This window comes from Carassius auratus, chromosome 20 (genome assembly GCF_003368295.1).
Source record: "Carassius auratus strain Wakin chromosome 20, ASM336829v1, whole genome shotgun sequence".
In the NCBI taxonomy this organism is placed as follows: domain Eukaryota; kingdom Metazoa; phylum Chordata; class Actinopteri; order Cypriniformes; family Cyprinidae; genus Carassius; species Carassius auratus.
Window position 1 is genome coordinate 24,190,164 of NC_039262.1, and position 60,948 is coordinate 24,251,111.

The 60,948-nt window shown below is 36.3% G+C and overlaps 1 protein-coding gene across 5 annotated transcripts; it reads right to left on the bottom strand.

Moving 5' to 3' along the window:
- Positions 1-44,474: 44,474 nt before the first annotated feature.
- On the bottom strand, positions 44,475-60,649 carry LOC113121249 (poly(A) polymerase type 3-like). Of its 5 annotated transcripts, none has more exons than XM_026291562.1 (23): positions 60,484-60,648; positions 59,396-59,554; positions 58,037-58,103; positions 57,860-57,941; positions 57,654-57,763; positions 57,503-57,556; positions 57,269-57,380; positions 56,231-56,320; positions 55,731-55,869; positions 55,528-55,600; positions 55,004-55,124; positions 53,709-53,793; positions 51,779-51,832; positions 51,550-51,669; positions 51,315-51,424; positions 51,065-51,189; positions 50,566-50,699; positions 50,365-50,441; positions 47,330-47,565; positions 47,152-47,214; positions 46,954-47,010; positions 46,824-46,859; positions 44,475-45,705 (listed from the first exon to the last, which is right to left on the bottom strand). In XM_026291562.1, the coding sequence occupies exons 1-23, from the start codon at positions 60,489-60,491 to the stop codon at positions 45,610-45,612; spliced, it is 2,208 nt and encodes a 735-aa protein (XP_026147347.1). In that variant the 5' UTR covers positions 60,492-60,648; the 3' UTR covers positions 44,475-45,609. The 5 variants fall into 5 exon arrangements, with proteins under 5 accessions (XP_026147347.1, XP_026147346.1, XP_026147344.1 ...); XM_026291561.1 differs by having other exon boundaries at positions 47,330-47,568; XM_026291559.1 differs by having other exon boundaries at positions 50,362-50,441.
- Positions 60,650-60,948: the final 299 nt, after the last annotated feature.

A 60,948-nucleotide genomic window follows, 5' to 3' on the forward strand; every position in this document is an offset into this window, starting at 1 on the left:
GGGGGCTGACAAATGACCTTAATGAAATTGGACAATTCTGCACACATGCATAAAAAGGGACCTTAAATATTGATGGGGTGGATTAACCCAGTCCTTAATATTTTAACTACCTGACGGTCTCCGTCTGATAAATGGAGCTAAGCGTAATTGTCTGGTTGAAGTTTTTGTTAACTGCGGTTAGTGGACGACGCGGACATGATGTGTAACAAGATTCATTTCTCTGACAAAAACAAATGTACGCTTGCTTCTATGGATATTCCTTAAAATCACCGCAAGGCATATCGGATTAAATTAAAGCAATAGATTTGCAGCAGAACAAGAGCGTTTTATTACAAACCTTCATCAAACAAGCAAGATTATACTAATGTTCGAAATGATTTACTCATAGTTAACAAAGATCCATAAGCCTTGTGATCTTCATCTGCTAACTTTGATGGAAAACCTACTCATTTCATACACAATGTATAATCATTTATTTAGATATTTGCAGATATTAACTCATTTTCTAAAGAAATAAACAATACGTTTACAATGAGACACTTAATAGGGTTCTAATAGGGTTAAAAACTGTTTTCTTCTTTTATGACAAATAATTCAAAGGACAGCTCAGGAAAAAATAGTCATGATTTACACAAGCCATTTTATCACAATCCCATGTGAGAGAACTTTTGAAGAATGTTCTGGTTGCTGTTTTCCTGGAGCTATGCTAGTCTTGTGTGAGGAAAACATCTTTATTTTCTGCTTATTTTATACGAGATCAGGCCTGTTACGAGGATTTTGACATGTTATTTACTATCAATAAATATTCGATAAGCATGCTCACGATTTAAAATTACGCCAGAATAACTAGTTAAAGATTCAGCCTAAATATATGTTACATTGGAAATACAAGCTACTTTTATTGATGAACTCCACATTAATTGATGACTTTATTGCTTTCAAATAAAATAAAAAAAAATAGCTGTAAGGTAAACCATTGCCTTACTCAATTCATGAAAAGTGCCAAGACGTGACAAGAGTATTTGAGAGTAATAAACATTTTATTAAGCATTGAATATTTTATTTTTAAATCAAACTAAATTACACTGAGACACTAAGAATATTTGGAACAATTCATATTGTCTACATATATACTTATATATAGGCTTTAATTATGTCTCTTTTATAGGTCATTAAATCAATTTTTGTTATTGAAATGCTATGCTAGATAAAATCTGAATATCATCATATAAAGAAGTAAATAATATTTGCTGAAAAAAAGAAAGAAAACAATAGGAAAAAGCGAAAGTAAGTGAGACTCTTCTGTTTCCTCGTGTCACAGCTCCATAAAGATGACATGAATAATAATTATTCAAATTCACTCTGATCTGGGTATACTCACAGCAATCAGTTAATGTCTTAAAAATCAATTTCAGTCCCGCACGGACTGCCGTTGAATGCCCTCAGAGCAGGCAATTATTAAACACACACACAGACCAAAGGCATAATTAGCAGGAGATGGTAATAAAGCTCATGCACTGAGAGCGACTGATGTTAATAAGTGAACATGGAGCGGGACGCAAGGGAGGTGTGGAGAGACCTCTGCCCACCACTGAGACACGGGATGCCAGGTGTGTGTGTGTGTGTGTGACACAGACAGCCTTATAAAACCAGGCCAATCCTAAAACATATTCCACAGATATCCTATTACGCATATCCTTTCATTGAAGAGTCATTGGATAATGTATTAGCAGCATTAAAGGGACAGTTCAGCCAATAAAATCTTTTGTTCATATTAAAATCATATTGGACCTCATTGACCTTCATTGTAAGTAAAAAAAAAAAAAAAAAATGCATACAGGTTTTGAACAACATGGTATGGTCAATTTAACTAACAAATAGCAATATTTAATATGTTTTATAAAATTAAAAAAAAAATTTACTGGCTGGTTATAATTTTATATTTTATTATTGTATCATATCATTTTATTAAGAGGTACCTGTATGTTTCTATAAAATATGATATCCATCTTATATGTTTTGAACAACCTGATGTCATGAGAAAATTAATGTAATGTAATTTGTACAAAAACGTAAAACATTTTGAAGAAAGTCATCATTGTCCACCCCTAGATCAAAAAAAAAAAAAAAAAAAAAAAAAATATATATATATATATATATATATATATATATATATATATATATATATATATATATATATTTTTTTTTTTTTTTTTTTTTTTTTTTTTTTTCTTTTTACATTTAAATCATACAATTAGCCACAAGTTCCTCAAAATGTTAAACATGGTAATTATGAATTGACATGAGATGTCAAATGAACTGGCTGTTAGTTGGTCAAAATAAAATGTAATTTGTGAAATATGTTGAACCCTCAGACCAAAACAAAAAGGTTGATTTCATATGAATTTGTACAATGTTACTTATAATGAAAACATAAGTTGTTGTTTTTTTATAAGCATGAAGATCTACCCTGAAAATCTAACCATCAGTGTGGCACAATAAGATTTTATTTTAAGGAGAATCATATGATCTAGCCACCAATTCTGCAAAATGTGAAGCAGTTAATAACTGCCATGCGATTGTGCTAGTTTAGACTTGAAAATACTCGCATTCGAATTATATTTGTGTAAATTGTCAAATCCTCAGACTCTGTTGATTTCTTATGAATACATGCAATGTGAATTGCTTGAAAACAATTTTCTTTTCTTTTTTTTCTTTTTTTAAGTAAGCATTAAGGTCATCTCACCATAAGTGTGCGTAAGCAGATTGTATGAAAATGTACAAATAACATGACTTAGCCACCAATCCTGTAAAATGTAATATAGTTAACTGCTATGAGATTACCTTGGTTTTGACTTGAAAATTGGCAGCTGGTTGGTCGAAATACATGCACTCCAATGTAACTTTGTAAATTGTAAATACCTGTCAGAATACATGAATTTGATTGTAATTTGTGCAATATGTCAAACCTCCAAAATAATAATAATAAATACAAATTTGAAAACCCACAGCAACAGTAGCCCAATTCCATGGGAAACCACAGATTTGGCAACCCAATTGGTTGGCACCTCCCCCTGTAGCCCCCACCCCGAAGAGTGCAGCATAATAGTGGGATGACCCTGAGAATCTCATTATGCATGTACCCAAAGAAGCCTCGGGCATCTGCATACAGAAGACAGACCAAATAAGGTCATAAATCAGCATCCCATATTCAAATGAATTTGGGGTGGGTGAGGGAGACCCCTGACTTGCACTTAAAAGACCTATATGTGCGAGGGCCTCATTCTCATTAAGAGACGAAGCCCGTCTGACCAGCGAGCTTGTATATACCCTACTCATCTCATTGCCCAGGGACAAGCCGTCACCCCTAAACATCAATATTCAAATGCAGATGCCATATGCAGTGCGTTCTCTGTCTTCTCCTGTGAAGGTCATGTCTTATTGTGCAGACAGGAGAACACTTTAGACCTCTTATGTTCTCTATTCCCATTAGCGCTGAAATAAACAGCACATGTTTCGAGTCTTTCTGGAACACGATGAGAATCATTTCACATGGAGCACAATTGCGATTACTGTACATTTCCAATCAAGTCAAGGCAAATGCCGTTGCCACACACGCATTCCTATCGGTAAACACGAAAGCAAGAAATTATCAGAGCTCGTTTAAAGACGTATGCACACACACACAAAAGGATCACGTTCAAACGCGGTTTTTATTCACGAGCGTGTAAAGTAAGACAGATTCAGCTGTCAGCTAACTGCAGATAAAAGTGGGCATGTTTACAGTTTACAGACAGACGGTCTGTACTCGAACGAGAATTTCCAGAAGAAAATAAATCTCTTTAATAACACCTTCCCCTTGTCTCTGTGTGGGGGGAGGGCTTCATTTTTTTAGTTATATGCAAATAACTATCCATCAATCTGTTCGCCAGTCCCACACCTACCATCGGTTGAGCAGAGGCTGTGAAATGTAAGATTCTACACCAACAAAGTGATATTATTATCAGTTAATTCTTATATTACCTGGTTTGTTTCACTTTTTTGAGAAGCAAAGGCACAATACCCTCTTGTTCGCAACGGCCTGTCGTGATCCTTTGGAAAACAGGATTCAGTGGAAGGCGTCTGTTTTATTGCCAGCTTTGCACCGGCTGACAGTGTCATTATTTCTTTCCGGACACATCGTGATGCAAATGTGCTGGCTAATAATGTAGGTTGTAGGGGAAGATCACTTTATCCAGATGAAAGAGAACGAACGGAGGAGCAGCTGTGACAGCAAGCCGTGCAAATAGTAGAGAACTGGTTTTCCGTGCAAAATTGACTCTCCATGTTTTGTTGTTACGGAGTGTGGTGTTAAATACGGTGACGACGAATAAAAAGGTCAAATTAATTCAACTCTCAAAGATTTCATTTGTTTGGAGTCTCAGACAGTGGGAATAAACATTTACAAATGTTCCGAACCCGAAATCAAACCCTTTTCACAGAATGACTACCATTAATCAATTATCAAAAACAGTTCAGTATAATAATGGATTTAATATATTTCTTGTCGAGCCATTGCATTTGATTTTAATAGGGCATCTGTGTAAGGTGCACCATAAACTTTAGTTAGTTATTCCAACATTATATTATATATCATTATTTACTCCACACCTATTTTCTGTAATTATTTATTATGTACTCTTTTCCATACTTGATAATTGTGCACTGTAGTCCAAATGACAGCATTTTAAAATTAAACAGACCAACATTTAATATATATAATTAGAATAATTAGAATTATTCTAATATAATAATTATCTATTTATTTATATTCTGAAGTTAAAACTGGAAAGGAGCAGCATGAAGCTTTTCAGGATTTTTGATTTTTGTTTTTCAAAGGGGGAAAAAAAACAACAACACTGCGGTTTTGGAAGGTTATGTGACAGAGTTTTCATATATGAGTGAACGATTGCTTTAAAAACAGAGGAATATGTGACAGGGAGGGCCTTCTCTTCAAAACCCATGTCTCAAATAATATTCTCCCAGAAAGTTTAAAGTTTAAACACAAAATACAGATTTCACAGAAGGTTTCCAATTATATCTTGGTAAACACAATCAAGGCTGCAAAAATATATGTAGAGCCCTGAAGTTTACTCAAAACCTTGAACCACGTTTTTGGAGGGAACTAAATGAAAATGAGTCAGAGTAAACAAAGCATGATTAAATTTCCCTCTGGTGTGAAAAGTCAATTGTGAGAAAATTGTTCCTCAACCCTAACAAAAAAGAAAAGAACAACGAAAAAAAATAGGCTAAAGAAAACTTTAGTCTCTTGAGTTAATAACCAGTAACAGAGAGCAACTCAAACAAAACATCAGTCCAGAGTTCATCTGAACCTCTCTATTAAAACACAGTGGGATCTATCTTTGATTTGAATTTTAAAGGTTGCAAGCAGCTTTGCGTGTTTGGTCTATTTAAGAGATTCCTTTATGTCAGGACAAATCAACAGATTTAATGAGAGCCAATGGTGAGCAGCCTAGCACAATCTGGGAATGTAATATCTGCCGTGTCTCAAATCCGAGAAACAGTTTGATTATTTTTGCACCGAGGAGCCGAGATAGGGAACAATCATATAAATCAGCCTGACAATTGATGCACTCGGTTTATTTAGGGTGGATATTTGGAACACAGGGCTAACAATTCAAACCAGTGGTCCTTGGCTAAAACAATTAAACTCGTTAAGTGGTGGGGTTTGTTCGCGAGATCCCCTGTGTGCGCTGAAAGGTATCATCTCTCAGATGACTGGCTTTCAGAGGTTTGGATGTTTAACTGTGCAAACACTGAGCACGAACGCATGTATCTCCCTCCCTCATGTCCTGTTTAACAGTTCATTTATCCTTCAGATGTTCATGGTTAAACTTCTGTCACTAATAGCAAAATAAGTCTACGTGAGCTAGGCTTTCAAAGATGTCTTGCTTTCAGTAATGCTAGCTTTCCTTTATCCCCTAATAACCTGAGAATTGATGGATATCTCAAAGGATTAGGAAATGCTGTCGTTATCACTCACCTTCATGTCATTTTAAACCTACATGCTGTTATTTTGTTGTGTTCTTCTAGCTAGCAACGAGCGCTAGCAATACCAAATTCACAAATAACAGAAAACGCATTAATTGATGTTCATATTTACCACAGCTTCCAATCTAATAGTAGTTACATTATTTGTGGTTGTGCTGTATTTTACAGTATGTAAAAGATTATGGATGACGGGCAGTTGTAGAATTGTGTCAAGTGGAGTATCTCTAGAATGTTATCTCTAATTAATAATTTTTTTAACACAACATGCACCAAACGAAACTTAACAATATAGACAATCAACATACATCATTTTAGGTAATAATTTAGCAAAACAAGTAATCAATAGTGACAACAAAACAGGCAAAATACAAACAAATTATGCGAGATTCTATTCTAACACAGTTAATCTATACAGTTACAAAGGATTACTCTATTGCAGACAGATATCATTATGATTCTACACAGAGACATTTAATCATGAGAAATCATGAGAAGATACTACAGCAAAAAATATCGTAACTAGTAGCCAGGAATATACTTTAATAAAAAATAGGTAACACTTTAGTTTAGTGAAAGTGACGTGACATACAGCCAAGTATAGTGACCCATACTCAGAATTCATGCTCTGCATTTAACCCATCCTAAGTGCACACACACAGCAGTGAACACACACACACACACACACACACAGCAATGAACACACACATGGAGCAGTGGGCAGCCATTTATGCTGCAGCACCCCGGGAGCAGTTGGGGGTTTGGTGCCTTGCTCAATGGCACATAAGTCGTGGTATTGCCAGCCCGGGACTCGAACCCACAACCCTTAGGAGTCAAGGAGTCAAACTCTCCAACCACCAGGCCACCACTTCCCAGGGAGCAGTTTTCACTATTAGCCGCATGTTAACACGCATATAATTCGTATAATCGCTGTTTATTAAGCTAGTAATTATGATTAATAACTTATTCTGCATAACCATATTTTAGATCCCTTAATCCTACCCCACACTTAAACGTTACTTAACTACTTAAACTACCTTAATAAGCAGCCAATTGTGGGTTTACTGAAGCAAATGTCATAGTTTAAAGTAAGTCAGTAATGAGAATTAGTCTCCAAACTAAAGTGTGGCAAAAAAAAAAAAAAAATTCACATTCAATTATTTTTCAGTTTCTTATATTGTGGTATAGCAAAGACAACACGTGGAAGATGGCAATTAAGCGCGTGATGGTTATATCGGTATGGGGTGATTTTGTGATAACTCCATGAAAAGAATCTACTTGTGCTGGATAAGATAGTATCGTAAGTGATCTGCTATTAAACTGTGGCTTCAGTACCCTCAGGGCTTGGTACTCATAAACAAATGATTTATCTGAGGTTTCCGCATCAAAAATCTACTACTTAATTATTCGGCGGGGCGGGAATATTCATCTTGAGCTTGAGTTATGGAGTGGCTTCTTTATGAGTGAAGTTGACGGAATATCAAGCGAAGACTCTCGCCATAAATCCTCAATAACGCAAACATTTGAAGAATCTCTCAAAATAAAAATGCAAATGTGATTAAGAAACGGTTACCTTACGTTGATACTGCAGCTCATTTTCAAACCCCCCGCTGCCTCGCACGCCCCTGGCATGGCCAAATATAGCATCATCCGCGCGATAACATCTGCTTTTACTATGCGCAGAAGAGAGGGCTTGTGGAAAATAAAAGTCTCCCGCATTTTTAATCTAAGACGACTGCTTCGTCTAATGAGGGGGCATAAACTTTCAGAGGGGTTGCGATAGAGTGCAGCCTTGGAGATGCAAATGGAGGGCGTTTGAAAATGGCATCTGTACAATGTGGCGGCTTGTTAGCGAGCGAGAGCCAAACACTGAGGACAATCAAGACACCTCGTCACTTCCTTTTTATCTCTCGTCACTCGCCAGATGAAAAATCACTATGAATCCGCTACATCCCTCCACATTAGCATAACAAAGCCCCAGAGGGGTGAGAGAGTGAGCAAGGGAAAGAAAGAGAGAGAGAGAGAGAGAGAGAGAGAGAAGAGACAGAAAACCTGTCTTCTTCAAATCTCCCAAAAGTCCCACCGACATGCTTGAAATGCACAAACTCTATCTGTTTGCTGCCTTGCTTTCTTTCAAACGCACACACACACAGTCGCAAAAGTGTAGAGAAAGTGCAGCTGTCTGCCAGGCACCTCGACATCTCCCACTGCAGCATCTCACCAGTGTTACGCTGTCAGCACAATAGATTAGAAGCATTAAAGACAGTCGTTCTTGAAGAGCAAGAGAAAAAGAGAGTAAAACACAAAAAAAGCCCTTTCCATTTCTCTTTCCTTCTCACCCCAGCCCCGCTCTCGTCTCCTGCAAAGACACTGGAAGAAGAAACATTATGCATATGAAAATGTGCTGTGATTTATGTATGCATGCCATGCTGATTCCATTATGGGACACCTTGGCTGTGTTCCAAACCTAGTGAGCAGCCTTGCTGTCTACTTCCTACATAGGCAACTACCTTCTAAAATAACATGCTAATTGGAAAAAACCTCACAAGTGATTGATCTGGAGCATTCATGCGTCGCACAGTTAGTGCTACACATATGACGTGTCTGGGAGACTTACAAATCGATTTGCTGTGCTACTCTATTAAGCATGCACAAATATTAGGTAAAATAGTCAATCTTTAGGTATTTTATCCATAATTTTATTTGTGCACAATATAGCAAATGTGTGATATTTATGTGGGTAGCACTGAAAGTTTAGGTTTGGGTCCCTGAACCAGGGGCCCTTTCTGTGTAGAATTGGCTTGAACCCAGGGTCCAGGTTCCCCACAATCCTAAGAGATGGAGAATGGGTGATACTAAATGGTATCTGTGTGTGTTGACAATTGTCCAGATCCTGCCTTTGTCCCAAGATGCTCCAGAATCCTTGGGACACAACATGGGACAGTCATTTTTGGAGCATGAATGGAATATCGCAGCTGAATGAATTAACAAGAATTAACAAGACTTTTGCTTTGTCCGCCATGTTGCAAAATGTTTGCAACTAAGCTTATTGCAGTTCATTGTGGAACTGTCTTCTTTACGAAGAACATATGCAATGCTGGCTCAGAATTTGCTTAGTATTTTAAAAGGCTGTTTAGATTTGGAACAACCTTTGTGTCAGTGCTCATGATACCTTAAATATATTGTCTTGGGATCTGTCCCAAATACATCAGCTCACCTCTCGCAGTCTTGCTTCAAGTCTGCACAAGTTTTCACTGAATAATAGAGTCCGTTGCAAAGTCCACATCAACGCAAGCTTGGCAAAAGGTCTCATTGAGTTTGCATAACAGCCTAAAATTCCAAATAAGACACCCTATGTTCTTGTGGACTGCATGGACATGCACAAACAAAGACGGCAAGTCCATATAAAATGCATTTAGGACATGTACAAAGACTCCTTTGGCTTCTTTCTTTCTTCTTTGAAAACTTGGCCACCCTGATGCAACCAGCTCTTATAATTACTCAAAGACATCTTGAATCTAACGGGCAACCAGATGAAAAAGAGCAGTTTCTGTACAAGCCATAACACATTCATCCTCGGGGGATATGCTCCAATCCGGCCAGGTTTAAACACGCATTATTACGTCTGTACATAACAGCGTGACCAGCCAACAAGGCTGGTATCATTCTCTAATTCCCATGCACACAGACTTACTGACATGTTTGGTTTGTTAATCACGTTACTGTGAAGATGAGGGACAGGTGGTTTAGGCGGGGAAAATGTAGTACCTCTCCTGCCTCTCTTCTCCAGCCTCCAGTGATTGAGGTCAGACAGCCATTTCCTTTCTGGCCAGCTAATGTGATTGCATCTGAGCAATCCCCCTAAACCACATCCTGCTCTGATCTGCATAGTAATTGGCTGTGCTCTCCTTGGACGTGACCTTGGTGAGGTGCTCTGTCACTTTACATCGCCAATCATATGCTCTCTCCATTTTGCATCTTCTCAGTTTTGCTCGCTTCTTTTTTTTGGTCTCACTCCCCCAACTCCCAACCCATCCCAGAATGCACCTCTGTTTCCAGACCTTCAGGCCCTGGCCACTAAAACAAATTCATCAAATCTTCAACTGGAATTGGAGACCAGTAACGTTGTCAACAACTCAGCCATTCCTTTTTAAATGAGTAGAGTGATATTATACATGCACAATATCATTACTGAATGAATTATATTTACATATTTAAGTACAAATGCGTCAAAACCAGGCATGATCCTGTTGGACATGTGAACTAGCAGGTAATGCTGGAGTAAAGATGTTGTGCAGTGGTGGTAATGTTTGGTTTACCTAAGTTCACATCAAATTGGACTAAATTCAGGCCTATGAAATACCCTACCCAGTCTCATTGGAAATATGTACTTGAGGCAACATTTCTGCAACACAAATATTATGTATATACCTTACAGCATTTTTTTTTTTTTGTTTGTTTTTTGCGGCAGAATCAAAGAGAAATATCCATTGCGTGGTGCTAAAATGTGCATTCAATATGTGAACACATTTTTATTACGTTGGTAAAGACACGTATTGAATTTCCGGATTAATGCGCTAACGTTTGGGAAATAACATACCCCCTATACCAAACCCAACCTTAAACCTACCCGTACTGTTAACAAATGCAAAAATTCCTTCGCCGATGCAATTGTACTATTATAACATTATATTATGTTAAAATAAGTTTTACTGCCTCTAGTGGTCATTTCAACATGATTCCTATGTATCGGTAAGTTTTTGAGGCACGTATTTCCAATGAGCATGGGTAGAAAAAAGCCAAAAGCACTAATACAACTTAATATAGTTCAACTTAAAACATGCAACTGACAGTCGGAGGCTTGGTGCAGTGGTAGTGGTTCTAGTCTGGCACGGAACAGTCCTCAGTTCCATCCCAACCTCTCTCTTCTGCTACCCTACTGTCTCTCTACACTTTCCTTTGCATTTAAGACATAAACACGTTCATAAACAAACATAAAGTAGGCCCAACTGTTGTATCTCTTTGCAAAGATCATTTGTGTTGTATAGTGTACAGCAGAAAGCTGGTCAGTTCTCCCGCAGCAAAATTCTTCCAAGTAACTTTTATCATGTTCTAGTAATAGATGTTTTTATGATGGATCTTTAGGAGATACGGCAGTCGTATTTATGTTTTATGAATGTGAGCCTCTCGAATGTCTTCCGATACAGACACCACCTCCCCTCTTTCCCCAAGTTGCACATTTGAAACAAAGACCCTCAGATTCATACGTCCCCAGATGTCACCGACGAGGTTCGCGTCGGCTTTTTTTGCTGATTTGATGTGCATTTCAAACGGGGAACTTCACAAATCCAGTGCTGATTTGCAATGGAGATTCTGCTTTTTTTTCATTATTCTCTCCTTTGGAAGCAAAACAGACTGTCAAGTGAGTGACAAGTTTGTTTTCCTGTAAAGATTCCTACAAACTCTCAGCCCGTTATGTTTTGTTCCCTCCGTCAGTTTGACCTAGTTGTAGTCGAATGCAGCGCCTTTATTCCTCTTTCTCCTTCTTACGCCTTGTTGGGTCCCCAGTGCTTACTTCTATTGTTTTTCGGAATATAGATGCCTGCCAAACAAACAAACAAATGACTCTGTACCAAGGCAAGAGATGAAGAATACATTAAATCAATATCCAAAAGATTTCCAGCAACTAAGCCAACTACAACTAATTTTTCGTCTTTGGTCTATCCTCCTTTTGTGGTGTTAGTTTTAATTGTGTACAAACAACAACCAATTTTATTGTAAACATTATGCACGATGCCAGTGGAGAATGTGTTTATTAGGTCCCTGAGAAAGTTGCAGCTGCCAGGGGACGCACACGCCCCGCACGCCCAGCGGATTTAGCTGGAATGATCTCAAGCGCTTTGTTATGGGAGCAAACTGCATCCCCTGGGCTGTCTCTCAGCGTAAGCCAAAGGCTGTGATGACTTTCCTCACACCAAAGCAGCACCCCCCCCTCCTGTTCTTTATCTCTCTCTCTTCCTCCGTCTATCGCTCACACTCAGAGCAATGGTGGCATAATTGTGCCACAGGGCTTTAGGCGCTGACATATTTGTCACCTGGAGATGTGCCACTGCATTCTCAAAACAAGGCCCTCCTTCCTGTTTGGGTTCTCAAAGATAGAGTATTTTTCTTGACTCTCTCACTCGCTCGCTTTGCCTTTCCCTTTTGTCAGAGCTCTGAGGAAAGTTTTCCTCCAACTACTTTCTCACAAGCACAGGAAGTGTCAGAAGAAGACCTGTTCCTCAGAGGCTCAGCGGGGTGTTAGTTACATTTAAAGTGTCTACATCTGTAATCGTGTCACTGGCTTGATTTTTTTATATATATATATGTGCATTGATTGAACAGACTCGAAAATACCATGTTTAATGATGATGAATGGAATTCCCATAAAATATATTTAATTATTTGATTTGAAATAATAAACATAATTGAAGATTGCATTGCATGATTTGAGTTCCAAAATCATCCTGTGTTTCAGTGGAAGTAAGTAACTATGATTTTGTGAACATGAGCAACTAAAATGTCACACATTTCATTATTGACCAAGAAAAGGCAGAATGTCCTATAGTTCTTTAATTAATCAGATCAATCTATTTATTTATTTACTTTCAGCTAGTTACATAAAACAGTCCAAAAAATCTTTAACATTTATTTGTAGGTTCAATTTATATTTTGAATCCCAGATTTTCTAATTTAGCCTCAGACTTTTGGACCCCGTGTGTATGTTGCAACCACATCTAATTTGTCGTGGTTATTTGTAGTTCACCGCAGACGGTTTTGGTCCAATCGGATCAGAACATAAAGTGGGTGGCATTTCAAATTGACAAACTGGAAACTCGTCAGGAGTCAACCCACAGAGCAGCCCACAAAATCCCATTTGTTCAGTGTTGGATAGGAAATAGTGTTGGCCAGGTTTGTTTTATTTTAATTACTTTCTAATTTGTCCCTCATTTTGCTGACGTATTCCTTATTTATTTGTTTTCTTTTTGATATGACTTCCCACAACAAGAAAGTTTTCAGATTTTTGGTTTTGAATTAATTTATTTTTTGATCTACATTTATAATACTGTGCCTTGTGTGTGGTGGTGGGGGGGGGGCTGGCTATTGTAAGTCTCCAGATTTATGCGTTTTATAGAGCAGTTCTTTCAAACCAATATCACACTTATAATCTTGCTGCTTTACTGAACATTGGCAGTGTCTTTATCACTAATTTCAAGGACAAACACAATCATGCACCACTTTTGGCATAAAGTACGGACCTAACCCTAACCCATCAAATGATTCACTATTAGTTGCTAGCAATTGATTTCTGGATGCACAGGAACACCTGGAGGTTCAGGTTCATCTATTTGGAGACCCGAGTGGAATCAGTTCTTCCAAAATTGATGATGTTCAGTGGCCTGTTGGATTTCTGTCACTGAATAATTGTAAAACTTTAACTGACCACCCTTTATTTACAACATCAGCAATGCAACTGCCTTTCGGTAAGATATGTAACTCAACGGAACGGGTTTAAGCTGCTCTGTATGGTGACCTAATTGTATCCAGTTTTAAGTTTATCACTTCACATGGCTTCATTTCTTTATTCAAATTATTCATCAGGCAAGCATTTGGGTTTATTTCTCTCCAGCTCTTTTGGTTTTTGATACCTTTGGTGCGCTCTGGTGGGATTTCAGCAGAAGAAAAAAGTGGTTCTTTTTTTTCCCTCCTGCGGTACGTTATTGTTGAAACACCTTAAGTCCCAGGTGTGAGTGGGTGCGAGCAGGACTGACAGACACGCCTGGCCTATTTAAATGCTTCAAAGGAGGCGAGCAAGAAGCATCTGTGCGCTATAACCCTCAGGATCATCATACATGCGATTCCTTTTCTCTTTCTCTCTTTATGAAAGTTTTAGTTGTTACTGAACTGAGTAAAATATGGCAAGTCCTTTAGAGACACCCTGGAAACTTTCTGTTAAGCAATTAGCTTAATGACTATTGACATGCAGGTGTTTAGGAGAAACATGAGGGAAAGCAGAGATTATTTCATTTTGCTCATTTATTCAGAACGTCTTAACATCTGGTTTACCTCAAACATCACAGACACGTTAGAAGTCAGTCTATTCAAATATAACTTACAATTATAACTTAATTCAAGTTATGTCATCGTATGCAATAAATGTAACAGTAAATGAAAAAGTTGTGTGATTTGAAAATTCATATTAAATATTATACAAATATATATGTATATATGAAGAGCAAATATGCAAAAAAAAATAACTTTTCAGATAAAATGGTTTTTGCAAATAAATTCTAATATATATATATATATATATATATATAAACGACATGTGAAGATTATGAAGGATGAACTTTAACAGTGATATCATACTATACATAAACAAACAGCAAGCCTGGCGTGTTATTATCAATCATACATATTTCATTTTAAAACTCATATAAACACTTTTTAATAGATAACATCAGTGAAATACAAAAGTACAACACTTCAATTTTTAAAATAAGACAGCTATTGCGTTCATATAATCATATCAATAAATCAATAAATAGTTTTACATTTAAGGAAATATTTATGTAGCAATATGTGCATGTTTTTTTATAACCGTTAATCATTAAAAACTAAAATTATTAATAATTTTTGATAGGAGCTAGTGGACTGTGCTTACAAATTATAACATCAAAGTTACTGTTTTATTGAGCATTCATTCTGCCTTGATAAAAAAAAAATGTATTAATTTTTTAACATCATGCTTGCATGCTTTAAAACCAAACAAGCATGATGGCAAGAATTAATACTGCTTTTATTCTGTCATCAATTATAAAAATAGCTTGAAACAGATCGTAGGATGAAGCTAAAATAATACTAATCATGGAACAGGTAAACAGGAAGTGTCACACACATAAAAGCGTCACATGCAGTAAGTAAAGTGAGTGGCAGAGGAGGGACAGTAATGTGATGTACTCCGCAGCGTGTTTGGTTTTATTAGTATGCAGCCTATTTATTGGCACAGTGGCTCGGGTTGGGCTTGGCACTGCGACCCCGCAGGGGGTTCTGGGAGAGCGAAGCCCACAGCGAGGTGGGTGACAACAGCTGTTGTGTGGCAGGGGATGCGTGTAGCACTGCTCATCAAATTCTGTCACTCACATTTTCCCCTAATTAACGAGCATCTGCTTTCCTGCTTCATTTACACACTCTTCTACGACCCCTGACCCCGGCAGAGGCAGCGGCCGCAAACAGCACTCTGCGTCGAGAGAGCTACAAACAACTTTATATCAAACTCCTTATCAAGGGCCACGAAAGCACAGGCTCCAGTGGGAATTTGCTTTTCATGAAAGTAATGCATTGGTGTGATAGATAACGCTTACATGTACCTGTCTTACATTTGGGAGGGTTTTCTTGAAAAGGCTGAATTCTGGAGTTTCGAAGTGATGCCTAAAACAATGAAATCTTTAAATTCATTCAAATACGTTCAAATCTGAATTTTTATTAATCATTTGCACATGTTCTTGGACATTTCTACTGTGAACGAAACTAATATTCAAGACCTCTGATGTATTAGGACTGATGATAACTAAGACATAAATGTCATGTTTTAAAAAAGCAAAGGTGGTGTTTGAATGTTTGACTCGAATGCATTGTTCTTTTTTTTCATTCGTCAAAATTGTTTCACAGCCAAAAAGTGACTTGATTGAAGCTAGGATTCATTAAAACTTAATTAATATGCATCATTATGTAAATGAGGGTACCGTTAATGAGTTTTTAAAAGAAGCATTCCTTAATTAGTTCACTTTTAATGGCATCATCATTTATCTTCCTCTTCTTTGAAGCAAAACGATGAGCCAGACCAGACAGTATCAAAATTATAATCTATATTTTATCATTTGGATATCTCTGATTTAAATTTATTTATTTATTTATTTATTTTTGCACAATTGGAGGATGCACTATACTTGAAACATACCTAATGATATATTTTTTTATTTTATTTTTTCAGAACTAATAATAGTAGCAGTTACCTTAAAGGGATACTTCACCCCAAAATCAAAATCTTGTCATTAATCACTTATCCCCGTGTCGTTCCAAACCCGTAAAAGCTTTGTTCCTCTTTGGAACACAATTTAAGATATTTTGGATGAAAACCTGGAGGCTTGTGACTGTCTCATAGACTGCCAAGTAACTTACACTATCAAGGTCCAGAAAAGTATGAAAGACATCGTCAGAATAGTCCATCTGCCATCAGTAATTTAACTGTAACATTATGAAGTGATGAACATACATTTTGTAGATGAAGAAAACAAACAAAAAAAGACTTTATTCAGCAATTCCTCTCCTCTGTGTCTCTCCAAATCACTGAAGTAAAATTACGCTACGCTATTCTGAGTCAGCTGCGCCACAATGTTGCGCTGTTTTCTTTCAAATCAAAGCGTAAATATACGTTAAAAATGTATACTTGTGTCACAGCTGAGACAGAAGAGTGTACCTTTCCTGCATTCAGCTCATAATCTCCCAAATGGCGCTAAAGTGATGTGGAGAGACACGGGAGAGAAAATTGTTGAATAAAGTCGTTATTTTTGTTTTCGTCACTTCATAACGTTACGGTTGAACCACTGATGGCAGATGGACTTTTCTGACAACGTCTTTCATACTTTTCTGGATCTTGACGGTGTAAGTTACTTGGCAGTCTATGGGACAGTCACAAGCCTCCCGGTTGTCATCCAAAATATCATAAATTGTGTTCTGAAGATGAACAAAGCTTTTACAGGTTCGTAACAAGATGTGGGTAAGTGATTAATGACAACATTTTCATTTTGGGGTGGAGTATCCCTTTAAGGTTACAAACTACAGATAATTGATGGATGGATGGATGGATGGATGGATAGGAGCAGCTAAAGCTATTTAGAAAGACACTGCCGCTACTGAACATCAAGAAAAACAATTAAAAACACATGTACATCTCCTCACATCCTCCACGATGGCTGTGAAAAATCATCAACAGCTTCCTTTGAAGAGAAAGTGAAACAAAATAAGAGAGAGCTTTTCACTTGTGATGTGAGAGCTGGTGATTTCCCCCATCACATCACACCATGACTACCTGCACCCTGTCTTCCTGCGAGAGCCTGAAACACACACACGGTGAGAGCGTTTAGTGTTGATTGCCGAAGCAAGATCTGTTCTGATCTCTGTTCGTTCAGTTCTGTGTGCAACAGTCTCCATTAATCTGAAAAAATGTGCTGTCCGAATGTTTTTATGAGTTCATTCTCAGGAACGCAGGACACATTCCTGACATGCTTTTCCTATTTCCAAACCATTTTCAGGATATAAGATTATTATAAGTTTATGAATAAATTCGAATAGCTGCTATTTCAAAGAGATCCGTAATGCATGATCTCTAGCTTTTTAATACCAAGCCTGAATTAAAATGTTAACACAATAGAATGATGTGCTTAAAATGCACTATTATTAGTAGTATTAGTATTACTATTAATCGAATTCCTCCACAAGCATTTTAGCTTTCATTATTTACACGTGCACGGCTGCAGAACCTATTCTCTGCGACACATATAAATTACTGTTTAACGAGAAGCCGTATTCCATAAATTATTCAAAACACCTGGGATTACAATATGAGATCAAATGATGGTGGAAGAGCAGCTCTCTGCTGGGGGCTGCATCATATCCTCCTTTTCATCTTAAATAAGGCGAGGGCTTCATGAGACACGCTCAGGTCAGACGAATGAACGACACGCTCACACCTTCACTGACGCTTCCAGAAGACCACCGTCACTTTAGTCCCACCTGCGATTGTTTCCTTTCCTTTCCATTCAATAGCCAGTGTTAGATTTTTACTCATTGGTTTTCAAAACCCCTTTTTTGGTTTCTGGAGGTCACAGTTAAACTTTATTATTATTATTATTATTATTATTATTATTATTATTATTATTATTATCATCAACTGTGTTTTATGTATAGGTTTTACCTATGACCTTGATCCATTTTGAATTTGAAAAATGGAAATCCAATTAAAAATAAATCCAATTAATAAAATATAATTATCTAAAATAATAAAATAAACTATTTAAAAAAATAGTTTTTGCATGAATTACATTTCCAAAACAAGAATGTTCCTCTAATACAGTACCTTCAAAAGATAAGTTGTAAGACACGTTGAAAATGGTAAATATCATTTAAATGGCACAGTGTCATGTCAAATAAATGTTGTCAAATTATGCAAAAACTGTAAAACATTATGTTAACAGTGTCTATTTAACATATAGACATTCCTTGCTGTTAAATTATCCTGGCAAGACAAACCAGTTTGTCATTTTATACTAAAAATTATTATTGTTACTGAGAGAAGAGAAGAAATGGAAATAAGGACAGATTTCTTGTTTGGTGCATGTTTGTCCACTGTTTCACAGTAATAGTGTGCAAAAGAAATTAAACTAGTGAGAAAATGAGAGATTATTAGCTAAACATCTGAATTACCAAAAGTGTCCATAGTTAAAGAAAGACCAATAAACTAACATTTCCAGGCTTTTTTTTATATTTATTTATTATTAGATTACATTATATCATTAATATAAAAAGTCAAAGCACAATATTGCAATACATGGTTTAGAAAATAATGCAAATACATTGTATCTTTGCTGCCTTTGTACAGGTGCACCACTACACACAGATTTTTAGCCTTAAAGCTAAAGAAATATGTATAATAAACCAATGTCCAATTTTTTTTTTAAGCTAGAAAGAAATTTTAAGCAGAATTCAAAAACATAAAAAAGAGGTTAATAGATTTTAATAGATTGATTCCTCTTTTAGGAGGAAAAATGTGTCATTTTCTTACAGAGATTTAAATATCAAGTAACTGAGATAAGCGACATAAAACAAGCATAGAGCATAAAAGCACAGCATGTCTTTTGTAATTATGAAACAATTAGTGCATGAGCATTTAAATATAAATCACTTTTACGACTGTAACTGTATAGAGAGTGACTTCTCACCTGATGACGGGCCATGTAGAGTTAGATTATGAAAGGGGAAGGCATAAAAACTGCTTTTTTATTGTATGTCTTCAGTGTTACACAAACTAGATCAACTGTTCTGCAATATTCACTCAAATGGTGTACTCTAGCGCCTCCTATAGGGCGCAACATCACTGCTCTCTCCAGTGCAGACAGGACACTTCTTGTAAGTTTAGACACTTTCCCCAGTCATGCCATCTCTGATCAGGGAGCCACACACACAGCATGACATCTACGGCCGCTCCCCTGCGAGCACAGAAACCCTGCGTCGGGAATGAAAGATGTCCCTCTATTCTATTATTCATCCCAATGACAAGTTCCTCACTTCCTGCAGGCCAGTGCACTCCGGGGGACTGCATGACACTGAGAGTGAATTAGCAGCGTTGCATTAGCCATCTGCATATGGGTAGGGGCCCACTTCCACGGCCCTCCAAGGACGACACTGACAGTAATGTTAAACTGATTTCCCCTGGGACACGCGGGAGCGCAGTTTACAGAAAGCCAATGAGAAAGTTGTGGAGACGTGAGATGCTGTACAGCGGCGGAGCTGAGGAAGGATTGCTAGCAGTCATTTCAATGTTTTGTTTGTTCCAGACTAGGAGTCGTCAGAGCTTTCTTATATTCTTGAGCTGCCAAATGCTTTGTTTCTTAAAGACGTTTACATACACTGATGTCAAATTCTTCAGGGGTTAGATGTTTACCTTTCCTCATCCCGTCTGAAAAGGTCCAGATGTTTTCTCCCCAGCAAGTGTCTAGACGTTTTATTATTTAACCCTGTAAAGCCCTCATCATATTTTATATGCAAAATTTCTATAAGGCTTTTGAGCTATGTTTATTTGTACAGTACATCTCTCAAACGGCATTGTATTGCATATCTGTTTTGCCTTCTAAAATAAAAACGACAGAGCTTTAATCATACAACTAAGCATTACAATACAATCCTACTAAGAAATATTATTGTAGATATGGAGTGACAAGTGATATTTGTATGCATTTTATGCAAGTAGTCGTTTTCAGAATATCAGAATCTTATAATATCTGAGGGGAAAAAATTGGTTCAAGTGCTGATTTTTATAGATATTATAAGATTCAGATATTTTGAAAACCATGATATACCATGTATATATACCATGAATTCAGACTTACTAATTTAGCATGTTTTTTTCACAAACTGCACAGTAGGAAAGCAGGTAAGAGGTGTTTTGCCTTCTAAAATAAAAACTACAGAGCTTTAATCATACAACTAAGAATTACAATACAATCCTACTAAGAAATACTATTGTAGATATGGAGTGACAAGCGATATTTGTATGCATTTTATGATTTTTCAAAATATCAGAATATATATATATAGATATATAGATATATAGATATATATTAAATATGAAATGCAACAAACACACACAAATCTGTGTGTGCGTATTCGTGTTTTTATTTAGCAGACTTACAATTGTCTTGCAATATAATATACATAGTGTAGTGAGAACATGGAGCTCATACCTGAGGGAAAACAATTGGTTAAATTGCTTATTTTTATTGATATTATAAGATTCTGATATTCTGAAAACCATGTATATATACCATGAATTCAGACTTACTAATTTAACATGTTTTTTTTCACAAACTGCGCAGTAGGAAAGCAGGTAAGAGGTGTTCTTAAGCATGACACATACAATCACTGTAAATCACACCCTCTTGTGGCTTATTGCTTTTATAAAACAGCAATATAAAAAGACAACAACGTGTAATAAATAGCTCTATAAACTGTATGTCAGAGTGCGTATATCAAGAACACTGCACATTTAGAGGAAGGCTGAGATGAAGTGACCTTATGTAGGTCTAGAATGGTTTATTTTTCTGGTTAGCAGCCACAATATTTTGTAAAAGTATAAAATAATAAATTCTAATAGTCAGAATAGTCTGTTGCTTTGCTCGGTACAGAATCTGAACAGTACAGAACAGATGCAGCATTATATCTGACAGCTTGAATGATCCATATAGAGAAAAAAAACAGATAACAGTTAGTTCTCTAATCTGATTGGCCAGTGTTGTTTTTATTATAACTGCACAGGAAGATTTCATTGTTTTTATCACTCCGCATCTGTGTTGAGTGTGTGAGAGCGATAGAGTTGAAGTGTATTGAAGTTGTATGGCTGTATGTTTTCTTTTTTTCCTCTAGGATTACTCAAGCGAAACCCAGAACTGATCTGGAAAGCCCTGTTGAATGCAGAATGAGTATTAAGGGAAATTGCTGTCACAGTATAATTTTACCACTGCATTGCTGCTGTCTCAAGATCAACAGTACTTTAGCTTATGTGATACTGCTTTAATAATAAATTATTTGAACCAATCACAGATCAATGCTAAAAGACGTCATCTGGCATAATCAAAAAGTGTATAACATCTAAATGTATGTTCAACAGTACTGCCCCTGCCCTAAGAAAGACTTACTAAACCGTGAGATTGTGCAAAATAACATACTTTATTCATGCACTGATGTCTTAAGTAAAACAAATGTATGCCTCGGTCTTTCCAAGATGTTAAGAATTTCTCAAAATACGTGAAAACAAGACACAGACTGCGAAAGCATGGTAAGAGAGCTGTGTCACGCCAGCGACTGACAAAATAACTGCAGATAATTAGAATCTTTCAACAAAGACACCTGCATTTCCTGCGAAGGGAGGCGACACACACGGTGATTGTCATTTTTAATCTGGTTCTCCTGCGGGGCTCTCTGAGTGGCTGCGGGGAGCCCGGTGGGTGTGTGAGTGCTGGGACGGGAATTCACACAGCGTTCCCGAACTGTTTCGCTCTGACAGGGCCCCTGCTGATGGATTCATCTGCGCTTGTGCACAGTCCACGACAACATTTGAAAGTCTCAAAAAAAAAGAAGAACCCAGTAGGGTCAGCTGTTAAACTGTAATTTGAATGTCTTTTATTTTAGCGTAGCAAATTAAATTAGCATGGGACTATCAGAGGAAAGGAGTGTATTAGTGAACTCCCAGAGGCGAGGACAGTGGTTGAATAGGCGGATACTTGGAAATGTTTGGCTGCTCCTAAAGCTCTCATATTCTAGGAAATGGACCGTTAATGTAACTAAAAACTTTTTGTACGTATAATGGACAAGTAATTTTGATCTTTGCAAAAAAATAATAATGTTAGTAAGGAAAAGCAGTTCCACCCATGGTAATGAGAGGTGAGGCCCGGAGCGCCCCATCTACCCCAGCGAGATCATCAGGTTAGGGAAATTAGTGCGGCTTGCTCTCTTTCATCTCTGCTTCTGAATGGAGCTCCATGTCTGATCGCCAAGCCAATTTGCCAGCCCATGTGGCACCCAACCCATCAGGCCCAGGCAGTGTGCCTCCTGCTTTCTGGCAACGCATGCTGAATTATCCCCCCTCCCCACAAAAAATGTGCCGATATGCACGGCTGAATCCGAATGCCCGTCTCTGGCATTGTCGGGATCATTTTGGCTTGATGCCAAATGTATTATATTGATCTCTCTTTTTTATGCAGTTCAATGGCTCCGCACAATGCAGATTTCGAGCAGAACATATTAGGCAAATAACATGAGCCCAGAGGCCCGCGCTCAGAGACCGGTGTCGTTAATATCAATGCCTCTGTCTCAGCCCACAGCTCAGGAGCAATCAAGACTCTTTCCTCTCGATCCCATCCCTTCAACTCCCAATCAAACTGTGTGCTGTAAAAGTCTATTTACTCGCGTGTTTGTTCACCTAGACTCTCAAAGGATTATTTTCCCCCAAAATAAAAATCTTATTAATCACTTACCCCCGTGTCATTCCAAACCCATAAAAGATTTGTTCGTCTTTGGAACACAATTTAAGATATTTTGGATCAAAACCGGGAGGCTTGTGACTGTCCCATAGACTGCCAAGTAACTTAAACTGTTAAAGTCCAGAAAAGTTTGAAAAGCATCATCAGAATAGCCATCAGTGGTTCAATCTGAATTTTATGTAGTAACGAGAATACTTTTTGTACGCGAAGAAAACAAAACTAACGACTTTATTCAACAGTTTGTCTCTCAACATCACCGTAGTTCAATTTTGGAGATTATGAGCTGAACGCAGGCAGCTTACACTCTTCTGTGTCAGCCGTGACACAAGGATGCGATGTTTTCTTTCAAACCAACACGTAAATGCACGTAGAAAACGTATCCTTGTGGCGCTGCTAACACAGAATAGCGTACCTCTGATGGATGCTTTTGGTACAGTAAAATATTGTAAAATAATTATAGAAAAAGAGAGGGGAAGTCTTTTGTTTATGGGCTCAGACATTTGGAACATTACACTTTATTTTAAGGTCAAATTCTCAGTAACACTTTATTTTACAGTCCTGTCTCGTATATACAGTACATAATATATACTTATAATAGCACTTACAATAACTGGGTAATAATAGTTGGGTACTGACCACAACTCTACCCCTAAACCTAACCTGAACCCATGTAGTTACCTTATACTAACCCAGTACTTTCTTGGGTATTTACACATTTAAGTACATACAATGTAAAAATAAAGTTTAACCCAATTCTCATTATTAACTATTGACTACGAATTTTGCCTCAAACTCCTAATTCACCGCTAATTGATTGTTAGTCAAGTAGTAGTCTGGAGTAGGATTAAGGGATGTAGAATATAATAGTAATAATAATAATATAATATTCCAATAATAAAGCCAATATAATAGTTACCTACCTAAGTCTCTTAAAACATGCTTTTATATGTCCAAGTGAGCTCTAGGTAACACTTTAGTATAGGGTCCAATTCACACCAATAAGTAGTTGCTTATTAGCATGTCTATTATTAACATATTGGCTGTTTATTAGTGCTTATAAAGTACATATAATGCATGACATCCATAATCCTACCCAATACCCTAAACTTAACAACTACCTTATAAACTATTAATAAGCAGCAAATAAGGAGTTAACTGAGGCAAAAGTCATAGTTAATGGTTAGTTAATAGTGAGAATTGAACCTTAAAATAAAGTGTGACCGAGGTCTACATGCATCACAGGAGAAATCTGTCAAATAATGAATTCTGTTTGATAACATCCTGTGATGGAAATGACATTTTAAACATTCTTCAGTGAAACGACTGACTCTTTTGTCTTACCAAGGCCAATTTCATAGCTAACATTTTATGTAACCTAAATAAACACAATTAAACAATGTCTAGCATAATATGACAAAATTACACTTTATTTGGAAATGACGCACTATAAAAATATTCTGTTTACAAGTGACACTTATCATTATTTCCCTCACACATCATGTCTAATATTTCAACTCGGGTATCCCCCGTACAGTTGTCCCCTTGGTAAACAAGTACACTTGGTAAACTTTGTTAGGGGCGAAAATGTTGGTTGTGTTGGAAATAATGCTGAAATTGATTCCAAAAATGTTTTAATTACTTTCACACAATAAATATCAAGACAGATTATATGTATTTGTCACTTTATTTGGAATACTATAGTTTTTACAATGTAATAACACTGATATAATGGACTTTATATAGTAAAAATTTTACCAAATCTTAGTTTGGCAAAAGAGTAGGAAAATAAAAATGGAAGCATTAAAGCATTTGAAAAGTAGCGCAAATAAATGTCAAAAGCATGGTAAAAAGCTTCCAAGCCGATTTTACTGTGAGAAAAATAAGTTAGCAAACCATTTTCAATAATAATAATTAAAAAAAAAAACGAAACCCTTTAAACATAAAAACCTGTAGCTGAAAAGAAAACGTGTACATGGAATTTTTTTCACGCTGTTTACAGGCTTTCTGATGCTTCAGTTGCCTTTTAATGACTCTTATCGCTTTCTATCCGCGTGCAGGTCCATTGGGTCTCCTGTTGGCATGGTGCTATTTGCCTCTTTTGGCACACGCCACTCTTCAGTGCTAACGTGGCTGGGCACAATACATCCGTTAATGGGCTCGTCTATGAGATGATCCCCCCCATTTCCTGAGATGAGAATCAGGGTAAACATTTCAATGGGAATCCTCTGCAGACTTGGCTTGCCAACCTGGCAGCTAGTTAAACTCGTGTCTCGCGTTCACCGCCTGCAAATGTGAAATGACTAAGCGTCTGAGTCTTTTTGACATCTCTAACGAGTGTCATATGGCTGTGACGGCCAGGGCTGTGATGAATTTGCTGCAGGCTAAGAGGCCAGGCGTTCACTATCATCAAGGATTATGAGCCTTATGTATGTCACAGTCGTTGCTGTTGGTTCTTTTCTATGCGTTTCTTTTAGTGCTATTATTTCGGAGAGCTCTCTTTAATCCGGGTTGGTTACGAAACAAGACAATTTGGTAACACTTTAGAGTAGAAAACACTTATTCACTATGAACTACAACTTTTCCCTCAATAAATTCCAACCTGTCCTCCAACCAATATACTTGTATAGGTCGTTTGTCCAAATCCCTGAAATACTACCCATCAGAGCGTATACTACAATTGCGGCCCTATCGGCAAAAGGTCGTTTTTATATGAATATTTTGTACTCTTTAATTTGCCCTCTGGTTTGCGTTTCGTGTAGCTCAGTTAGTAGATTATTGCGTTATGCCTTGATATGTAATCATGCTATCGTGGGTTCGATCCCAGGGAACAGATGTGCACGAAAATGTATATGCTCAATAAATCATAATTTAGCATGATTTCTGTGAGGGTTAGGTTTAGGGGTGGGGTTAGGTGTGGTCATTCGAATGAATAAGCCACCTACAGTAGTAAAATATGTAGGAAATACTGTGAGATTGGTGTAAAACACCCACACATTGCATTTAAATAAACGTGCGTTTTGATTGGTAATGACGTTATACTTCAATTCATGACGACAGATGCAACACGATACTGTCATTATTTTTACGCCCGCTAGAGGGCGCTTAACTTTAAAACGTAAATCTAGGTCGTAATAAATGCTTGCACAAATATGAGCTTAATAAGTACAAATAAATGGCTAATATTCTAGTAATTTGCATGCTAATAATATTAATAATAAGACCCTAAAATAAAGTGTTACTGGAAATTATAACCTAGTATAGCATAAAATCCTTAAATCTAGGTTGGTTAGCTGGTTATAGATTGAGCTGGTAATAAAACGAGTCGAGTATATAATTATCTGGTGTTAACCGGGGTTGGATGTAGAATGAATAAGTGTTTGGCCCAGAATGAGCTGGTTAATATTTGTCTGGTTATATAATAAGCTGTTTATAATCCAAGCTGTTTATAGAATGAACTGGTCATTATTTGAGTCAGGTGCAGTAAAATGAGTTGAGCATTGAATTAATGTAGCGGAGTATACTGCCCTACAAAGCAAAAAGGCAGTAACTGCATTTTTGGTCAAAAATTAGTTTTTGTCATTTTCATGACATTCAAGGCATCCTTTGTTATGTGACAAAACATCTTATCTGAAATGTGTGTCATTTTGGAGAAAAATGGTAGTTGTTCGTACAGTAACTACTTAGGCTGGATGACAGGATAACTTTTTAAGTAATTTTTTCTCAGTTCTGCACTCTGCGTAGTTACTGCCTTTTTGCTTTGTAGGGCAGTATAGAATCAGTGATTTGGGTATTGAATGAGTTTGTTATAATCTGCTTTTTTAATGTAATGAGTTAGTAATAATCTGAAGTTAATATAAAGTTGAATGTAGAATTCTAGAGTTTCTCTATGCCTGATTTTGGTTTATGAGTTTGATGTAATCTGAATATCATGCGCTGGTAATAATCTGTGTTGAATATAGAACGAGTAGTTTATAATCTAGGTTGGTTTTCGAATAAAATATTTGCATTATGAGTTGGTTGTAAAATAACCTGGTTATACTATAGTCTGAGGTGCATACTGTATATGAGCTGCTTTGGTATAACCCAGTGTTTTGAATTAAATGGGATGTGGATTAAATTAGATATGATGACCTACATCATTTGAATAGTCTGATGATGTTTGCAATAATTAGATTAATGTAAGACTGAAAGAAAAACATTAATAGTAGTGGACGTGTCTTAATTTGGTTTAGGTGAATTAAGTGTTTGTCATTATCTCTTTGATTTATTGTGTCTTTTTAGTAATTAAGAAATCTGTCTGCAGTAAAAAAAAATATCGGTCCAAAATGAATGCATTTTTCAATTAAGTAATCTTTGTAGGAATCATTCACTTTCTCATTAAACAGTGGTTTTCTTGTGTAGGTCTCCATGGTCAATACCTCTACCACTTCACAGAGGACACACGTGGGATTTTCATTTCCGAAATCATTTGTGCCGCCACCGACCCCCGTTCGCTCAGCGGCTGCTAAGGGGACTCTGGGGAGCCCTATCACAGTTCTGTATGCAAATGTCCTTGCACCTGGGCAGTGGTGCGGGCATGCTGGGAGGTTATTTATGCAAATCTGATAGAGAGTGAACACGCATCCTAACCGCAGTCAGTGCTGGTATGACTTTAGATGAACAGTCTTCTGCTCGGACAGGACGGTAAGAAAAGTGTGAGCAAAAAACTGTCCTCAAAAATTGCCAGTCACTGGTAAAAATGTGCATTATAATAGTGAATAATGAAATGCTTGTGCATTAGATTACCTGAAAGAAATAATAGCTCTTAAGAGAGAGACATGCTTTTTGCCTCATTAATGGTGCTGCAGTAAAAAAAAAAAATAATTATTATAATAATAATGGAAAATTACAATAAGGTTTAAACCTCTTATTAAAAGTATGTTTCAGTAAAAAAAAATTTTTTATAATAATAATAATAATAAAAACTGTAATATCTATTGGGAAATTCTTTAATATTGTTAAAAGTACAGTTTTTGAAAGTGAAAAAGAGTTAGTCAGCTTAGAGATTACAGATAAAATAAAAATCAGACAGCTGACAGTCTGAAAGCTCATATTTAAAGCTTTTTCCACTGGATTTTTTTTTTATACATATATATTTTTGTAAATTTAGCAAATATATTTAGACTTTAGTTTAGGGACTAGCTCTCACTGATCAGCTAGTTGCTTACTAGCAAGCATATTACTAATATAATGGCTGCTTATAAGCAAATATTCTTTATGAACATATTCTTCATCCCTCAATCCTAGCCAACACATAAACTTAACAACCTCCTCACTAACTGTTAATAAAAAGTAACTAGGAATTTATTGAAGCAAAAGTCATAGTTAATAGTTTGCTAATAGTGGGAATTTGACCTTAAAATCAAGTGACTGTATATTGTGGTACTGTATGGCTCTTATGTTGCTGAATTGATGTCTATTGTATAATTTTAGTGTCACATGTGTTACTGCTTCTACAGTATTAGCATTAACCTCAGCTTGTGGAAGAAATACAGTTGTTGGAAAAAAAATAGTTGTCTATCTTTTTACCAGCTTTTAAAACAAACACACATCCCCTGTAATGAACCAATCTATCTTACCAGTTAGACTGACTGTGGTACTGACGAAACGGCTCGCTAACTAACCTGAGCCGAAGTGATCACTGAAGTTATCATTGCCTCTCTCTCTCTCTCTCTCTCTCTGTGTGTGTGTCTCTCTGTGATGTGGTCGTGAATGTGTTAAAGCAGTGGGTTGTAAATGAGGACAAAACAAATGATCAGCACGCGCAGTTGGAACGCCACCCAACCGCGCTCCACTCCTGTGAAAAACATCACACAGGAAATCTCTTTTTAAAATAAACAAGCTCTCGCAGCAGACAATGGGCAAAATTAATGTGCAAATGTATGCAAGAAATTAAAAGGCAGAATTAGGCAGGCAAATGAGGAAGCCACTCTCTCGAATTGTCGGAATTATGAATAATTGCGGCAAATTCGACTGCTTCTAATATGACTTTTTGGTGTAAACAAAGGCTTAATTGTGGAAATTCATAGGTGAATGTGAGCGGCCTTGAGCTTTCTTTCAGAACTCACAGGAAGCTTCTTTGAAATGATCAAGCTGTCTCAGTTGTCACTCTTCTCCAAGGTCAACATGGGCGTTTTACTTCACCGGACCAATGACAGTTTGTCAAAGTACTCGGGACTCAGTTTGTGTGGGTGGACCAGCAGCTTTCAGTCCACCATCAGCAGGGTGTTTCATCTCAGCACGGACGCCTCTCAGAGGTAAAAGGTAGGGCTGATATCTCTCCTCGTCTTTTGATTGACGCTGTGAGCTAACAAACTCATCAGTGCAGGAGCGGTTGTCTCAGAGCGGATGGGAAGAGTGAACATTAGAGGAGATGAAAAAAAAAAACCCGTCTCTCCGTACCTTGGAGTGGGAAGAGGTGTCGTGGAATTCCCCGGAGACTTTGAGATGCAGGTTTGTTTTGATGTGGTGCTTGACAGACCTTAGAAGTGCTCACAACACGGCAAACCAGAGAAAAGGAAAGCCTGTTTTACACCAGTACTGCTCTTCTGAGAATTCACCATTATTGTGTGTCCAGACAGCCTTTTGGAGATCTGTTGGCTTATTCATATGAATTCGTACAATGTACTTCCACTACACTGACCATTAGGTTTAACGGTGGGGTTAGAGGTGGAGCTTCATGCTTCTTGTACATTGTTGGACACCTCATTAAATTATATTTTCTCACAAGATTGGGATGATGCAAAAAGATAATATGTACTTGGACACTAAATCAATCCAATAGCACTGTCGTATGGAAATGTCACTTTATAGCTAGTAAAAGAATGATGTTTTATTATTGACTGACTTATTGAGAAAAGAAAATGCCAAGGATATCTTATGAAAGTTTAGGCCCCTGTGAATGATGTGCTTAGGAGTCGAACCTTTGACTGTTAAGGTTTGCTTTTTCTCTCTTTCTCTTCTCTTTACTTTGAATCTTTGATAGGCTGGGTTAAAAACAGCAGAATTTGGGTAGTTTTTAAAAAACACCACTGGAGGACAAAATCAAGACAGTCCCTCTCACAAAAATTCTTTGTAAGAATTCATAAGATGCTATTCCTAGATCATTTAAATTAATTCATGACTAAAATACATTTTAAAATAAATAAATATGAATTCTAACCCTTAATATAACCATGTTAAATTGCGTTTAATCTATATAGTAATGTCTTTTTCTTTCTACTGAATTTGTAAAAATGTAACTACAAATAAATGTACAATAAACCTGAACATTTTATTTACTATTGATGTGAACAAAATTACATCTAAGATTAGTTTAAATTATAGTTTTTTGGGACTTCAAGAGTAGAGACAGGACAACTGGAAAGAGATAAAGAGATAATTATATTTTGATAATTATAGTCACGTGACAGCTAGCATTCAAGATTCTCTAACATGTAATATGTGTGTCATGATGTGTTTAAAAGTGCATTATAAATAAATTATTATTATTATTATATTCTTTTTTTATAGGGTTCTATGTACAGGGTTCCATTTTTCCCCAGCTAATAAATATATAATAGTTTCTTAGTATTTCTCAGACCAGACCTGCTTTACATAATAATTATATTAAAACACCCTAATCTAAAATCAAATATTATTGTTTGTTTGTTGTTGTTGTTTTGTTTGTTTTTTAATAATCCATAAAAAAAAATCCCAATTATGTAAGAATGTAATTTTACACAATTTCTGAAAATTGTATCTTATTATTTTTCTTTTTTTTTTTACTAAAGTCATGTTAACATAATATAAGTATGTAGTTATTTTTTTTCTGTGTGCAGTATATGGCAAAAGTTCAATATTAATATACAAAAAGCTAAAATCATAATTATACATGGATTTCCTTTTTGGAGACAATATGACTTGCTGTACGGTCCTAGTGTTTATCTAGAGAATGGATCAGTTTAGAAAGATGGCCTCTTTACATAAAAAAAAGAAAAAAAATTGACTGACTTTTTTCAGACAATTTATCTGTAATATTCTTAAGTGTAGTGGCTATAAAAGACAGATTGAAAGGCTCTATTAAGCGTGACGTTTGAAGGGGCTCTCACTTTGAAGCACAGAGGGTTATGGGACCGGACATAAACCCCTGGCGTCGAGACAGACGTGAAGTACCTCAATCCCAGTGAATTTAGAGAGTCACACAGCTTCCTGTAAGGACGAGCTGCTCATTCTCACCTCTCCGCTCCTTCCAACTGAGTCAAAACTTTGTAAGAGCTATAGATGGCAATTAACAGAGTGTTAATGAATTCTGTTTCATTATCCATGAATCAACAGGCTTGTGTTAATTACGACCAGAACAGGCTCTTCTCTTTCACAGCTCCCCAGAGACATAAAACACACTCCGCTCATACCTGGAGCCGCAGGTGGTCCTCAGACGAAATAATGTCCTCACTCCGTTTTACTCGATTTACCTTCATCACGGAACAAGAGCCTTTGAACCTGATTGAAGATGTGTGAAAAGATGTGTGTCTGGAATACAGAACTACTGTTGTCCGGGAAAGCAGTACTGCCACCGTTTTCTTTTAACTTTACGCTTTGTGCATTACGAGATGGTGTGCAAATTCCTGTCATATTGATTCTTGACGTTTTGTCCTCAGTGGACAATACACTGTAAACCCTAAGTGAGCAGAACTCTAAAAAGTTCAGGTTTAGATTTTGTGCTAAACAGGCATGTTAACTGCACATGACTTGAAATACTGAACAAGCTAACTCATAACTCATCAATTTGATTTGCATATGCACCATATAGACAGAAGAATTGGGACACACCTCTTAATTACTGCATTCAGGTGTTTCAAGTCAGATCCGTTGCGACATCAAAACAATGGTTGATATCAGCTCAATAACTGTGCAGTGGGAGCGTCATGGAATGGGTTTCAACAGCCGAGCAAATGCATGCAAGCCTCGTCACCAACTACAATGCCAAGCGTCAGATATAGTGGTGCAAAGCATGCCACAACTGGAGTCTGGAGCAATGGAAACCTGATCAGTAGAGCGATGAATCATGCGTCTCTGTTTGGCAGCCTGATGGTGAGTCTGGGTTTGGCGCATGCCAGGACACTGTTACTTGTCTGACTGCTATGTGCCAACTTTACAGTTTGGATGAAAAAATAAACAATGCTATGTCAAGAAATATCAAGACATTACTGGACAATGATATGTTTCCACCTTTGTTTCTATTCCAGCATCACTGTGCTCCAGTGCAAAAATAAGGTCCATTAAGACATGGCTGGACCTTGTCCACGCAGAGCCCTGACCTCAGCTCTATTGAGCACCTTTGGGTGGACTTGAATGGAGACTGTGAGCCAGGCCTTTTTGCCCAGCATCAGTACCTAACCCTAACAAATTATCTGCTAGATAAATGGGCAATAATTCCCAGTAAAACACTCCCAGACAGCCGTCTCAGAAGAGTGGAAGCTGTTATAGCTGCAAAGGGCAACTCCATATTAATCTATGTATTTCGACATTAAAGTCCATACAATGTATGTTTTCTTATTAATAGGACATGGCGTTCTGTTATCTGCGTATTAAACTGGTAGAATTACCAATATCCAACCACGATGAACCCCAAAAGGTCTCAAACTAAATGTGCTACTAAGTGTTTGCTACCTAGTGCTGTGAAGGCAACATCGTGCATTGGTTTTAAAATACCAATGCACTTGCAGAAACACTTTATTGACACTCAGCTGTTATTAATTTGTTCCACGAATGAAATTGGATAAAAACAGGACAATTACTGAGATAAAGCAAGTCACTGGACATGTCAAGTCAACATGGTGGCCCTAATGGCTTAATGTAAATGCAACTGATGCCATCTCGCGCCTTAGATATCAGCTGTATTGAAAATTAACCTGGAGGACTTCGGTGTTAATATTACTGTAATTGTTTTAGTGTAGTGAGTTTTTCTTTGCAGGAGCTTTGAGTTGCAAGTGAGTGAACTCAAATCAGTATTTTGTTTCCAGTTAGGTTATACTTATGTGGTAAGAAAACATGTAATGAATGAAATAATGTGCAGCCAGATGGTTTTTATCACAAAATAAACCCATTCAGGGCCAAACAAGATCCTGATCACCCTATCTGGGTTTGTTTTGCAATAACTCCTGGACGGATCTACATTGTCCCTCATTTGCCTGCTTTATGTGATAAAGTAGAACAGTAAACGGGTGGTTGATACAACAGAAATATTTCATCTGAAACTATCGTACATACAGGTTTTATGACCTCATATTTGTTGCGAGGCTACATTTAATGTTTCTCGCAAGATGAAATTCATGTAACACCTCACTGGAGTCACTAAAACTGAGCCTAATATTTATGCCCATGTTATTTGACACCTACCACAAAACAAACTCTGGATAATGAGAACTGCATGTATTATATCACATGTGTAATTACATAGTTATATGTTTTATTCCAATAGTATTTTAAGACTGTCAACAGTACAACATAGAAACAAACAAGCCCTTTATAATCATCAAGTCAATAAAATCAGCCCATAACACTTTAATAATCCAAAGCTTGCAAGGGCAAGGATTATAACACTTAACAAAGCACATTAATGAAAAGTGAAAAATAGCAGATTTGAATGGAAGAATACAGTACAAACAGAGCCTAAGATTAACATGCATTTGAAGTGTTTTGCAGTCATTTGAAAATTCCTCAGTGCCAAAGGGTTTAGTCTTTACATTTAAACACTTAAGGTTTCAATGCTTCAGTGTTGAGAGCTGTACACGGCGTTATCATTGATTGTGAGGCCCACTGTCAAGTGATGAGGAGCTCCTCGTCTGTGGTCTGAATAGTGACCATCATTATTCTGTCTACAAACCTTGTGAAAGGCAGCATACCTTAGCATATGCAAATCTGCAACCCTGAGATTTCAGACTTTTCTATTGGCTATTGAAATCCCGAAGCAAATATTATAGAAGGAAAACATCTAGAAACTCAATTGTTCCGAACTTCTTAGCAGAAGGTCAAATTATGTTTTTGTATGTGACCATCTGATCTGTCTTTAAAAAAATGCTTCATTTGTCAGACCAGCTGATCCAAAACATTTCAAAAAGTCACTTTGTTCAACAAGACATTTGTGTCCCATCGTTATTTTTCAAATGCAAAAATAAGTTGCTAATTTCGTCAGTGCTCTTTCTAGACAGTGCAGGTTTAATTGCTAATTGTTAACTGGGAATGAATGCATTTGCATATTAATTAGGAAGGCCATTTACATTTTTAATTTGCTGCCTTCAAAGGGGGTGAGATAAAAGGTCGCACAATTTTAAATAATTTATGCTCCGCCGCTGAAAAGAATCTGAAAAGAAGTGCTCAGCTGATTTTAACCCCTGAGAGCTTTTACAGAATAAAGCTCTCCAAAAATTGTTTTTACAAATCTAATTAAACGGAAGAAAGCTCTGAGCGGACGGGAACAGAGAGACGCCCAGCAAGAGCAGGACAGTGTGTATTTAAGACCTCTGTCTTTTATATGTAGGACCTAGATGTGGGGAAAGTGTACAGTCACTTTTCTTGTTTTGTCAAAAGGGCGATTGAAGTTACATGATGAAGTGTGTTTGCTTCTTAATATCTAAAACAAACGAGAACCTAAACAAGCGCCGTCGGATCATGAAGATATGCTGTTTCCAACACTACCTCTAACGTAATCTTTTTTTTTTTCAACTATATTCAAATTCACTGGATTTTCTATGTGTACATTTAATGGGCCAGGCTTGAACTCAACCACTTTATCTGCGGCGCTAACCATGTGTCTAAAGCACATTGTGATTTTTTGACTCTTTTCTGTAACACTGAGCCTAATTACACACCCCAAACGAACCGAGAGCGGCTACATTTAAAGCCGAACACATCGTCATTGTCTGTTTGGCATTCGGTCTTTTGTGCCTATGCACTTAAATTACATCCTGACAATCCCAGCATGCATTAGAGGACAGAGAGAGAGAGAGAGAATGTGTGCAAGAAAGTGTAACTTGTCTGACATCCCTCCAACACGCTTCCTCGCGTTTAAAAAACTTCCTGTTCACTGATCGTGTGAATAAAAAAAGTTACCATTCCATTGAACGTCTGAAATTAAAGGTCTCTGCAGTCAGGCTTATTCTCTCAGGACCTGAAATCAAGTGAACCAACTCCTTTAAGCCACTATTGAATAGAGTGAAGGAGGGGTGCCCTCTTGATTGAATAATTGATTTTCTGGCACGCTCTATGTTTAAGAAGGATATAACGACATCCTTTGGCTGTAATGATTGTTATTACTGCAATGACTGGTCATGTCAAATATGACACTGAAAGGACTGTTATTAACCTTTATTATCCAGCCAGAGAAATCTGAAAAAGGCGACAAGAGTCTTCGGCTTGGGCCCACCTCAGCTAAACGCATGGATGAACTGATCCCAGATCAGCTCCCTGTTGCAGCTGGTTAATGGACTGTGTAGTCTGATTCACTGAGCTATTGATTCTTACGCCCTCTTCGTCCTTTAATCAAGCGTCATCGACAATCGGCCGGGCAGAGGTTCAGGAGCGAGTTTACTATGATTCAGACATCAATATGTTGTGATATTAATTTGAAAAGAGAGGTCTGGTGACGTGGCTGCATGTCAAATAAAACAAATAAAACTACAGATTTTTATGTCAGTGGGAACTTTTGAGTCACAAGTACTAATAAAATACTAATTTGAATTACATGACACTCAATATGAAACCAAAAGAATACCTCCAAATGTTGACACAATCTGTCAAACTTGGTAAAAAAAAAAAAATAAATTATATATATAGATATATATATATAGATATATAGATATATATATATATATATATATATATATATATATATATTTTTTTTTTTTTTTTTTTTTTTACTAAGTTGTGGATCATCCAGCAAACAACACATTACAACACAATATTAAGATTCAAAAGTATGTAAACTTTTGAGTGGGGTCATTTTTATAAATTGAGTTTTGTCTTGTGAAGTACATGTAAACATCTGACACCTGTTATGTGAAATAGCTTGTTCAGGACAGTGCTAAATAATAAAAAAATAACATACAACTTTCAATATCCCTCATATTTTGTTTCAATTATTAACATTTTGCACATTCTGCAGGGGGTGTGTAAACTTATGAGCACAGCTGTATATTATAGTATATATGCATAACATTTAATTAAATATATAGAATATTTAAAGAATATATTGAATATAGAAAAACTTAAATAGTATTTTCCTGAAAATTGCTAATATTATTTACAACTTGTAAAAAGTGTGTGCATATATATTAAATTCATTGTGATACCGAATAGTTGTTGACAACCCAAAAATCTGAATAGAATTTGAAGTTTTCTTAATTTTATTTATATATATTTTTAAAGCTGTTTCACCACTGAACCAAAGCACCATTTGAACTCCTGACGCATTTCAGTAAAAAAAGTGCCACGCTTTGACAGCTGTGCTAATTTGCATATTCAGCCACTAATTAGCCCTTTGAGCAGAGAGCGACCGGGGGGCATTGGGCTGGGCACTCATCCAGAAATGGGTTGTGGGTAAGGTGGGTCAAAGTATTGTGTAACTTGACAAATATGTCTGTTTTGCAATGGAAGGAACTACAATTATAAAAAGATACAGTCAAGCTCAGGCTTAAACTTAATTAATTAGGCTACAATTTCTTTATTTGCACCAGTGTTCCCCAAACTGGGCTTTGTGAAAGACTAAAGGGGGTGTGTGAGTTTACAGGAAAGTTATTAAATGCATCACAAAAAATAAATTAATAAATAAAAATGAAATCTATAGCTAAAACAATTTAAAAAATAAAAATTAGCAAAATATGTGTGTGTGTGTGCGTGTGTGTGTGTGTGTGAAATGTTATATTTGTTAAACTGCATGAATCTTCACTGACATCAGAGAGATGTGAGCAAATGTGTTGTTAAATTATTGAAATATTAACTTAATATCTCAGGGGTATTGCAAGTATTTTTAGACCAATGACAAAAAGTTTGGGAAAACATGATTTATACAATGACAAGAAAAATGAAAATAAAGAACTCAAGTTATCCATTGTTTGGTGAGACTTTGTCATTTGCATGTCCATTTTAATTTTGATATTTGTTAATAATTTTTTTACATTTTCAAATTCTAATTTCTGTCATTTTGTCAAATGTGTTAGTTTGTGTTTGTGTTATGCTGCAGTTTACCCACCAAAATGATGTCACTTCCTAAAGGATGATGTCATTAAGCAACTGAAATTTAGTTTAAGCGAAAATCCTACAAACCAATTCAAGCGATATTTCCAAGAAATCATGTTTTGTCTGAAGCACTTCAGTTAGAAAAGGAACCAGTGAAGACATGCCTGGGTTATGTTTTAATAAACTGGGGAAATGGCAACAATCTGCTAAAATCAGAATTATTTAAATTTCACCCCCGTGTTTAATTAATTGGATTTTCTCATTTCAAAAAATAAATATCGTGCCTATCTTTATAAAATCTGGATTTATTCAGTAGTTATGCCTAGCTACTGGGGCAAGGACAAGTACAGCATGGCGAAAATGACCCAGGTAAAATCAAAAAGGTGCCATAAACATTCCTTTCATTACAGTCATATGAATTCAGTGCAGCAAGACTTGGCACACATGGCGTTTTTAATTGACAAACAAACACTTTGAGGAGAGTTGATTCTGCAGCAGTGGCAGTGGAGGTTTGGTAAACCAGACTAGTGCTGTTTCTGGGGTGTTTTTGTGCCAAAAACTCTAATTATTCTTCCTCATAAAGCCCTGCCATGCTCAGAAACACCTGAAGAGCAGACGTCACCGCACTCAGGATATTGTTATTCAAATGTTTCCTCATCAGCAGCTAACAAAGGCCAATTTGCATGCCATTTTTTAATAATATCCAGCACTTAGCAGGTGCTTGCCACTAACAGAAAACCACTCAAAAAGCAAACGTCTAGTCATTTTTTGGTTACTAGGAATTATTTAGGTGTTATAAACATTGTTTTATTCATTAAAGATATAGAAAGTCCATTTTTCTTTTGAATTTCATGTGAACTTGAAAAGAGCGCATTGCCTGAAGATAAAAAAAGCAGTACCTCAACAAAACTGACTATGAGAGCAACAGCGACACCTACCGGTTATTTTGTTAAAACACGGCCAGTACACACTGATCGCTAATCAATCAAACGATCATTTTATCGATCTTTCCAGCACTGTGAGCTAGTAGAGCTGCTGAAATGATAAAGAAAAGAAAGACCTCGTAGTAACTTAAAGTATCAGTTCATGAAAATAAATAAATACGGCTATACCCACCTCATTTTGTTCCAACTTTCTTTCCACGCTTTCCTCTGTGGTGAAGAAGTCTGACGTGTCTTCATCCGGTCCTTTTGAACAAAAACGAAATAAGAAATGACTCGTTTTTGACTCGCGAGTGAACTATTCTACAGATAAAGCGGTATAAACACAGCATTTGAACCAATTCACGACTTCCTGTTTAGTTTCAGAGCGATTCTGAAAATCAGTGATAACATGCATTTATCTAAACAACACAAAACTGAGCTAAATTTGAAAAAATATCTCCACATAGAGGCCTTTGTTGGAGTTACTTAATCAAACGAGTCCTTCCTCTACCCATAGTGCTTTGCTCTCATTAACAAGCCTGGATGTCTCGCTGAAATGATAGCTGCAATGTGTTTTTAACTTCTGAAGGTTTTGATCTGAATGAGACAGTCAGACAGCCCTTTCATTTCATGAACATGGCATCGCACTTTGAACATAGCAATGTTTTAGCGTGAGTACTTCATTAACGTGAAGGTTATGCTTTTATCACCTCCGCTGGAGCCGTCAGAGAAGAACAGAACAATAGCGTAGATATAGACAGCCTTACTTGAAAATAGGAAACAACAAAACTGCAAGCAGCAGACAGAGTGAAGCATTGAGGCTCATAACAACTCCTCAGAGGATGAGAAGGAAAGCATGGGATTACAAGAGCACACATATCCCACGCATCAGTTGGTCCTGCTGTATAATATAGTCTATATACTACTAAAAAGCATTGTCTCACTGGGACGATCAGTGAAGATCCTATCTGTTTTGTTGACTACTGGATAGTAACTACATGACTTAAAGTGCTAGTAGTCGAGCAACCAAAGCCTAACATTAAATTGATAGTAAGCACATGTTGCTAATTACTTATTTGTGTAATTTTACCAAATTGTGAGCAAAAACTTGTTTAAACATTTCCACTGCCCTGAACAAAAAGTACAATTAAATAAAAAAAGTACAATAAAAATAAATACGAACTCTTGCCAAACAGCAATTTCCATATAAAAGGATATAGCTAAGAAAACTCTTACTAAAATATGTTGAGGAAATGCCTCATCAGTTGGTTTTGATTCAGGATATGATTGGATATTAAATGGCACTGAACACAGTACTGAAATTGTTTATGAAATTAAAGTAAAGAAATGTTAATAAATATTACTTTAAAACTCAGCAGCTTTATAATTTGAGCACTGTAAAAAATCTAATGAGCTATTTACTCATAATATTTTTGAGTAGTTTTTCAGGCTTGATTTTTTTTACGGAATCTACCTGAATAAATCATGTGAAATCCCCTAAATTGATTAATCTATGACACAATACATTAGGGAAATGTGCTCATTTGTTTTAAGTTTATTCTCAAAAGTCTGTGATTTTAAATGAGGTCTGTTTGTATTTTGTTATTTTATAAATTTGCAAGACTGTATACAGCCAATCAGCTCAAGAAGGAAAATACTTGAGAAATACTGGAAAGTACTACACTAGCACTAGCAATACTGCTCATTGAACAAGGTTTAATACGTTAGAGGAGTAGGATCCATAAGCACAAGCTCTTCTGTTCTTCACAGTGGTGACAATTGCACTGTGCAATGGAAACTTCAAAAGTTACAGAAACTCTTACAAATGTCAAATGTAACTGAACATTAAACATTAATAGATGCTTCCCTTCACTAAAAAACATAAAGTAGCATTTCATTTCAAAATGTATACTCTCCATATCCAGCCATATGCAAAGCATGCTGTGAACTAACAAAATAAAACTGCAAAATGTAGCTATTTCTCTTAAAAAATAAATAGGCAGCCTTCTTTCCTTAATTATTTTAGTTTAATAATCAGTTCCCCAATTCAAGCACCAAAACTGCTTAAGTGTTCTTAAAAAAAAAAAAAAATGAGGAAAACGCATCTCTTGGTTTTATTAGTAAAAACTCCTCATTATTTTCTATACAACACTGAATCACAATATTTTTAATTATCACCTTAATTTTTTTAATGAAAATTACAAGACCCATGATTCATTTTTTTTTTTACAGTGAGTGTTTGATTTCTATATCTCTTGAATATCTCTATGAATAATTGAAAATGTTTATTAGTTTTATTGAACCAGGTGTGAATTTAGAGATCTGGGAGCCCAAAGAAAAATAAAGGAAAGATAGGATTGAATATACCAGAATTTCCTTAATGTTCTCTGATGATAATTTAATTAAGGTAGAAGTTAAAATCATTGACAATATTTTTACACTGAAAGTTCATTTAATCTCTTAAAAGTTAAAGAAATTTTATAAAATTAAAGAAATTAAAAATACTAATTATTAAAAAAATACTAAGAGATAAAATATGTTACAGTTTACAGTATATTGCATAGACCACTCAGATTCACACACAATTGAAATGGTATTTGATTTTCAACAGAAATTCATCACAGACATGTCAAAAATGTGAAAGTAATCTCAAATGATTAATTCAATTTCATAAAACGTCTTACATTTACCCTTTCAAAATGCTTTCATTCCATTATATATAATAGTATTATTCAATAAAGCTTAAGAAGTTTTTTCTATCAAGTGACGTATAGAGTATGATTGGACATAAACATGGGAAACATTGTGCTGGACACCAAAGTTTGGTATAAGTTTTAAAAGCAGGATGAGAGACAAACGCACCCTTCTCTGGTTGAAGAACACTTGTAGACAAATACACACTGAGAAAGGATCCCAACGCTTTTTGTTTTTGTAGAATAGGTAAGCCATCATCATTACGCTCAGCTGACCACAATGATTACTGATCAATCAACATCAAGAGCTGAGCAAGTTGAAGTGTGTAACTGGGTTCTTGTACTTCCAGATAACAATTACGAAAATTAGAAATAACAATGTGATTTTTGAACTGTTGTAGCAATTTATTGAACTGGCTAGCAATCAAAAAACAATGAAAGTGAACAAAAAAATGCGGTCACATTTTATTTTTATGTACAATTCTTGCTATTAACAAACCACTGACTGTGACTTTAGCCTCAATAAATAGCTGTGGCCTAACGGTTAGAGAGCCGGACTAGTTACCAGAAGGTCACTGGTTCGAATCTCGCTCCTAGCAGGAGTTGTAGGTGGAGGGCAGTGAATGAACAGTGCTCTCTTCCACCCTCAATACATGTTTACAACATGCATGTTAATAAGCAACTAGATAATAGTGCGAATTTGACATGCTAAGGACATTAAGATAATCTTATTTAGTTAATATATATAACATATCTTTAATATCTTAGTATGAGTCATTGGGAATCTGCCTTGCTTAAGAGTAAAAACACTGTGGAGCTTTCAGACTTTGCTCTACTCGAACTTCTGGTTAGACCATTAGCACGAATTTGCGACAAGACTTACTGTTTGTTGAATGATTAAACAGTGGGAAAAGTTTGGGAAACAGATTGCGTAGTGAAGCATCCCTGCATTGCTCATACCATCTTATGAAGAAGGACACAGTACATCCCAGAAATGGAGAAGTTTTACAGTGCATGGGATAAAACAGAGTATGGCTGTCAGGATCACTGGTGTTCAAGTTGTTTACTTCAATCAACTAAAGTTAAATACTATTTGTGTAGAAAACTATTTTTTCAATTTCTTAATTTTTATTTTATTTTGAGTATTTGTAAAATCAGTCAGAAGTAATATATACAGCATTGTTCAAAATAATAGCAGTACAATGTGACTAACCAGACTAATCAAGGTTTTTAGTATATTTTTTATTGCTACGTGGCAAACAAGTTACCAGTAGGTTCAGTAGATTGTCAGAAAACAAACAAGACCCAGCATTCATGATATGCACGCTCTTAAGGCTGTGCAATTGGGCAATTAGTTGAAAGGGGTGTGTTCAAAAAAATAGCAGTGTCTACCTTTGACTGTACAAACTCAAAACTATTTTGTACAAACATTTTTTTTTTCTCTGGGATTTAGCAATCCTGTGAATCACTAAACTAATATTTAGTTGTATGACCACAGTTTTTTAAAACTGCTTGACATCTGTGTGGCATGGAGTCAGCCAACTTGTGGCACCTCTCAGCTGTTATTCCACTCCATGATTCTTTAACAACATTCCACAATTCATTCACATTTCTTGGTTTTGCTTCAGAAACAGCATTTTTGATATCACCCCACAAGTTCTCAATTGGATTAAGGTCTGGAGATTGGGCTGGCCACTCCATAACATTAATTTTGTTGGTTTGGAACCAAGACTTTGCCCGTTTACTAGTGTGTTTTGGGTCATTGTCTTGTTGAAACAACCATTTCAAGGGCATGTCCTCTTCAGCATAGGGCAACATGACCTCTTCAAGTATTTTAACATATGCAAACTGATCCATGATCCCTGGTATGCGATAAATAGGCCCAACACCATAGTAGGAGAAACATGCCCATATCATGATGCTTGCACCTCCATGCTTCACTGTCTTCACTGTGTACTGTGGCTTGAATTCAGAGTTTGGGGGTCGTCTCACAAACTGCCTGTGGCCCTTGGACCCAAAAAGAACCATTTTACTCTCATCAGTCCACAAAATGTTCCTCCATTTCTCTTTAGGCCAGTTGATGTGTTCTTTGGCAAATTGTAACCTCTTCTGCACATGCCTTTTTTTTAACAGAGGGACTTTGCGGGGGATTCTTGAAAATAGATTAGCTTCACACAGACGTCTTCTAACTGTCACAGTACTTACAGGTAACTCCAGACTGTCTTTGATCATCCTGGAGGTGATCATTGGCTGAGCCTTTGCCATTCTGGTTATTCTTCTATCCATTTTGATGGTTGTCTTCCGTTTTCTTCCACGTCTCTCTGGTTTTGCTCTCCATTTTAAGGCATTGGAGATCATTTTAGCTGAACAGCCTATCATTTTTTGCACCTCTTTATAGGTTTTCCCCTCTCTAATCAACTTTTTAATCAAAGTACGCTGTTCTTCTGAACAATGTCTTGAACGACCCATTTTCCTCAGCTTTCAAATGCATGTTCAACAAGTGTTGGCTTCATCCTTAAATAGTGGCCACCTGATTCACACCTGTTTCTTCACAAAATTGATGACCTCAGTGATTGAATGCCACACTGCTATTTTTTTGAACACACCCCTTTCAACTAATTCAACTAATTGCCCAATTGCACAGCCTTAAGAGCGTGCATATCATGAATGCTGGGTCTCATTTGTTTTCTGAGAATCTACTGAACCTACTGGTAACTTGTTTGCCACGTAGCAATAAAAAAATATACGAAAAACCTTGATTATTCTGGTTAGTCACATTGTACTGCTATTATTTTGAACAATACTGTATAAGTAGTATACACTTGACTAAAAAGACTTTATTTGAATGTGTCCTTGTTACATTTACTGTAGTAATAACATTAAATTATGCATAATTACAAGCAATTTTAAGCTTTAAATTACAAATAAAATTGTAAAAAAAATGCTTGTTTTAATTTTATTTTTCTTCATGTCTATTTTACTTTCTTTCATGTAAAGCACTTTGAATTACCATTGTGAATGAAATAGGATATATATATATATATATATCCCAGCTGCAGACCTTTTAAATGCAGACTTTGAGCCAAAAACTCATCACCAAACTCTAATGACTTGTGCATACACTATATTTGGACAAAAGTATTAGGACACACCCTTCTTTAAAACAGAAGAGGTTACTTCCAAAACTGTGGCAACAAAGATGGAAACACAATTCACGTGTTTAAAAAACAAATCCAAAATCTCTGTTGCAACCGTTCTGGAAGAGTCTAAAATGACTGTACCCTTCTGTACAAGTCACTGGTGTTTGCTGACGGGTTTCTGGCTCAAGATCTGTATTTAAATTCACACCAGTCCGGTCCAGTCCAGTTCTTCCACTCTGAATCATTTCTTTTTGAAACTTACCTTATACACAGAGAATAGAAAATGGTCCTGTCCTAACAACTGATATAAAATCAGAAGCACACAATTCCCCAGAATACCATTATATGCTTTAACATTACGATCTGTAAAGTAATGTGGAAATTAGCAAACCTGTTCATTAGAAAGGGGGTGTCCCAATACTTGTACCCATGTTGTGAATACTAAAGATATTTCAAAATGTTTTTGTTTTATTTGACGCGTGTAATGTGAAGAATAAAGCACTGCATCAGAACAATGATGCCGCTGTTAAGAGATGACTCGAATAAACCAATCAGTGATTTCTCTTTGCAACAATGTAGACTTTTATTTGTGAAAAAGTACAATACCTTGTCCTTACAAATAAGCGTATGAAAGAACTGAAAGGACATGGCAAGGCCATAGGAGGCGTTTCTCAGGAGTGAATCTGTGCGGTGACAACAGTGCTCCTGGGGCGGCAGCTTTACCGTGACACGAATCCACAGTCAACACAAAACACAGTAAGAAACGTTTGTACAGGTTTCAAAAATGAACAAAATCACTCTCCTGCCCAGATAAACCATCATTCGTTTGTAACTCAAATCAATCTTTTATATTTTCACATCCGCATCCTCAAAATCAGATCAGCAGCGACAAGCTGACCATTAGTCATTCGAAACGCACCTTAGGAAAATCCCAGCATATAATAGGAAAACTAAGCTGCTCAAAGCAAATAAAAGTTTCAATATTGTAGTCTGTATATATCTATATACACACACACACACACACATGGTAAAACAATCCTAAATGAACGGCTAGCACTGTTCTCCTCAGAGCATGCTGGGAATACAAGATCCTCCACTCCTAATAACACCCATAATTAATGCCCTGCGAAGACGGCGGAGCAAAACGATGGTGTTTACACTAATCTGAGACTGATTTGGTTCAATTACAGCTGCATTAGTGAGCTCGAATCATCTGGATGAGCTAGCCATGTCCTCCGCTGTGCATTTCCATGTCAGATTATAGTACGGTCATTAGTTGACGTGGATTCAGTGCATCTCCAACTACTGAGCACGCTTTGATGCTCATCTACACCTTCAGCTCTGTACAATATGCTGGACTGCTCTGCAACGGACCGACTGTATCCTGGAATACAATTACATGCCTCTTTACTGATTTACAAAGAAAAAAAGAACAAAAAGAGAAAAGGGGAAAAAAATGCATAAAGCGTCACTGTCTTTCAGGTCAAAACAGATGGGATTCACCAAATCACACGAACACATTAAATCACATTGAGGTTTTTGGGTATGACATCTCGTTTTTTTTGTTTTTTTTGCATTGTAGGGAGGGAAAGGGCACAGGGGAGTTTGTGGAAGAACAGAGATGCCCCCTGGTGGAGAGCCGTGTTGCACATGGGCAGGACTTCGACCTCCTGAGTACGAGACTGAGCCGCTTCTACCTGCTGAGTCTCAGCTTGATCGAGTTCTTGACCACGGCGATGGGGTTGGTCGGGACGAGCGGGACATCCGACAGATCGGCGTTAGACATCTTCTGCAGAACATAAGATTGGGAATAATCTTGAGCGTGTCCTGACCATGTGATACAAACTAATAAATCATCTCTTCTGTGCTAAGTGTTTCTGTTTGAACAAGCTGTGACTAAGATATACGCTGCACGCCCTGGGCAATTTCACTGGAATAAAATTCACCACAGACTAAGTAGAATATGACATAATTACCTAAATATGTGTTCCTTCATTTGCATTTTGGCTTTCATAGATTACTTTCTGCAACACCTATATCAGCTCATACTGAAACTGAAGTCTTAAGTTTTTTTTAAAAAAGTAAGTGCATCTATTTAAAGTATAGTTGGGCCATTTCAGCTAAATTCGAACAGTAAATCTAAAAAAAAAAAGGACCATTGTGTTGACTAATATATAAATAGCCTGGCTTGTGTAAAATTGTGTAAACATCCCAACCAAAAAACGTAAAATACAATCACTTTTTCACAGAATTTGTGAAAATGTTCTCCACAACTGAAGATGCATTAATCCGAGGTAATGGCCACCATACATTTATTCATTGGCCATTTCGATAGTGTTTAGCAGAGCTGAGTGGAAATTTCTATTTCAAATACAACACTGTTAATCAAATGAATGATATTTGGAATAAATTTTAGTAACACAATCATATATTAAAGCCTAACATCAGTTCTTCAAACACCTTAGCTCTTCATTAGCTAATCATAATTAGCTATTACGGAAATATTTAGTCAAAGATTTTTTTGTTTCTGAAAAGCCATGAAGCCAACCAAGACTGCACTTAAATCAAAGATACAGTAAAAACTGTAATTTTGAGAGACATCACAATTTAAAGTTACTTTCTATTATATTTTATAACGCAATTAAAAGCAGCATCATTATTCCAGTCTTCAGTGTCACATTATTCTTCAAAAATCACTCTAATATGCTGATTTGGTTCTTATTAAATATTTCCTTGCATTGTTGAAAACATTTGTGCTGATGAAAATAGAACTATTTTATTAAAACATCAGAGATTACAAATAGTTTTAGGCTGGTGTTTCAAAAGCTTTCAGTGAGAACAGAAACTTGACTTGCGCGTGAATATGATAAAGATTACTGTGTAATAATCAATAGCTCATGTCCTTACCCGGGCAGGCAGGATCACCTCTGCTGGGTCCACCACCTGAGAATGACGGGAAACATCAGCATTTTGCCTTCTCACATATTTCCTCCATTTATCATTATAACTAGCATACCCTTTTTCACCATTGGTTTACCGTTAATTCTGTCTCTGTTTTAGATTCATCCTCTGAAGGAACCACTTCGACGCTCGGCTGGGAAAAAAACATGACAAAAACAATGAAATTGAGTGAACAACAACAACATGAAGATTACTGCCTCTTCGGGTTCAGGGGATGGACGCTAAGAAAGATTTTGCACTTTTGCAACAAAAAGAAAGAACAAATAGCCATTACCGCTGGATCCACAGCTACTTGGCCGTCAGTTTCACCTGAGGACTCTGCTTCTGGGCTTGAGAGCTGGAAGAGACACCATCCACACTTAATATGTAACGTTCATGATTGTATTGAACCTGAAATCAAACCTGAAAATAAAGACTGACATGACATCTGACATGAAAGTGTTGTCTTTTACCTCGTCTGCTTTGGCTTTCTTGGACATCTCATTCTCAAGGGGGGAGGCAGGTGTTTTTATGGCAGGGTCAGCAGATAAACATGGACTGGGAAGAGGGTTCTGCTGTACACAGTCCACTTTGGCTTTCTTCTCCGAGTCATGCTGAACGGGTGAGGCGGGCCGCTTTAGTGGAGAGGATCCCTTCTGCGGGGCATTGTTGCTGGAAGTCCCAACACTATCTGGCTTAGTGGTGTCCACTGCTAGGATTCGAAGAAAAAAAGTATAAGCATTAAGCAGCACTAAAAACAAACTAATTAAATACACTTTAAAATTATTTTGAAAATCCAAAACAGGAGAGGTCTGTCATCACACACTCCCCCTCATGTTGTTCCAAACCCATATAACTTTTTTTATTCTTTCCGGTGGAACACAAAAGGGAACATTTTGAAGAAAAAAGCTGTTCTTTTTGATTGTGACATTTAAATTACTTTTCTTTTGCCATGTCACACCAGGGGCCGGAGAATATAGAAGAATAAAAGAATATCTTTTATCAATTTCTAAAGAATGTTCTTGTTTTTTCTTAGGATTGTTTTTAAAATAAAATTTTATAATTCAAATTCTTGAATATAATCTTCCTCAAATTAATCATAAATGTTCTTCAAGTTAGGATAGCCCCAGACTTGTCTTAAAGTGCCTCTATTATGGATTTTTTTTAATTACCTTTCATGAAGTGTGTGACAGCTCTAAGTGAATGAAAACATCCTGCAAAGTTTTACATCTGAAAGTGCAATCCCAAGCCGTTTCATGTTGACACCAACATGAAAAATTAGCATATTGCCCGCACACTTGATGGTCTTTTTGCTTTGGTGTGAAAGGAAATGCAAACTCATTCTTTGCCACTAGATGCCACATTTGGAGCAGAAAAAATAGCTGTTTCCCTGATAACGCTGTACACAAAGCAGCACTGGCTTTACGGCTCATGATGAAATGAAAATAAGACCAATCAGACCAATTACCGCAGATTAGTATCACGCAAAGGAGGGGTTTGGAACAATGAATCGTAAAATATGCAAAAATAAACGCATATTATAAGACAATGAAAGAGTTTTTTCACCTTGCATGCATGTGAATATTGGTTATTTCAAATTAATTGTTATATTTAATAGGAATATCCATTTTAACCAGTCAAGCGACCATTAAGGATTTTGACTGATTAATACAATCAATTAAACGGTTACAAAATCCTTTTCAGTAATTTATTAAAATATTTAAAAAGGGTCCTGCATTGTTACAATATGTTACACGTATAAAAAAAACTAAACAAAACTGCTTTTTAGAGAGAGAAAAAATGCCGCAAAATGTTTACAAACATTATAACACTGTAAACCCTTTAGTTCCCCTCACTACAAAACAAATCCTTTCAATGAACAATATTTAGAAAAGAACAAGAATTAAAAATAGGCATTTAAGAATTTCATTCCTTTAGGAACAAATATATTTAGGCTAAAACAAAACTGAAACCAACTTTGGGTCTCTAAAGCCCTATTCGGACGGGACTAGTTTTACAGGGGGTCGTTACAGAAATCTGTGTTTCACAGACGTACTTGGTGATTTTAATCCCGTCCGAATCTGACACGTCTGTGTTTTTCTCACACAACCTCTGTGATAATTCCAGAGCAAATTACCTACTGTTTTTCAGCAAACTCAGTGATCCTCTGAGAAAACTAATCCCGTGCGAATGCGAATGTCTGTGATTGCCGGTGATATATTATTTCACAACATGTTTCCTTGTGTGTTTGGCCAACGTGAATTACCGTAGACGCTCTTACCGCGCGGATGTTTGATATATTTGCTTCCTGGCAAAGAAATAATAAATATTAAATAATAATTACAATAAAATTAAGAGCCAGATCACGTAAACTGTTAAAATTAGCTATTGTAATATCAACATTAGGTAAGATTACTCACATCCATTTATTCACTCAGTCACATAATGTTTTAATTACAGATGTACCTTTATGAAAATTAAACATGGGTTTTGCCTACTACAAAAAACAAAAATACAAGTTATTGGTATTTAGTATTTATTGTGTAATAATACTAATGGTAATCAATCCGAATGACTATATGCAATGTATGCATACAGAGCGCGTGATCTCTGTGACGCCCAGATGCACAAATCAGACCCTCTCACCTCTGTAATAAACACGGAGATGTTAGTCCCGTCCGAATTGAACATGAAAATCACAGACGTCAGGTGGTAAGAATCGAAACTCAAATATAGTTAAAAAAAACTAGTCCCGTCCGAATAGTGCTTAATTCAACACAAAATCAAATGTTTCCATTTCGCAATGTATTTGAATGCCAAATTAATATTTAGCATAGTTTATTCAATATCCATGTAAAACAAAATGTTTCGCATTTCACAACAGTATGGCGATGAAACTAAACGGCACAGATTTTATTACAAAAACACAGAACAAAAGTTATTTAACAGATCGCTTTAGCTTGAGACAGGTTGTTTGTTACGGTTGAGTGCCAGTCAAGTTAATCGCGTCAAAAATAGTGCGCGCTTATTATGATTATTAGGGTTATCTGCAAGAAGCGCAAAAAGACAATCCTTAAAGTTTTAGTTTTTCAATGCATCTTGTATGGAGTCAATTAGCTAAATACTGTAATTTAAGATGTTCTTAAAAACATTCTTACGAACTTCGTGGAATTTCTTAAAAAAATTTCTTAACATATTTCTTAAGGGGATTTTGGCCCTGGTTTGACTTCTGTCGTAATAAAATACTGTTCAAGTAATAAGGAAAAGAGAGGCCTTTCGTGACTTTCATGAAAAATTTACAAAACTATTTTTTGGGAAAAAAAACAGCATCAACATCCTTCAAAACAATTTTTTGTGTTTTGTGGAACAGAAAGTCATACACGTTTGGAACGATGAGGTAAGAGATAAACGAAAATTTTAATTCAATGAACTATTCCATCAAATGACAAAATTACAGAATAAAAACATCTACTTTAAAGTGACTTAATGACCCCAGTAGACATACCACCTGCCAGGAGCGAGCTTCCTCTTGAAGGGTCTGTTTTTCCCTGCAAATCTGAGGTGTTTGTAGCAGTCCCAGTGGAGCTACAGTCAGAGAGAAAGAGAGAAGGCATGTGTACCAGTGTTTCAAAAAGATATGAATTACAGAAAGTTAAGCGAATAACATTAGAGCAACAGGTGACCAGGTGAAAATAGTTTTATGTTTTACCCCTGAGGGCTGGGGGCACGGGCGACCTTGGCAGCTGAAGGGCCCGTGGGGGACGGCACTGACATGCTGTTGTCACTGTCAACTGATAGGTCGAGACTGCCATCATTCATCGCACGGAGACCATCAGATGAAAGCTACAGGATAACAGAGGCAAAAACAAGACCGTTAACAAAAAGCATTACTAGGTCACTACTGAGGCCACATTTACCAGACAACGAAAAAAAAAAAAAAGAGGACCCATGTAGTCCTTCAACAGTTTGTGTCAAAGGTCAGTACATTTAAGGATGTCAAATGACAAAACTTTAAAACTAAAAAAAAAAAAAAATCAAATACTAATTAGAAAATAATTTGCAAGACATTCTCTAGACACATTGAAAACAATGTATTAACTTGAAATCTCTTCCAAAAATACAATATTTTTTAATAACCTGGCACATGCATTTTTATCTTCATTATGAAATAGTTCAGTGTGTTTGCAAAGTAACAGATGAACGCTTGCCTTTCTCTTGCTCCTCTGAATGGTCATTTTGGGCAGCAGTTGTTGCAGTTGCTTCCTCTTCACGTGCATGGCTGTGATTTTCATATCTTGCTCAAACATTTTACTAGAGATCGCCTGCCGGTAAACTACAGCCATTCATAGAACACATGTTGATTACTGAGAGAAGTTTAATCATAGCACAACGTCCAGAGAACCGAAGCAATGCTGACACTTCCTGTGTGTGCTCTTCCCAACATAAACCAAATCGTACCTGTGTCTGTGAAGGTCTGGATGTCAAACGTCAGATCCACGTTAAGATTTTCTGATCCCTCCATTTTTTTGAACACAATACCTATTACCCACATTGTGCTGAACTCCTCCCTGTTCGTACACAAAGGAAAGAGCGAGTAAAGAGTCTTCCTATCGCCATCCCTTCGTTTCTTAGGTCGGTTTCAGGCCTTTGTTAAAGTTCAATGAAAGAAAGGACAAAAGCATTTGAAACTCACTTGTCAGTTCCCTCTTTTGGTCCCGGGAATGACTGTGGATTCACATGAGCGAGTGTGATAAACTCATTCTTCTCCAGGTTTCCCACCAGGATTCGGATCTTTGATTCCACGAGGCCCACCCTTTAAGCCAAACAGCATATTTAGTCCTAGTCCACAACATTTCTAAACAGATGCAGGGGACATGAGCAGAACATGGGTCCGATAAAGTGTGTGACGGTGCTGTACTCACCACTCTAAGTGCTGCTTCTCTGCCTGTGCGCTTGCTAGCAACACTATATAATGCCTTGGGACATAAAAGACAGAACAATGCCATTACATCCTTTAGACGAAGAGTTGTTCAACCAAACCCGGCAAAACCTACAGGGCCGCACCGATATCACTGACACTTCTCTCCAAAGACAAATATATCTTCCCTCAACACAGCAGGGATCACTCGTGTCCAGCCAAGAACACACTTCACAGTCTACAATATATATATATATATATATATATATATATATATATATATATATATATATATATATATATATTATATATATATATATATATATATATATATATATATATATATATATATATATATATATATATATCTTTTACAGTAGATCAGAAACAAGACCAAAATGCTGATTACATATATCAATCAAGCTGAAAAATAATGTTCGCACAAAAATAAGTTGTCCAAACCTCTATACATTTCTTTCTTCTCTTAAAAACAAAAGATATTTTGAAAAATGCTTGTAGCCATTGGCATCAAGCGTTTTTTTTCTCTCCATACTGTGGAAGTCAATGGCTACCAGCAACTGTTTGGTTACCAACATTCTTCAAAATATATTGGAGAGAGAAACTCATACAGGTTTGAAACAACTTTTTTTTTTTTGGTTAACTAGCCCATTTTGAATGCCAATAAAACTTCCAAAATCCATTTATTTGAAACGTAACTGCTTAACTTTGTCCTATAAAAGTGACTAGTTACTTGTTATTACAATATATGGTCTCATGTACACACTTTCAGCATCACATGGTATATATAAATAAAAATAAAACATCTTCTGTGGAAAATCTCCTCATATCTCAAATAAATAAAGAGACCAAAGCAAAAGCGAGATATTCTGTATTTTGCCATTTTAAAGTCAGTCATGTTTGTGGATGGATTCTTTGTATTTTTCTGCAAAGCAACACACTTTGGACATTTTTCCCCACTCTGATTACATATTAGCGGCTTGTGTCTGACAGAACAGAATGAGATAATGCAAACCAATCATAATTATTCTCTTCTTTGAAACCAGCTAACTGCTACATTGTTTTTAAGGAAGAAATAATGGTGATTAATGAATTGAGCACTATAATGAACCATCGCTGCATTCTCATGTGGGGTGAGAAGATCGTCGTACAGTGAAGGGTTTTCAGACAGGTTCAAATAAGCTAAAATTGGTAAAAATCTGACCTACTAAAACCCCCACTTACAAAAAAACCCTGTTGACTGGAATAACAAAGCAATGTGTGGCTTTAGACCGCTATTAACCATTTAAAATATCCAAAAGTCTTATTTCTTTAGTTTGACTTTGGTTTCTTTTGACTGAAATTGACTTTAAGCCATTATGATCACACCACACTAATAAAAAAATAAAATAAAAACAAGCACAGACAAGGCTAAATGCTAAACATTGGTGGAAATCGCAAACAAAAAATTAGAAACACTATGAAAACACAGACTAACAAGAAATACATTGTACAAATTGTGAACTAAAACATTTTATTTTTGAATTGTATACAAATTAATATAGCACAAGAAAACCAGTAAAACTTTTTTTTTCTTAAATAGAAAAGCATTTTAAACTTAAAATACCTACCTTTTAAAAATATAAATTTAACCATCTCTAAAAAAAAAAAGTTGCTTACATTTCAGGCATGCTCTACAATCGTAATGTTTACACATTTTAATTGTCAAAAATGATGACGTACCATAAAAGCCACTGTGTGCATAAACTGATAGTAAGCAAAATTCTTTTATTTCAAACTGATGACACTTATTACATAAAATAATAATTGTGAGAGGGCTATGAATGTGTGTGGGTGCAGTTTTGAGAAATAAATCTTTATTGAAATGATTAAATCTCACCATGAGTGTCCAACAGGATAAGCAGCTTAATACATACTTGTATTTCTGAAAGAAGTTTGGTGCTTCAAATAGTTTGGACCATTCTGCTTTATTCTGCAATATTTCATCCGTGATCGCAAGACCTGTGAGGAGTTAAACAATTGAAATGCGAGTCAAAACATGACCTTAAAACGTCAGAAGACTTAAATATAGTTAGGTAATAAGTAATATAGACTTAAGTTATCAATATTATTCATATTCCTTTTTAATGGTCATTTTTATTTTGTGTTAGGGCTGCACGATAGGGTTGTGACGATAGACAATAGTATCATGTATCAATGATAGCAGATGTCTCTGTCGACAGTCAAGATGATATTAGGCTCATTTTCCTATTAACGTATTAAATTATAATAATAATAATAATTTTTATTTTTATTGGGCAGCCTATTATAATTGGGCTATCAAATTGCCCAGCTATTTCACTTCATCACCGCATTTCACACACATGCACGCACGTGCGACAATATATGAACTAGCGGTTTTAAACACAGTATTTTTGTATTTAACGTTAGTTTATCAGTATGTTTGAAAGTATATTTTTTCGATTATTGGTGATTCCATAGGCTCTCTCTTGCGCACCTGCGTGGTTTAAAACACCAAATAGTTATGCTATGACGAGAACAGAGAGTCTCTCTTGCTCCACCCATGCACGATAATATCGTGTATCGTCGATTTCACGGGCTGACGGTATGACGATTTGAAAAATGACCATATCTCCCAACACTTCTGCACGATAAAAATCATAATTGACAATTATTCCCTTGAAATTGTAATTGTGATTATTAATTATGATTATTACAATTTACATTGAATGAGGTTTATACCTTTGTTTGACGCAACTGCATGCTGTATTTTTATATGAATATAAACAAACTGGAAACACTAACTGAAAAACGTTGTGCTTTTCTATAGTATTTAGCCTCAAATGTCAACTATAAATCGGATTGTTTTCTTCAAATTATAAAAAAGCAAAAATATGAATGGTATTATAATGTTATACTAAAAATAATGGGAAAACCCTTTAAGATAACGTAGAAAGAAAAAACAATTCTTAAGCACACCAAATAATACAAGTGGACTCTGAGCGATTAATTGCCACTTTGAACGATTACGTAATTGTGGCATCCATAATTGTAATCACAATTGGAAATTTGAATAATTGTGCAGCCCTATTTGTTACACTGCAGAAAGTAAGTCATGCAAGGTGAGAAAAAGTACACATTTCAATTTTGAAATTATTATTTTCATTATTCTATGAGAATATTTCTAGGGATCTTCAGAACGGAGACTGACCCCGCTTGAACTCTTCCACCATGATGGCCCGAGTAGAAGCGGACACATTGTAAGTGGAGTTTTGTTGAGGGTAAGCTGGTGTGATGATCGGCATGAGGTGGTACCGGTCACTGGGGGTTACCTAGGAGAAAAAAGACCAACATTAGCAGTGCAACAGATCCCAATTCATTCACATAGCCTGAAGTGAATAATCTGAGACAGCACAGGAAAATCATTGTACCTTCTAGTAAAATACATGTTAAATGTGACGTCTATAGAGGTCTGTGCAGAGAGTTTTAAAATATATTTCAATATTCCGTACATTTACAATACATTTAATATTATTTTCATACAAAATTTCCCAGCACCATGAATATATATTTATGCATTGCATGGCTATGCCTTGATTATTTGAACTACATTATTAGAACTTCTGATGGATTTTTTGGTTTAAATGTTTATCTTGGCAATAAAAATACTCAATGCTCTCAAAATATATTTTAATGTCATAGCCTCATAACATAAATAAATCAATGAATAAGTACCCTGGGATCCCAAACTGGGAGGTTGAGATTACAGTCTTCAGGCTGCTTCAGAAGGACTGGATTTGGCCATTCCCTGAAAACACAAAATAACTAATAAATTAATGAATGAATCTAAAGAGAACGAATCTCTGAAAACAAAGACCATAGGTTTGTATTCATATTCTCATTGACCAGTGGTGTCGAGAGCAGTATGAAAAACTCACCACTTTGAGAAAACCAAGAAGAACTTATGGACCAGTGTGGATGCCACAGCATTGGGGTAGAGTTGGCAGGTTCTTGCAACCAACATGGCCCACGATACGCCCCCCAGAAAACCCAGAATATTTGAGTAGATGTTATGACCTGTAAGAGATTCAAATAACAACATTCATTTATTAATTTCTGTAAAACTTTTTTCAATTTTTTTCACATCCTGACTAAGGTCAAATGAAGCATTTAAAAAAGCCAAATGGCAATCAAGGATCGACTGTTTTTCAGTAACGTGCAAACATGAGCATGTACTGGTTGTTATGCAGCAAATGCAAGCCAAACGAATCTCCTGAGGCACAATGCTGCAGTGTTGCTTTTCACTGACTGCACTAAAACCCACAAACACAACAGGTCATTTAAGGTCACGGTGGGGTTGGTTTTTTACATGAGACCAGCTGTGACATGTTCCACAAACAGAGTACAATGCAAAGCTGACACACAAGCAACTACTCACGTTTGGCCCACATTTTGATGGCTCTTAGAGTCAGTCTGAAATTCTCTATGTTGGGCACCAAGTGAAGAATTTCATCAGTAACTCTGCAACCTGTAAATCAGCAGATTGTTTAAAAAAAATAAAAATACATATATCAAGATTACCAGTGAAACCTTAAACAAGCAAACAAAACTTGGGGCTGGGTCGACAATATCAATTAATCAACTTTAATCAACCTTCATTTTGATGAACTTACACAGATTCTTAAATTCCAAAAACAATCTTTTAGTCTCTGCTGTTCTCTTTAGTCAGTGCTGAATGCAACCAAAAGTCAATAATCTTTGCAATTTTTTTTGCAAAATGCCAACGATCCTCTTCTCGTTCTCTTTACTATTAGTTATAGCACAAAATAAACATGAATGAACATCAGGTGTTCTTTCTATCATGTTTTGCGAAATCACTCAATCAATGTTTCAACTGCGGAAAGACGTCAATAAATCAGCTTGTAAACAATATCATGTTAGACTGAATTTTTACCTCAGGAAAGACATTTAAGGTTCATATCTCAGTTAGGCAGAAAAAAAAGGTTTTTGCTAGACATGCACCTGCTTACTGTACATTATAAAATTACATTACTTAACCTGCAGTAAGGACCTTTCATATATTGTGTTTAAATTAATCTGTGATAAAATAATTAATAAATATAATTTAAATGTTTGTATTTCAACAATAATTTAGGGTAGAACAATTACATCATTAAAGTTTATTACAAACTGCCTTTTGAGCAATTTAAAAGTGTGTGTGCAACTTTAAGTGTTTATTATAACTAAAAATGAACAAACAATTTGTTGGACCTTTAAAACAAGGTCATGTATAAACTGACAGGGTTCCCTCTACAGTGTTCACATTTGTTGAGAGATTTTTTTCTTTAGATAAACTGACATGATATACATCCAAACAATTTGATATTGAATCAAAATCAAGATCTTGTGAATCAGAATCAATTCTGAAAATGTCGATACTCAGCCCCAACATAATCAATCAATTATGACCAACTACCGTTCAAACTCCGGATGCAGCGAATGTCAAGGTTCTTCAGCAAGCCATCATCTCGCAAATCCAGGTTCTCTGGAATGGCTTGTAGCGCCAGTCGGGCAAATAGTATGTCAATCTAGAATCAAAAAAATTATACTTAAAACAGAAATTAGAAGGAAAAATCAAAAATAGCAATTTTTGCATGAACTATTCCTTTATATCCACATTAAAAAGAATAACATTAAAAAGAATAATAACCTCAATTCCATCAAAAGACAGCTTTATCACTGGCACAAATGCTTCCTCCACCGCCTAAAGAAGGCAAACGCAAATATCAAGCATTAAACCTAACAGATACTGCTGGGAAGATGTATACCGTCTATGTACACCAATCACATAAGCAGGATACCCTTAGGTCTTTGACTTCCTCCTGCTCCTTTAATTTCTCATAGAACGAGGAGAAGAAGTCCGATCTCTCCACATGACGGGGCACAACGCAGAGAGCATCAATATCAGCACCTACACAATTAGTTTAGTGAATGAGATACTGCAGACACACAGAGACCATGTGAAATACACGTATCAATCGATCTAGAACTAGTGTAGAAAATATACCCTTAGTATGAACTCCAAGTCTGTAGGATCCAAACGTGAAGATCTTTCCACCAACATTATCAATCACTGATGCTGGAATATTCTGTGATTAGAAGAAAATATATAACGGTTAGAATCTGTGAGCAGTTATTCCGAGATTTGTGTGTGTATATATTAATTAAAAGGCCAATAAGATACCTTAACTTCACTGACTTCACGGATCCACAGCTTAACCAACGTATTTAGCTTCCCAAGCACTAGGATTCTGTGGGCAAAAGAAACATCTTAAAACAAAAGCAATATGAGGAAGACTAAAGCTGGGTCAAGAGTATGATGTACACATTTATGGAAAAAAGTCTGTCCTGAAAAATATATTAAACCAAAAAAAACTCAAAAACTAAATGGGATTCATGAAATTTCATGTTACGTGAACATACACAGAAGTTTCAAAAGTTAAAAGGCCAGTCAGGTCATTTGAAAATTTAGAAATAAGTATTTTATGCTTATTTTATGCTAAGTACAACAGTTAAATAATGTTAATCAAATAACTTTTTTTAATAGTTTTTTTTTCTTCAGCGTCACATGTCAAGAATAATAATTAATTAATATTGTTTGTGAAAACATTGTGACAAACTTTTAACACCAATCTTTGATGAATGTCTATTGATTTATTTCAAATAGATTTTTTGTGACCCTGTAATATGTCTCTCTAAATGTATCCTTGTTATTTTTTTACTGATAAAATTAACGAACCCAAACTTTTGAACAGAAGTCAGGCAAAATACAATTATTTTAATTGTTTTGTCATTTTGTTCCTTTTTTTTTATAATGTTTCAAACAAAACATGCTTTCTTGGTAACGCTGTTACAATTGACAAATATTTATAGAATTTAAATTGATTTTTAATTCTTTCACACTTTTGTAAAAACTAATTAACAAACATCAAGTCACATTTATTTATACAGCGCTTTATATAATACAGATTGTGTTGATAAATGTACATTCTTCAGTTACAGTTCACGGTTGATTCAGTAACGTCATCATTGACTCAACGCTTAGTCACTGAATCAACACTTTGTGACATTATCCTCTGGGAAGTGACATCAGTTTGGGGGGAAAACCCAAGAAATGGATTTGATGAACTTTGTGCATGTTCTTTAGCGTATTACAATCAGTCAGATTGAATACCATTTGTATTATCACACAAATACCATGGTGAAGCTAATCGGCTAGTGTAGCAAAACCATGTTAATGTGTGGTTGGTTTAACTTTTTTTTTTTTTTTGTAGTAAACCCATGTTTAATTTTCATAAAGGTACATCTGTAATTAAAACAGAAATTTAGAGTTTTTGGATGCAGCCATTCGCATTCGGACGGGATTAAAAACACCAAGTACGTCTGTGGAACAAATTTCTCTAACGACCCCCTGTAAAACTAGTCCCGTCCGAATAGGGCTTAAAGTCTCAAAATGAATAGAACACATAAGCCCTATTCAGACGGGACTAGTTTAGAGATAAATACTTTTTTACCAAGCCTTAGTGAATAGAATCTCATTCACCTGCGCTGCAGCTCCAGCTCCTCCTCAAAGACGCCGAAAGGTCGGAGCGTCTCGGTCAGCTTCCGCGTGAGAACCAGATCGGCCTCTTTAGGCTGCGCCAAGCTGATAGGAGACGTGATCCCATAATGCTTTGGGGTCTGCTGGGCTGGTTGCACTGGGCTGTGAAAAGGTCAAACATGAATTGTCAGACTCAACAGAAACATAACGTGATCACAGGAGCTGTTCACATCCCTGTCAGCTCAATTATTATTACTATTATAAATGACTGGGATGTTATAAAAACTCTGCATTAAAACATCTGACCACGATGACATCAAGAAATACAAAAATAATATAAAATAAGGAAAAGAAAGTTAGGAAGCTACATTTACACATACTATGAATTCTTTAACACTTTGCAAGAGAATATTATATAGAAATTCATTTGTTTTGATTTCATTATTCAAAACTCCGTTTGGTGGAGATATTTCCACGTGAACGAGCACTTTGAGAGTACTAAGTGAACGGAGCATGACAAATATTTTTAATAACAGATTGTATGACCGTTGTCTTTTGGGCGTTCACACGTGACGTGTCAAATTTTAATTGTTGTGTCACGCCTCGCTGTTTTTCTTAGGATAGCGCACAATCTGCGTCTGCCAGATCATGATATAAAGTGGTTCAGCTTTAATAAACGCTTTTGCTGCGCCTCGTCTAAAGTTAGTTGTTCAATTCGTCTTCTATGAACGCCTCCTTGAAGGGTATTAGTATGTAATAAGTCATACGTGCGCTTAGTCACATATCTGAACAAAGTTCAGCAACCACTGAATATTACAGATTTAAAGTCCATAACGTACATACAAACCAGGGAGCTCACTATGAGCCAGATTTCTATTTCTGATAGCCTGTTGATGGTTTTATCTCATTACCTACTGCTCACTGACAAGTTAATTTCGAAATGAATGCAATGTAGACTAGTTCAACCACTAAACAGCATCATTACATGGTTGGATAAGCGTGTCGAGTTTGCGACTGATTCGTGACATAGGGCCCAGGACCTCGCGTTTGCTTCGATCACGCTTGTCTTCAAACTCCGACGAGATACTTACAAAGGCATTATGAAAATCTCCGGCTTATGAGAAGCTGAGAAGCAGGTTATATTCCGCCATTGCGTTCCAGCCCGTCATGAACTGTTATGAAGGCAATGAAGTTTCTTTTGTTTGAACCAACATGGCGCTCCGGCAACAGTAACTGCCAATTGGCACGGGAAGTGACGCCATGACGTATAGCACGCTGACGCTGGTTGACCTGCGTCTTTATGTTTAAAGGGACAGCAACTAGCTAAGATCTTATATATACTGTATATTTTACTGTATATATTTTTATATTTTTTGTATATTTGTACATTATCACGAACATCTCGAAACATTTCTCCATTAAATTACATTTAATATTTTATTCCTTATAGCATAGCTGAACCTTAAATGTTTTTTATGATTCATTCACAAGACATCAGTTTGAAAGGTAAAATAACTATTGTTATACAGCATACCATTTAAACATTAAGTATTTCC

Coding starts and splice junctions, on each gene's coding strand:
- LOC113121249 (XM_026291558.1), bottom strand. Junction 55,125..55,527: donor TCCCAGTTTGGGATCCCAGG/GTACTTATTCAT, acceptor TTTTTCTCCTAG/GTAACCCCCAGTGACCGGTA. Junction 45,706..46,823: donor AGGTGATCCTGCCTGCCCGG/GTAAGGACATGA, acceptor TATGTTCTGCAG/AAGATGTCTAACGCCGATCT.